Source organism: Protomyctophum bolini (genome assembly GCF_963924005.1).
Source record: "Protomyctophum bolini genome assembly, chromosome: 13".
Taxonomy (NCBI): domain Eukaryota; kingdom Metazoa; phylum Chordata; class Actinopteri; order Myctophiformes; family Myctophidae; genus Protomyctophum; species Protomyctophum bolini.
In genome coordinates this window covers 514,946-587,034 of record NC_137874.1, presented here as the reverse complement: position 1 = coordinate 587,034, position 72,089 = coordinate 514,946, and the positions used below count along the sequence as shown (strand labels likewise).

The following is a 72,089-nucleotide window of genomic DNA, read 5'->3' as shown; positions in this document are numbered from 1 at the left end:
ACTTGGTCAATCCTCTATGCCAATGATTAGCATTTATCGCCCACCAAAATGCAGTAAAACAATATTTCTAACAGAAATATCAGAACTTTTATCTATCTGCTCCACTAACTATGATAGAACTCTTATCTCTGGCGATCTTAATCTTCATCTGGATGATGTTACAGATACTGTGGCTATGGGCTTCCTAGAGTTATTGCACTCCTTTGAGTTTATCCAACATGTTGTTGGGCCTACTCATAAACATGGGCACACTCTGGACCTGGTAATTTCTAAAGGGCTGAACATCATTGTGGAAAGGACTATTGAAAGGCCTGAGCTATCAGACCACTATTTGCTGTGTTTTAATATGACTGTCACTGAACTAGAGAAAAACATCACTGAATATACTATAAAAAAGCGTTTTTTTAGCCCTTCTGCAGCCGACGAGTTCTCTCGTCATCTGGGCCCCCCCCCTGCCCGATACCCCCCCAGTGAATGATATGGTTCAAATTTTCAATCTTAAACTAGAGTCAGCTCTTGATATAGTGGCTCCTTTTAAAACAAAAAAGAAACAAAACACCAGAATAACACCTTGGATAAATGAGCATACCCGCTCACTGAAGCAAGAGTGTCGTAGAGCCGAGCGAGCCTGGAGAAAAAACAAACTCACCAGCAAACTAGAAATTCTTAAAAAATCAACAGCCGCCTATAACAAAGCCCTGCGTCTAGCAAGGCAGGCATATTTCTCTGGCATTATAAATGAGAACAAGAAAAATGCCAGAGTCCTTTTCTCTACCATTGAACGACTTATAAACCCCCCCCAGTCCTACAAGCAGTCATTCCCGGCCTCTAAAGCTAAGTGTAATGAGTTTGCATGCTTTTTTGATAACAAAATATTTAACATTAGAGCCGATATTATGAATGGTGCTGCTGCTAGCACAAACCTTCAAACAGCAGCTAATGGTCCCAGGGTAGATCTCCCCAGGGGGAGCCTATTAACGTTCTGCGAAATTGATGAAGACGAACTCCGCAAAACCATATCACAGATGACATCATCCTCCTGTTCATTGGATACAATTCCCACCACCTTTCTCAAAGAGGTCTTGGACAGTGTGATTGGAGATATACTAAAAATTGTAAACAGCTCTCTACAATCAGGTGTCTTCCCAGACTCACTGAAGACTGCTGTAGTTAGGCCCCTACTCAAGAAACACAATCTTGATCCCTCCGTTTTGGGTAACTATCGACCCATTTCAAATCTACCCTTTCTGGGCAAGGTTTTGGAAAAATGCATCTTTCATCAATTGGATGTATTTCTACAGAATAATAATGTGCACAACAAATTCCAATCTGGCTTTAGGAAAGGCCATAGCACAGAAACAGCACTTGTAAAAGTAATGAACGATCTTAGGGTGTCTGCCGACAAGAAACATGTATCTGTTCTCTTACTTCTAGATCTAACGGCTGCATTTGACACGATTGATCATTACATTTTAATACAGCGTCTGGAGCACTGGATAGGCCTGTCTGGTACGGCCCTGTCCTGGTTTTCCTCCTACCTATCAAACAGAAGTTACTTTGTCAATCTAGCCGAGTTTGACTCAGACAACCACGACATCAGCTCTGGTATTCCACAGGGCTCGATTCTTGGCCCCTTGCTTTTTTCCTTGTACATACTGCCATTGGGCGAACTCATTACCAATCACGGAGTCAATTTTCATTTCTATGCTGATGATACCCAACTTTATCTTTCTGTTGCTCCAGATGATCCCTGTGCTTTAGACCCGCTGTTGACCTGTTTGTCTAGCATTAAATGTTGGATGAGTGAGAACTTTCTCAAGCTAAATGAGGATAAGACAGAAGTTCTCATAATCGGTTCTAGTGAGCAGAAACAATCAATAATAAGCAGACTTGGTAACCTGACTGTAGAAAGTAACAGTACAGTAAAGAACCTGGGGGTTATTATTGATTCTGAATTGAATTTTAATTCTCACATTAATCATGTTACCAAGATTGCCTTTTTTCACCTTAGAAATATTGCACGAATCAGAGCCTATTTGTCCTTGGACGATGCAAAAACGCTAATCCACGCCTTCGTTTTCTCTCGGCTTGACTACTGCAATGCACTTTATTCAGGACTGCCTAAGAAAACAACTGACAGATTACAACTCGTCCAAAATGCAGCAGCCAGAGTTTTAACTAGAACTAAGATGAGAGAACATATTACTCCAGTTTTGGCATCACTGCACTGGCTTCCGGTTGTTTTTAGGATTGATTTTAAAATTCTTTTACTTGTCTATAAAGCTCTCAATGGCCTCGCACCTTCCTACCTAAATGACTGCCTGCCTAAATATGTCCCAAACCGCCCCCTAAGGTCTTCCACTGCTGGCTCCACTGACTCGCTCACCGTATAAACAAAGAAGTAAAACTCCTTAGACTTCTTTTATTTTACGGTCCTCAGACCTTCGTCAGTGCTATGGTTTTTTACAGACAAAGAACTTGCTTTTAAACAGCTTCCAAACACTACAGCTCAGGTGCTGTGCATTACTAATTGGTGACATCACCAGATTGTGGGCGTGGACATTACAGAAAAGATAAATATACAAAATCAAAGTTATATATGAAACAAAAATATTGCATACATCACATGTTGACAGACTTATATAATCACTTTTTGAATATAACTTTTTAGGTAGCACTGGAGGGAGAGATCTTCATTCAAGCCACCTGGATTGACAGACTTTAAATAAAAAATCCATCTAGATTCAGTTTGGAGGAGTTTAGTGTCTAAATCACCCCCTCTTCTATATTTCTTAACTTGATCAATAACTGTGTGAGACAGATCTGCTATGGAGTGACCGGCAGACACGAAGTTGACGTCTGACGGAGTTGACAAAATTGCATTTGTTTTCATCTTAACCCTCTGTAGTACAATGTAGCCATTTCGTTTTTTCTTCAGTTGTTAGCTAAACCTAACCCTAAACTAAAATACTATAAACATTATTTTGGAATTCTTAACAAAGATCATAATAATGTCCTGACGGAGTTGACATGTAAAAGCTGTGACCACATTGAGATCAACATTGTTTGTTTAAAATATCAAACAATTGAATGCTTGTCAGACCAGGTGCTCCACTGTTGCAACAAATATAAACAGGACTTGGAAAAGAAGTCTTCAGGCTAAATCTGTCGACAATATTTTCTGATTAATTTAAGACTTTTAAAAAACCTGACGGAGTTGACGGAGGGTCCCGAACCTCGGGACCAAGTATGTACCGAACCGAACGTGCCTGGGTACCGGGTACCCATTACAATAATTAAATTCCGGTTCTCTCCATCGGTTCCCACGGACACGCAGTCACACATATTTATTTATTTTCTTCTCTTAATAGACGTGCAGGGAACAGAGCTGATCTACAAGCCTACATCGTGTTGCATCAGCGACGAGTTGTGGGCTTGTGGCTTGCAGAGGCGGAGCTATCTCTTTGCTCTCTTAGTTGTCGAGGAGTCTAGAGACAGTGACACGCGCTGTGCATGCCTGGCACTGAAGCATTGAAGCAACATCATTATTAAAGTTTCTTAAACGTAATTTTCAAGTGAAGTTTATGGGAGGAAACTTTTAAGAGAGCGGACAGGAATCTTGCGCCTTGCCTGAGTCTTCACTGCATACGTGCGCAGCACTGAATCAACATGAGACGAAAGAGAGAGAAAGCGTTGGTGCACTCACTTCGAATGCGCGCCCGTGTGTGTAGGGTCCAGATGCCCAGTCAGTTCGAAGAGAGGTGGCGAAAAAACAACAAAAGATAGCCTACTTTGGGCAGCCCGTGTGCATGCACATTTCTGTTAGTAGCAAACCACAGCATGCAAGCCGCCTTTGTTTTCAATGTTCCCCCAATTAGCACGTCAATCAGAAAACCCGTTCTTACCTATCAGCCGGAGATGCGCTAACCCCCCCCCCCCCCCCCCCCCCCCTTCATTAGCGATGAATTTGCCCAGTCAATCGTGTGTGTGTGTGTGTGTGTGTGTGTGTGTGTTGCTCTCAGATCTCAGATATGCTTTTATTTGTTATTGGTAATAGGAGAAGTAGCCTACAACAACACTATTGCCCTGGGTAAATACAGAATAGATATTATATTTAAAATAATCACTATATTATCCACAAATAATCCTCAATAATATACTATTCATTATACATGTCTTAAATTCGGATTCGCAAAAATCCAAACGATACCCATCCGTGGGACACACATTTGATACGAGATATTTATTGGAAAATATAAATTAAAATTAACTGTGCATATTGTTTGCTATGTTGTTGACAATCTACTTTCATTTAGTATGTATATTTATGGGATTGTGACAGTATTAGACACATTTTTGGCTGTTTGAAATTGTGACCACTTGCTGGGGACAGGCTAAATACAGGCATTTTTGGGTACAGAGCCTGCTGTTAACTAATTCGGATGGAATATGAAAAGAATTATAATGAAATTAATGTCATAAGAATACACAACTGTATTACATATAACTTTGCAAGTGCTTTTATTTTTATGAATTAATTTATTTTTAACATAAATAAGGCTCTTATGTGTGGGACATACATAATTTATATTTTCCACTTTTGTCCCTCATCTCAAGAATGAGTGCTTTAGATATGTCTTCAGATTCTAAGAAACCCCTTGGCATTACATACATGGCTCGAATCTGGCCTTGGCGCCAAGAGTGTTTTAATAGCTAAACATGATTATGGGTTCAAACTTGTTGTGCTATACTTTTGTAGTGGCACAAATGGAAACAACATGTGTGTCTGTCTGTCTTTTAGGCGACCATGAGTTACCAAACTATATTTGTATCGTTACAGTTGCTGAATGACCCTTTAGTATCGTTACAGTTGCTGAATGACCCTTTAGTCCTGTTAGAATAATACTAACACAATATGAATTTGTTTTACCCGAGAGTATTGCACCACATATTCCTACGTAATACTAACACAATATGAATTTGTTTTACCCGAGAGTATTGCACCACATATTCCTACGTAGTAATGTCAAAGTTGACTCACCAGTCTCCTCTTCCTGTTCATATTTAATCTGTGGAGGGTGTGGTTCCTCCTGGACCAGACTGGATCTCCTCTCCTCATATTCAGATGAAACCTCTTTACACACAGACAGAACGGGGAGAGAGAAGGTAGCATCAGCTGAGCAACTCAAAGTGCTTTTGTCAACTCAAAGATTATTCTCCTATTCGTTTTCTCAGGATAACCATCGTTGAGTGTCTCGAGTCTCTTCACAATTATTTGCAGAGCAAGGTGTTAAGTAGAGCCCGACATTGGTCTCAACGATGTATCCGTCATTTTCGGTGATGCCCGACATTATTTCACCGATGTGGCCGAAGTTTTTATCATCATTAACCCATTCTGACCTGAGATCATATTCTAAAAATGTCTCCTACATCCTGACAGTTTTCTGAAAAAGCTATGTTTCTATGTCAGTCGTTCGATTAAAAAAAAATAGCAGACCTACAAGCTCGTAGCGCGCCAGCTTGTAGACCTGCTATTTTTCAATAGCTAAAGCATGACATGATGCTAACACCAAAAGGGGTTCCTGCCCAAAATGGGTTAATTTAATCTACCCTTCCCCACCCAACCACCCCTTTCCCCCTCACTGTATATTTCCCTTTTACTTCCTTTATGATGAATTCCTGTTCTGTTCTTTGGAAAAATAGAAGTGTATATTTGTACGTCTCCAAATGTTTTGATGAATTGAACAAGGTGGACCCTCTTGTAAACAAGTGTAATGCTTTTATTGGGTCGTCCACTCACAGTTAACAGTTTTTGTATTGAGTTGTGCTTGAAATGTACTGTAATTCTGTAAACCGTTAATAAATTCTTCAATCAAAAATAATGCAATACGCCCTTATGAAACGCACTCTTTCAGTTTGATAATTAGCAATTTCTTACAGCTGCGGAGAATGGATTTAAAAGGCACTGCGCGCGCCGTGCCTGTGACTGACCATTTATGCCAAATATCTTCATAGCTAAACATGATTATGGGTTCAAACTTGTTGTGCTATACTTATGTAGCGGCACAAGCAGAAACAACATGCTGTGTGTCTGTCTGTCTTTTAGGGGACCATGAGTTACCCAACTATATGTTTATCGTTACAGTTGTTGAATGACCCTTTAGTCTTGTTAGAATGATACTAATAAAATATGAATTTGTTTTACCTGAGAGAGTATTGCACAACATCTTCCTATGTAGTAATGTCAAAGTTGACTTAGCCTGGAACTCACCTATGCTATCTATGGCATAGGCAGCTCCCGGCAGGATCCGCCGTGAGAAACTGTGTGCAGCTGCTGGACATGAGACTAATTCATTAGAGCGACAGAAAGAGAGGAGTGTGTGTGTGTGTGTGTGTGTACGGGTGTGCGTGTGTGCGTGAATTTAACAAAGGTGCAGACGATCAGAAATCAGCAGAGAGTGGTCGACGTTTGCGCTACTCTATGCCGAACTGAAGTGGACTCTGCCCCAGACTTTTTTTTTCTCCATGGAAATAAAAACGTCTGGGTTTCCGAGGCTAAAGTTGACTCACCAGTCTCCTCTTTCTGTCCATCTTTAATCTGTGGAGGTTGTGGTTCCTCTTGGACCAGACTGGATCTCCTATCCTGTAGTTCCTCTTTAATCTGTGGAGGGTGTGGTTCCTCCTGGACCAGACTGGGTCTCCTCTCCTGATGTTGTGGAGGTTGTGGTTCCTCCAGGACCAGACTGGATCTCCTCTCCTCATATTCAGATGATGAAACCTCTTTACACACAGACAGGAGGAGAGAGAAGGTAGCATCAGCAGAGCAACTCAAAGTGCTTTTGTCAACTGTCTGAAAGATGACATTTATTCTCCTATTCGTTTTGTCAGGATAACCATCGTTTAAAAAATGTCTCGAGTCTCTTCACAACGCCTCACAGAGCAAGGTGTTGTGAGTAGAGCCAGACTCGGTCTCACCGATGGTACTCACCGTGAGTTAGCTGGGGTGTATTTTTATTTTAGCACAACTAATCTCAGATTTGGGCAGTAAGTCTTACACTGGCAGCCTAGAGCCATGTGCCGTCATCTCCACTTCCTGCTTTTTCAAATGAATGTCATTTATTCTCCAAACGACTTGAAAAGTACTTCCAGTCTTACCTTGGCATGCATGTACAAAAACTGACATGTGGTGAGGACTTTATATTTGAAATCTGAATGTTTATGTACACGTTTTCCATGTAAATGTAGCGATTGTGTAAAACTGGCTTCAGTTGCGTCATGACATCGATTGATTGATTGAAATATTTATTAACAGTTTGTAGAATTACAGTACATTTCAAGCACAAACTCAATACAAAGACTGTTAACTGTGAGTGGACGACCCAATTAAGCATCACACTTGTTTACAACATGGTCCACATTGTTCAATTCATCAAAACATTTAGAAACCTACAAATAGACACTTCTATGTAGTTAAAAAACAGAACAGGAATTCATCATATAGGAAGCAAAAAGGGAAAAGATACATATACAGTGAGGGGAAAAGGGGGGGCGGTGAGGGGGATTCAGATTTTACAGAGGCCAGTTTCGAATTGCAGCCATCCGTAGGTGCCCTTTGAGAGCGGTTTTGAAGGAGTCAGGGGATTCACATGTCTTAATGACTGTTGGTAGGGCGTTCCACATTTTGGTGGCATAGGAGCGAAAATAATTTTGTCCCTTGTTTGTGCCGAATCTGGGTTGTACATGGTTTGTTGCACTCCCTCTGGTGTTGTGGGTGTGGACTTTGTTTACATTAAGGAAGTATTTAGACAGGTACATGGGTATCTTGGTGGTGTATCGAATCTTGTGGACCAGACCCATTGCAAGATGCTGTACACTGTCGTCGACCCTAAGCCATCCCAGCCTGTCAAAGTGGGCAGGGGGGTGAGGCCAAGAAGGAGCCTGACCAGTTTGTTTTGGGAGGTCTGGAGCCTTGTTTTAAGGGCCTTTGAGGTGCTGTGGTACCAAGAAGTAGGGGTGTTCGATATGGCGATAATTATCGTCGGGACGATACAACATCTCCACGATATGGCTTTTTAGAGTTATCGTTTCCATCACGATAAATGTTCTGCATCAGACAGTGAATGCACACTATATATGCAGTTCTATGCCGTCATTTTTACTTCTGCAGTACGATGGTTTCGTTCACAAAAAATAAAAGATCTACAAGCTAACCACACGTTGCTACGGCACGCCAATGGACGGCGTGGTTTGCTTATAACTCTGTTGAGTTCTCAGCACTCCCTAAGTCCCTGCCCCCTTTCTTCTAGGCAGAGGGGGAAACAGCATTGCGCTCACATGAGCTGTGCCTCATGTAGTAAACAGCTCATGTCGAGGAAGGGCGACGTGTTATGTTCCCAAAAAGAACTCCACGTCTGTCACACAGACAGAGCCTGTGTGTTAAGACCAACGTGATTCGTCTTCATGGATATAAACTCACAAAACAACACCACGCAACAGCATAGACTGCAGGACTCCTCCACCATTTACCAAGCTATCGTCTGCTACGTTAGTTGACAGAGTAAATTGTCCGTGGCCACGGCTAATATCGCTAGCCAAACGCCAGTAGCCAAGCACCAGAGCGCGCTCACTGTACACGCGTCTCGTGTACAGTGTGGGTGTACAAAATGCTTTTTACACTTGACTTTTCTCCAGAGTCCTCAGTCCTGCACCCCCACAATGCCATATGCCAGTTTAGCCTTAACATCTACATGTTATTCAATATATTACTTTAGCACAAAATAATCTTTTCTAAACCAAGCCCTCATTCAAAAGTTATGTAAGTAAGTAAAATTAACTGTTATTTATAAAGCACCTTAAGAAACAAAGTTAGAAGGTGCTGAACAATTTGCACAGTATAAACAATAGAAGAAAATTTAAAACAAGGAACATATCAATCACAGTTGTGACAATATCGGAACAAAAACAGACGAGGCAGAACAGAAACATAGGGCTATACAAATGAATGTAGGCTGTCTGTCATTGTATTTTCTGTGAATTAACTCAGTTTAATCCAGTGATCCTCAGCCATTTTAATTTCAAGGACCCCCAAATTAAATGTATATGAATTAGCCCAGGGTGACAGGGTCCCAGGCCTTTTCATTATGATTTTCATCTCTGCACTGGGACCCCATGTTACAGACATGTTTACAATATTTTACAACAGTAGCTACTTATATTTTGTTATTTGAAGCTGTGATCATTTATTTAAGAAGCACTGTTCTGAACCAATGTTCGCCTTTAAATTAAAAAAAAATGTAATCATCCTTAATCTTTTAAGGTAAAATAATGATGACCGGGGACTTAAAATCATTGTTTTAATTGATGGCCTTCATGCCCTGGCACTTGGCCTTGTGCCCTCAAAAAGTTGACTACACTAAAGGCCAAATGGGACTCATAACAATTTTTTGGGAATAATTTGAATGACCACCTGTGCATCCCGGGACATTAAAAACCTATTTACATCACTGATAAAGCGTGACACAAAAGCACCAAAAGTAGAAGATCCACAAGCTTGAGATGTGTGAGTGAAGTGACATGATTTGAGCTTGTAGATCTGCTACTTTAGCCTTTTTTTAATTTGAATCTTTAACAGTTTTGGACATATGGGATTTCCACCCGACAGAGACGATAAGCAGAGCTTGCGGATCTGCTATTTCTGTTGCTTTTGTGTGATGCTATAGTATGGTAGAGCATACATTTGCAAGACATAAAATATAAAATAATGACGACAAGCGGTTTCTGCTGACAGCTACATTATAATAGTGTGGTGTGTGTGCTTGTGAAAATACCGATGGAGTTTCTCATGGTATTTAAATGTATTAATACCGTCTAAATGGTATTTCTTACATTTTTGTTACCTTGTACTGTTAAGTAACTTGAAAAATAACCATAAAGAAACTTGCGCGAAAATATCGTGATAAGCTTGAAAAAATATGATAAAACTTTTGTCCATATCGCCCACCCCTACCAAGAGGTGGATGCATAGTCAAAGAAACCTTGTACGAGGGCTCCTGTTAAGGTCTTCAAGGTGTTTTTGTTGACCAGTGAGGAGATCCTGTAAAGGAATCTTGTTTTTTGATTACGTTGGTGGCCATTTTATCACCGGAAAGATTGGAGCCAGCCAAGTGTTGGAGCCAGTTTTGTTTTATTTATTTGTTCACCTCTTTCACTTTCATTTTCATATACCGGTATATCAAATATTGGAAAAGATAAAGTAATAATTTGGATTAATAGAAGCCCCCACCTCTAATTAGAAACTTAGTATGTCATGTCAATTTAGTGAGCCCCTTTGCACTTCCTTTATAATGTATCCCCTTCAAAGTAAAATCTCCTCTGAAGTGATGTAACTTGTATTTTATTTTGAAAGGCTCAGTGGGAGAGGAAGTGGGCTAGCCTGTTTAAGGCATAGAGTTATTATACAATAGAGAAGACACCCAGAGGAAATCCTGAAGCGCAATGACATAGTGGCCGAAGAAGGTATTGCAGTTTGGTAAGGTTTGGTCCTCAAACACATGAACGCGCACTAGGCTCCGTCCACTCCGCCGGTCGTCGCGCTCTCATGTGTTTGAGGACAATCCATCCAGAATGCACTGTTCCTAAACCGGAAGGAGGAGTGGATTCGCCTCATGCGCTTCTGAGCAACTCAATGCAAGTGGACGGGAGGAGAACTTGGGTGTCTTCTCTATTGTATATATACTCTAAGGTTTAAGGTCTCTTGACATGCCTTTTGAGAACAATGGAAAATGTTTGGTGAGGCTGGGAAGGCATACAGTTTTTTACCTTATTTCATACCTTACTAGCAAACTGATCTATTTCTTATTTATTTTGCAGCTATTAATTTGACATTTTTAGTTTGATTATTCAAGTAGACTTTTGTGGAAAATAATAAATAGCTTAATGCTACTTAAGCTAAGCTGGTGTTGTTCAGATTTTACTAACCTGCAGTGTGTAGATCGATGTCCAGCAGTTTGTTTTGTGTCTCCAGCAGAGTTTGTAGTGTCTCCATCTCTCTCTGGAAGAGGTTGACCATGAACTCTCCCACCGCGCTGAGGCGCTCCAACACAAACACTCTGACGTTAAGCTCCACACTACAAACATCAGCAGCGCCACGCTGCTGTTTGTCCACAACAAACAATATGTCCTCTCCCACCGACGCTAGCTGTTCATTTATCTTCAGCCGTACAGACTCCATTTGACGCTTTTCACCTCCTTTAGGAGACATTTCCACCAAGCTTTCTGTTCCTACTGTAATATAGAATGTGTAATAAAGGCACAAACATCATCAATTCACGAGAGACACAACAACATGTTTGACTTGTTGAACAGGCAACGCCATCTCCGTAATGGGAAACTACTAGACGCAGCCACAGGACGTAACGTTGTGCAAACAAACACTTCCGGGTCAAATGTTTCCACGCATGCGCACCAAAATAATCCCGGTGTGAGTACCAGATCTCTGTGGCTGCCAGATGTCTGTGGGGTCCTTCGCGCATGAGACCCACGTCATCACGTATCACGTACGCTCAAAACAGCATCACGTATCACGTACGCTCTAGCAGACAGCGTACGCTCTAAACAGAGCTAACCTGTTAGCTCTGCCTTGTCTATCTTCTATTTAGCATAATCGTTTTAGGAATTTAACATCACAATGCAACGTTTGGTACTCCGATATCATGTATTATTAGTCAGTTAAATTAACAATGATTTTACAATATAAATTGTGGTCTCAGAGATATAAATGCCATTAAATGGGGCTCCGTAGCCTGTTGCATGTCAAACTGAGGGTGCTTCTTTGAAATTAAACTGGTTGAGAATCACTGCTACAACTGTAAAAATCTTCTCTTATGGGGGTCCCTGCAATATATTTTAAAAATGGGGGTCCGCATGAATGATAAGATCAATGTGGGGGTACTTGGCATAAAAAAGTTTGGGAATCACTGGTCTTGAGAACCTATTGAATATATTTTCCCATAAATTGGTTATTGCTGGACACTGCCAGAAACTGTGGTTTTCTAAACATAATTGAGCTATAGATAGTCAGTCAGTCTGGTCAAGCTGGTCAGATAGACCTATTTGTTACAGCAGATCTGCTAGCTCACAATGTTGTGATCTTGTAGATCTGCTCATTTCATATAGGCAATGTATGTAGGGTAAAAGGTTAATAATTAGATGTCATACTGTGCAGATTGTAGATTGTACTGCTGATTGGACTGTAGGCCTATTCACATGCAAGTAACTTTAGGCAAAAGTGTCACAAAGCAACAAAAAAAAGCACTGGTGGTAGTACTATATCATACTGTATGATAATACAGATAATACAGTATGATATAGTACTGACTGTCTGACTGTCTGTCTGCCTGCCTGTCTGTCTGTCTGTCTGTCTGTCTGTCTGTCTGTCTGTCTGTCTGTCTGTCTGTCTGTCTGTCTGTCTGTCTGCCTGCCTGCCTGGGTGTCTGTCTGTCTGTCTGTCTGTCTGTCTGTCTGTCTGTCTGTTGTCTGCCTGCCTGCCTGCCTGCCTGGGTGTCTGTCTGTCTGTCTGTCTGTCTGTCTGTCTGAAAGTGCCACTACACTCTCCAGTTGGCGGGTCAGCAGTGATTGGCCAAGTGACTCCTCCAGGCTTTCAGCTATAGACGAATCTATGATACTATGAACTATGATAAGTGTAATAGCACAGTGTAATAAGTGTAGTAGTGTAATAGCATAGTGTAATAAGTGTAGTAGTGTAATAGCGTAGTGTAATAAGTGTGGTGGTGTAATAGCGTAGTGTAATAGCATAGTGTAATACGTGTAATAGTGTAGTGTAATAAGTGTAATGCGCCCGGGGCGTCACTCTGTGGATTCGTCTATAGCTGAAAGCCTGGAGGAGTCACTTGGCCAATCACTGCTGACCCGCCAACTGGAGAGTGTAGTGGCACTTTCAGACAGACAGACAGACACCCAGGCAGGCAGGCAGGCAGGCAGGCAGGCAGACAACAGACAGACAGACAGACAGACACCCAGGCAGGCAGGCAGACAGACAGACAGACAGGCAGGCAGACAGACAGACAGACAGGCAGGCAGACAGACAGACAGACAGTCAGACAGTCAGTACTATATCATACTGTATTATCTGTATTATCATACAGTATGATATAGTACTACCACCAGTGCTTTTTTTTGTTGCTTTGTGACACTTTTGCCTAAAGTTACTTGCATGTGAATAGGCCTACAGTCCAATCAGCAGTACAATCTACAATCTGCACAGTATGACATCTAATTATTAACCTTTTACCCTACATACATTGCCTATATGAAATGAGCAGATCTACAAGATCACAACATTGTGAGCTAGCAGATCTGCTGTAACAAATAGGTCTATCTGACCAGCTTGACTGACTATCTATAGCTCAATTATGTTTAGAAAGCCACCGTTTCTGGCAGTGTCCAGCAATAACCAATTTATGGGAAAATATATTCAATAGGTTCTCAAGACCAGTGATGGCAGTGATTCCCAAACTTTTTTATGCCAAGTACCCCCACATTGATCTTATCATTCATGCGGACCCCCATTTTTAAAATATATTGCAGGGACCCCCATAAGAGAAGATTTTTACAGTTGTAGCAGTGATTCTCAACCAGTTTAATTTCAAAGAAGCACCCTCAGTTTGACATGCACTAGGCTACGGAGCCCCATTTAATGGCATTTATATCTCTGAGACCACAATTTATATTGTAAAATCATTGTTAATTTAACTGACTAATAATACATGATATCGGAGTACCAAACGTTGCATTGTGATGTTAAATTCCTAAAACGATTATGCTAAATAGAAGATAGACAAGGCAGAGCTAACAGGTTAGCTCTGTTTAGAGCGTACGCTGTCTGCTAGAGCGTACGTGATACGTGATGACGTGGGTCTCATGCGCGAAGGACCCCACAGACATCTGGCAGCCACAGAGATCTGGTACTCACACCGGCACTGTTGCCTTAATGCCTTTCGCCCTCTGGTGGTGGAGGTGTGTAACTGTCACAGATAGATAGATAGATAGATAGATAGATAGATAGATAGATAGATAGATAGATAGATAGATAGATAGATAGATAGATAGATAGATAGATAGATAGATAGATAGATAGATAGATAGACGATCTACAACCTCGTGTTGCGGTGTGACACGCTTTGAGCTTGTAGATCAGCTTTTTGCACTTTTGACAATTTGAATCCATGATGCATTGATATTAAAAGGAAAAAGTACTTTGTAATTTGTCATTTTGAATACTTGAGTATGCATACTTTGTCCACCACTGATGACTGGACACCAACATCAGGGAGTCTAAATTAGTACCTATTAGTAATTACCTAGTAATTATTACTGGCGGTTCATGAGCTGGCAGTTCATGATCTATAGCTGTTTTTCAATTGAGTGCTATAGCGCCACCATTTGGCCAATGGTTGTGGGCTTTGTGTATAAGCAGGGGGACATAGCCCTCTACCACCAGTAAGACGCGCAATCGCGGGAAGCGAACGCAGCTCGTACATATTTGGGTTTTTTAAGATTTATATAAGGAGTCCCCAAAGCAGCTCCATATATGGGCACAAGTTGGACCACGCCATCACAGTCATGTCACCATGACTCAGCCATAACCATATAAGGAGTCCCCAAAGCAGCTCCATATATGGGCACAAAAGCGTGACACACACACAGACAGACAGACAGACAGACAGACAGACAGACAGACAGACAGACATGATCTGCTAGGTCTCATATAGTAAGTGCTCACTGCGTTCGCAATAATGCCACATTTCATAAAAAACAACTGCATAGTTTGGCCTGGAGTGCTGACATAAGAAAAATGAAATATGTATAATTCAAAATAGTGGGTGTGTTAGGGTCTGTCTCCCCACAGACCATGTCAGCCCTGGCCACTCCCATTTTCCTTTCCACTCACTCAGTCCCTTCACTCACCTGTCTCCAGCTGCCTCGTCAGCCCACCTGTGAACATTTTGCCCATTACCTGCTCCCTATATAACTGGACTCCTCACAAACATGGCTTGCATATTGGGTTCAGTCATTCTTTAACGAGAATGACTGAACCCAATATGCAAGCCACAAACAGGAAGGTTTCAAAATTAAAGTATTTATTGATATCCAAGGCAGATAAGGGATACAAAAAGGCAGAGGATAAGCAATCCCAAAAATGCACACACAAAAAATAGGTACGAGCAAATTACCAGGGGGATTCAAGGCAGGGTCCAGAGGAACCGAGACACAGGCAAGAGCTCCAGGGTAGACATCATAACAACAGTGTAGAATGACAATGTTCTGACAGTCTGTGTTTGTGAGGAGTCCAGTTATATAGGGAGCAGGTAATGGAAAAAGTGTTCACAGGTGGGCTGACGAGGCAGCTGGAGACAGGTGAGTGAAGGGACTGAGTGAGTGGAAAGGAAAATGGGAGTGGCCAGGGCTGACATGGTCTGTGGGGAGACAGACCCTAACAGGGTGATCTTCACTAAGGTGAAAACCAGTATACTTAATGGTAATGAACGTTTCCGGTGTGAGAGGACGCTGGCGTTTCTGTCGCCGCTTCTCAATCGGAGAGACAAAAGTCAACTTTAAGTGTATTTTCAGTGCCTTTACTAAAACCACAATCAGTACACTATACCTGGATTGTCGCTACAATACAAGGATTGCACAGTTTTGGGACTTACCTGCAGGTTGATCTTTGTTTACTTGTTTGTCATCGAGCGGCTGCTATCTGACGGCTGTCAGGTTTTCCAGCCTGGTAAACGGCAATCGCCTGTTTGCCCACTTTCTGTGACTCCTTGGTTGTAGGACACTTCTATGATTGGATCGTTTTGGATTACGGGTCTGCTGTGTTACTGGGAAAGTTGGATTCCGTGACTCTTTCCATCCAGCGGTAGCGTTAGCCACCGTTAGCCTCTGCTGTCGTCAATGATGGGTATATTCCAGTACTCCTCCGTGAAACTTCTTGATCTCGTCAGCTACTCCATTCCAAACTCCATCACGGTCATTAAAGCTCTTGGACTCTTGCGTCGCCCTCGCTATATTCATAGGGGCTCGCGACGTAAGTTTATTCACTCCAGCTCACCCATACCCTCCATAACGTCTGTGTCTCACTCTGGTGCATTACGTCATCACAACAAAGCCCATGTGCGCGCCCGCTATCTCCGCCCACTGGTCTGTGTTGACAGTTCAGCACCTCCCATCCAGCTCATGTTAGCAGCTTCATTTATGCTGTTGAACACTCAGTCTCTTAACAATAAACCTGGATTCATTCATGACATCATCAAAGAACGACACATTGACATCTGTTGTCTGTGTGAAACATGGCAGGCACCACAGGACTTCAAGGCACTCAATGCAGCCACTCCCCCAGGCTATGTATATTTACAGAAGCCTCGCTTGAAGGGGGGTGGTGGTGGGCTGGCCGTGATCCATCGAGCTGACATCCTCATTAAAGAAGTGACAGTAACCACTGCTACCTCATTTGAGTGTGTTGTGTTCACACTAGCTGGATTTTTACAACACCAGTTCGTCCTAGTGTACCGCCCACCTAAAAACACCAGCACGGCCCGGACTGCCTTTTTGTCTGAGCTGTCTGAGCTGCTCACCCCTGTCTGTGCCATGTCTCCATCCACATTCCTGCTTGGCGACCTCAATGTGCACGTGGACTCCAGCAGTTGCACGTTTGCCATTGAATTTCTGTCACTGTTGGATTGTTTCGACTTTACCCAACATGTGCGTGGCCCCACCCACGACAGAGGTCACACGTTGGACTTGGTGTGCTCCACTGGTACACCTCCCACCAATCTGCAGTGTCTGGACCTGAAGGCATCCGACCACCACACCATTGTATTTAGTGTTCCTGCCTCCCTGCCCAGGCAGCGTCCGAGGCGTACCGTCACATTCAGGAACACGAAGACAGTGAGTGCTCAGGCCCTATCAACCATGATAGCTGCCCACATGGCTAGGGTTTCCCCTGACCCCATGACTGATGACCTGGTAACCAGCTACAACACTGCACTATCCCACAGCCTGGACTCTCTTGCCCCCATCAAAACCAGGACGGTCTCATTCAATCGCCCTGCCCCATGGTTCACCACTGAGCTGCGAGTCATGAAGGCTGCTGGTCGACGCCTGGAGAGGCTCTATAAGAAAACTGGCCTCACTGTCCACCAGCTGGCTTTTAAAGACCACGTAATGGCCTACAAGGAGGCTCTCTCCCGGACCATGACCCAGTATTACTCCACCCTCATTGGGTCTCAGCAAAACCACCCCAGGAAGTTATTCTCCACCATCAACAAACTGCTCAGCCCCCTCTCCCCCACCCCCTCGCCCTCTGGTGCCACTGACCTCTGCACCAAATTCCTGGATTTTTTCCAGGATAAGGTGGATACCATCCACCTGCAGCTGCAGACAACCTCCACCTCTCTGCTGGCACCTCAGTTGCAGGACGTTGCACCCTCAGCTGCATGTCCCCCCTTTGCCTTCTTTGCTCCGGTGGAAGCTACGTTGACCACTGAACTGGTCACCAAGGCCAAGGCCTCCACCTGCTCCCTGGACCCAATGCCCACAGCATTGGTGAAGGCTTGCCTACCTGCTCTCTCCCCCATCATAACAAACATCATCAACTCCTCTCTGCAATCAGGCACTGTACCCACCAGTCTCAAAATCGCCTCTGTCACCCCAATCCTGAAGAAGCCTGGTTTGGACCCTGATGACCTTGCCAACTATCGGCCGATCTCCAACCTGCCTTTCCTCAGTAAGACCCTGGAAAGAGTAGTTGCCGCACAGCTCCATCAGCACATGTCCAATCATGAACTCTTCGAACCCCTCCAGTCAGGCTACAGAGCTCACCACAGCACAGAGACTGCCCTGATCAAGATCACCAACGATCTCCTCATGGCTGCTGACTCCGGCAACATCAGTCTCCTGATCCTTCTGGATCTCTCTGCAGCCTTTGACACTGTCTCCCATTCCATACTCCTCAACCGCCTTTCCACCCACCTTGGACTCACCGGATCCGTTCTCTCCTGGTTTCACTCTTATCTGTCCGACAGGCAGCAGTTTGTCTCCACCAACGGTTCCAGCTCCCACCATGCCCCAGTAAACCACGGCGTGCCACAAGGCTCTGTGCTTGGTCCCATCCTCTTCACCATTTACATGCTTCCGCTCGGTCAGATCATCCGCCAACATGATCTACGGTTCCACTGCTATGCTGATGATACACAGCTGTATCTCAGTACTACACCAACCGCTCTGCTCCCCCCACAGTCCATTGTCAACTGCCTCCTTGAAATAAAAACCTGGATGACCACCAACCTCCTCAAACTCAACAGCAAAAAAACAGAGCTCATGGTTATGGGTCCCAAGGCTCAGCTTGAGAAAATTGGACATTTTCTTCTCCAGGTGGATGGCTGTTCCATCTCTCCGTCCCCTGAAGTCCGCAACCTGGGTGTCATCCTGGACTCTACCCTCTCCTTTCAATCCCACATCAAATCTGTCACTAAATCTGCCTTCTTCCACCTCAAAAACATTTCCAGACTCCGCCCCTCACTCCCAGACTCTGTTGCAGAGACCCTAATCCATGCTTTCATCTCCTCCCGGCTGGATTACTGCAACGGTGTTCTGTTCGGCCTCCCCAAAAAATCCCTTGACAGATTGCAGTACGTGCAAAACTCCGCTGCCAGAGTGCTCACCCGCACAAAACGCTGGCAGCACATCACCCCCACCCTCAAACACCTCCACTGGCTCCCGGTTAAGTTCCGCATACATTACAAACTGCTCCTCCTCACCTACAAATCACTCCATGCCCTTGCCCCACAGTATTTGTCTGACCTCCTCAAGGACTACACCCCTGAGCGGAACCTGAGGTCTTCAGAAATGTAACTCCTCACCATCCGTCACGCAAAACGGCGGACTCTCGGTGATAGAGCCTTCTACGTGGCAGCCCCTGCCCTCTGGAACTCTCTCCCCTTGGAGATCCGCCAGACTCCCACATTGAACACTTTCAAGTCTGCACTGAAGAGACATTTATTCACCTTGGCTTTTGGCAACTAGTTTTGTTTTTTGTTTTTTGTCTTGTAAAGCGTCCTTGGGTTTCTTGAAAGGCGCTATATAAATCTAAGTTATTATTATTATTATTATTATTCACTGATCTAATGCATTCACATGTTTATCTGTTCAGCAGTGTGTGTGTGTGTGTGTGTGTGTGTGTGTGTGTGTGTGTGTGTGCGTGTGTGCGTGCGCGCGTGCGTGCGTGTGTGTGTGTGTGTGCGGTCACATTTAAAGTCTTCACGTACATTCTGAAAAGGAAACTCCAACTAAACTTGCAGTATAAACAAGTATGAGATTAGTAATATTGCAAACAGATAGACTACACTTGTTTTATCTATCTATAAATGCACAATTATAGAATGTAGAAAGGTTGTTATTTTGATCGTTTGCATGTTATCTACCCTAATGGTCCAGCATGGAATTGTGGGCAAAATCTTATCCAACGGCAACACACGTGCGTGCGTGGCCGTGGGCGTGTGTGCCCTGTGCACACGTGAGATAGCTTCAGTGTTTGTTGGGTCAGAGATTCACAAAGGTCAGCAAACACAGGTCAGACACAATAATTGCGTTTATTTTGTTGTGAGACTGTAGACCTGCTATTTTTTATTTATTTTTTGCTACTGTTCGGCTTTTTTTTTCTCATAAAATGTCCCTCACAGGTAGACACAGCACTCAGACCTGATAAGACCTAGAGTCCTATACGGTCGAAACGTTGCATATTCGTTGTCATAAAATAAAGTAAGTCTCGGAGCTCTATTATGTTCTTCCTCTTCTTTGATGTTGCCTTGATGGTTGACATTCAGAACCTGGCCTGAATATAGGCAATCTTGTGCACACAATCTTCTCTGTGAACAGCACTCAGACCTTCATGGCATGTGGACATTTTTTGTCAAAATGCAATTCTTCGCACCAACAAACAAAACGAGCGGACGCTAATATTACCGGAAACACACAAAGAGCCAACCCTGAATGACCAGGACAGGTCTGTGACTCTGAGAGGATTCAAATGGAACCAAATCATAACGAATCGTTTTGCAATGTTGTGTATTGGCGCCCAGACATATAGGCATTATACAGTAGGCATATAGATATATAGATAAATAGAGGTGGGGACACACTCTGGGATAGAGATGTGAAGAGACCCAGTACTCTGACTGCCTCCAACTAAAACAGCTGGAGGAACTCAAAGTGGGCATGCAGAGGGATCATTTCACAAACCAAGCCACCCTTCCCCCTCAGAGGTAGAACAGAAGTTAGTAGCCTACTATGTTAAGGTGGTTTCATCATGTCATGAAGACACATAATAATACACCTGTATTTGCATCCACAAACACAATGTCATATGGAGTATGTGCTGCACAGGTGAGAGACTTTACATTGAGAGATATGGAGTTATATTCTTAGGAGCATTGAGTGATACTCAGGGACATGAGCCAGGAGGCTTGTACATAAGAGGGTCTATTATGGCCAGGGTCATACAGGTCAGAGGGCCGGAGGAGACTAGGACAAAGCTGAGTTTGGGCGAGGTGAGTTATTGACAATGACTCAGACAGTTTGGACCCATATATCATAGCCTTATGTCCGGACTGGGTTCAGCACCAGGGCAGGAGAGTCGTTAGGAAATAAGAGTAACACCAATATAAGTCTAGTCACATGCACGTACATGCACTAAGTGGAACAGGACAAAGAGATCATCAGAATGTATATATGAGCTGAGCATCGTGGTGAGAACTCACTTGCGAGGATGTATCCCACCTTGCATGTCATATGATTCGGCTAATCTGAATAAACTATGCTATTGGAAACTAAGGGATGTGCCTGGATTCTCAATCTGTTCTACTGAAACCTGCAAGGTATATTCTCCACCATTATGGCATTATCCATATTTAATTTACTACAGCAATGCAAATAATCGTTTGTATCAATACTATGTTGTTGTGCATGCTATTTAGCAATTTTAAGAAGAACTAGAAACAAAACACTGCAAGGCAGGACCAAGCAGGAAGGCAATAAGAATAATATACACAAGAAACATGGAAGACTACATTTGAGAAAAAGACCATTGCGACAGGGTTGGTTTTTTATAGTGGGGGGCAGGTAAGGGTTCTTGAAGACTCATACACAGAGTTGGCGGTGCCCAGATTTGAACTCATGACCTTGTGTTGCAAAGGCAAGAGCTCTACCTACCAAGCTAACAAGTAAGACGCACAAATGCGGCAAGCGAACGCAGCTCGTAAATCTTTCTTTAAGTTTTCCTTTTGTTGTCTCTTTTTGTTTAAGTGTTCTACTGTGTGTGTGTGTGTGTGTGTGTGTGTGTGTGTGTGTGTGTGTGTGTGCGTGCGTGCATGTTTTTTCTGTGTGTGTGATACACCCGCCCTCTGGTGGCGGGTGTCGGTGTAACAGCGGGACAGACAGACACACAGACAGAAGACAGACAGACAGACATGATCTGCAGGGTCTCATAGTTAGTGCTGACTGCGTTCGCAACAAGCAAAATCATTCAGTGTTTTTGTAGCAAGTTGCACAGATATAACTAATGATAAGGTGTGTATAAAGAGATTCAGATGAGGAGCTCAATGAGTGCAAAACCAATTAAATTAGTCTGAAACAGGGATTAAAGGTTAAACTGAAAAATTATTATTAAACTTCAGAGAAAATAAACAGCTTTGAACATTCATAAAAAACAAAGTTGTTGACTTGAAAAGTCCCAGTTCAGTTCCTATTCAGTTCAGGGAAAGCAGTCCCTTTATCCAATTTGGAGAACCAGATTACCACATTTGTGGGTGAAGGGGGGTTCAGAGTTCCGGGTCGGCTCGCCAGGTCTGGGTACGAGATCCATCCATGCAAGGGAATCCATTCAGGACACAAAAAACCTGAACTGAAAGGCCAGGTGTCTTTGTTTCAAAATCACTGTTGTACAACATGAAATAATCTATGAATGCATGAGTAAAGAACCTCATTTGATCAGGATCAAGTTCTTTATACATGTTTCCCACTATTTTTTTTCTTCTGTTTCTAGCTTTGAATAACGGCCCTTTAAACTTGGCTCAACCAACGGCTAACATAAAAAGACACAAAGTCAAAAGTTTACAAAGATATTACACATTTATTTAAAAACGGCAATTTTCATTTCATTTTCAATACAGCGCCACCCTTTGGCCAATGATTGTGGGCTTCGCATCCTCACCGTTTGGCATGGCCCTCTACCATATCTCCAAATTTGGTCCTTTCAGGACTGCTTGATCCTTTAAATACAAAATATAAATGAGCTGACTGTTTGCAATTGGCCCGGGTTGACAAGAGTGATTATTTGGCGGCATTACATTTATTATGCAAAATTGTGTCTGTAGTTGGCGGCTATTTAAGTAGGCCTAAGGGCTACAAATATAGCCTACAGTATGAATTGGGCATAATAAGAATAAATAAATATGAGCTTATCACTTTGATTCTACAGTGGTAATTAGGGAATAAATAAAGTCATTATTTATTCCCATTTATTAATGGGGATTAATACATATTTATAAAGCCCATTAATAGAGCACCGAAGTCCTGAGATCACTGTCGGTAGAGGCTGTCAGTCCCCAGGTTCATGTATTTTGTATTTGTATTATAATCCCCATAGGGGGATTTTAGATCTCTTCATATAAGAACTGCGTTTGAAAAATAAACCGATCACCCCGGCCTTTTCACTCATATGGATATGAAGCATCGACTGAAGGTGGAAATGTACAAATATACCCAAAGAGTAACAAAATAAGCGTTAGAAACGAGTCAAATAACCCAGAGACTAAATTTCCGGGTAGGCGGGTGGCTGCATATGCCTGTCGCACAACATAAACTGAATGTTAATTAAGTATTATTTTAATTTTATTGATATTTAATGTTTCGTGGTTAGTACGAGTTGAGTCACCACCAGCTGAGCTTATGTCAACGAGGAATCTCAGGAACGCAATGTGTTGACTGCTGGGCGTGACGTATATTAGCAGCGACATTGCCTTCATATGTAGTTTCAAGGCTTTTGCGGCCACATTAGTTCAATTTTCTCCAGAAACTGGCTGTATCAAATATTAATGAACATCATTAACGACACACAGCCACCCTCCTGACAGAAAGGCCGGGGTGGTCGGTTCATTTTTCAAACATAGTTCTTATATGAAGCGATCTAAAATCCCCCTATGGGGATTATAATGCAACTAAAAAAATACATGAACCTGTGTACTGGCGCCCTCTACTGAAAGTGACGTCAGACTTCGGTGCTCTATTGTTCGTATACCACTGTAATTTAATTCCATAAAGCCCCCCCTCTCTCTCTCTCTCTCTTGGCAGATGCATGCATGCGCGTTGTGAGCTTGCAGATTGGCTGCGGTTAATTAAGATAATTTAGACTTCACTCCATGCTTGACTTTGAATCACATCATCATTATTATATATATTATATATATTAATATATACATTTAACGAGGGGGGTGGGCCCCCTCGCTAAATTTATATATTTAAATGAATATCTGTGGACATGTCTGCGTGCCTGCGTGAGTGCGTGACAGACAGACAGACAGACAGACCTCGCAATGATATCTGATTGGCAGCAGATGTAGCGAGTTGTGAGCTTGTAGAGCAGTTGTAAATTAATTGTAGTTTTTGTGATTTTTGTGTTCTCCTTGTAGGCTATCTATTGTGTTGGGGGGTCGCCCAGTGAGCCCCCAGAAGGACGATCGTGGTCATGTGGATTAGTGGATAACATTCCGAAGGCGGGGTTGGCGAAAAGGGCCTTTCTGTGTGGAGTTTGCAGGTTCTCCCCGTGCCCCCTAGGCTAGGTACCCTCACAAAAAACATGCAGTAATCCTGGTCTCTAAACTGCCTCCCCCTGGCCAGCCGGGGCACCTGATGGAGGGGAAAGGAACTGGTTGGAATAACGTGTTCCTTCCACGCACTACGTCCAACCAGGGAAACTCCCCCCTGTCAGGTGTAAAGGAGCAACTTGGACACTCAGGCATGAAGGAAGCATGAGTTCAAGTCCGTTGCTCTCCCCATGTCCCCCAGGCCGAGGTTGGCGGAGGGTGTGTGGAGCCCAGCAGGGGCGCAATAAGCTAGGGGACGGAGGGGACGAATCCCCTGCCAGCGTCACATTGGTCCCCCTCAAATGAGTTTGGGGGTCCCCCTCTGGCTGGGGGGTCCCCCCCTTTATCCCCCCTGGCTCCAAAGTTATCTTAGGAGTAATACTTGTGAAATCCTGCGTTCATAAACGCGATATATTTTGAAGGGTATATTTGATCCACCCCTGTCTAAATCCCAAAATGGTTTGGCCCACCTTCGGTTTTTTGGAAGTTGTTACACCGCCATCAGTGACCCAATGTGCTTTGTGGTGATTGCGTAATGATTCTAATTATACAGGAACAGGATTCAATAGATCACCATTTTTGGTGTCACGCACAACTTTTGGTAACGTCTAACGTGTATTGACTAGATCGATAGGAGATGAATGAATATAGGCTACTTTATCCTCTACTCTAGTACAGTGGTTCCCAAACCTTTTCGTGTCAATGTTGCGGTTTTCATTTCGATATACTTTGATTCTTGAACTTAAATACGATTTTTCGATGCAGTTACTATATCATTATACCCCAAATTGGAGTCTATGGGCTCGCATGAGTTACATGAACCACGTGAACGGTCTGTTTTCTGCCCCCTCAATGTCGTAACTCTGTCTACTCTATACTCTATGGCTCTGGCTCACAACACCACAACGTGCAAGGGTACCACCCCACAGCGACGATATTATGCATAACTGATGAATTGAGTACAATGGACCACAATGGCTTTTTGTGTTATCCTTCTACCTGTACTGTTAAACAGTAGTGGAAAGTAGTACATTTACTTAAGTACAATATTGTACAATATTTATTTTTTTACTTTCTTGAGTAATTCCAATTTCCAACACTTTTACTTCTACTGCAGAACATCTCAAAGGGAAATATTGTACTTTACTGCCACACACAATGAGCTTGTAGATCTTCTTTTTTCAAAGGATTTTTAGACATTTGAAAACTTGAAATGGGACATTCTGCATAATTAGTAGTACTTTTACTTTTGGAGTTTTGGTACTTTATGTACATTTCAATGCCGATACCTTTGTATTTTTAATCGAGTACATTTTGAATTCGGGACTTTTACTTAACCCATTCAGGACGGGAACCCATTTAGACCCGAGGTCGAATCTACAAATGTGTTCTAAATCCTGACAGTTTCTGAAAAACCTTAAGTTTCTATGTCAGTGGTGCTCAAATTGTTCATGTCAAGGAGCCCCACACTTATACAGTATGCATTTGGCCGCCGACCCCAATCTCAAAATATGTTGTTCCAGGGACCACCCAGAAGCAAAGATTTGAGTTAAAAACGTTTGCTCTGAAAGAATATATATTCAAAGATTTGCACCACATTTTCACGATAAGAAGAAATAGCAGATCTACAAGCTCGCAGCGTGGCACCAGGTGCCACAACGGCATCGACTCCGGGAGTGCTTGAGGGCTGAAGCACCCACTGACACAATAGTAAGCCAAATAGCACCCACTGACTGAAGGCTGAAGCTCCCCTCCCCCTGGTCATTTTGTCACGTATAGGGACACACCTTTACGGTGTTCACAGAACAGGTATTCAAATGCTAATACGGTCGATTTGAACCAGTGACCGCATGGTTCATTCACACTTCTGCAGCAACACTACACTGAGACGGTCAGCGCGGGTGAGGCTGCTGTCTGTGTACCGTCGGCCCGTCTGTAAAGAGCCATGAGCCGGGAGGGAGGGGAGGGGCAGCAACACCGCCGGGTAATCTCCACACTGACTTGAGACTTGACAAACAGAGCCATCTCAGCCAAAATATCCCAACACAATGTCCAGACTACTTTTACTTTAATTAAAAGGTAAGATACAGTGGCTGTAATTGGGTCAAGGATCTTGCTTTCGTGAGCAATGGTGTACGAGATTGGTAATAAATTGGTCAAATCATGACATTGTTAGAAAAAAATGTGTTTATTAGCAAACTGCAAATAAAGTACCAACAAAACTGTTTTCCCCCTGCTGCGGTGGGGGGGGTTGGGTGGCGGGGCGGGTGGGCACCCACTGTCGTTATAAGAACCTTCCGCTATGAGCTTGTAGAGCTGCTATTTTTCAATAGCTCAAGTATAACAATGCTTAAAACACCAAAAGGGGTTCCCACCCAGAATGGGTTAAGCATTGTTATACTTTAGCTATTTAAAAATTAATAGCAGAACTACAAGCTTGTAGATCTGCTATTTTTGAAAAATCGTGAAAAAGTGTTGCAAATCTTTGAATATATATTCTTTCACAGTGAACGTTTGTATCTCAAATCTTTGCTTCTGGGGGAGGGGGGTCCCTGGAACAACATATTTTCAGATGGGGTCGGCGGCCAATTACATATAATATTTGGGGTCCTTGACATGAAATAGTTTGACAACCACTGACAGAAACATAGGGTTTTTAAATAAAACCGTCATGATTTAGAAGACATTTTGTAGAATCTGGTCTCAGTCCTAAATGGGTTAACATAGTTCTACATACTTAAGTAAAGAATCAAAGTACTTTTTCCACCACTGGTTAATAAATCAATCAATCAATCAATCAATACATCCATCCATCCAGCCCAGCTCACTCCTCCTTCCCGTCCTCTTCGCCTCCTGGCCCAGTAGCAGAGGAGAAGGTGCCGGGGATCGTGACGTGCACAGAGACCTCCACGTCCACGCTGCTCTCAGGGTCAGGTGGACCGATGGCCTTCTTCTTCGTCGTCTCCTGCTCGCCCTGCTCCTCCGCCCGCCGCGTGGCCTCCCCAGCAGCAGCAGAGGACGGGGAGGCCACGGCGCCACACGTCAGGATGTTCAGGGGAGGCATCGGGGGGAGGGGCACGCTCCTGGCCAGCTCCTCGATGTAACGCGCCACCTCCAGGGTCTTGAACTGGGTCACCTGGAGGAACACAGAAACCACATTTGAGAAATGAAGATGCATATGGCCCCGTTTCGGAAGCTCCCTCGACCTGTGCCAGAGGTCATCCGCCATGTTGGCTTGTGCGGTGGACATTTTTGTCAACATTGCATTTTTTGCCACAGACTTATAAAAAGAGTGGACAATAATATTACCAGAAACATATATATAGCCCTGGATGACCATAACAGGTCTGTAACTCTGAGAGTGTTCAAATGGAACCAAATGGACTTACGGGTCGAACACTCTCAGAGTTTAGGGGGTCTTTGCAAAAGAAATACATTTGAGAACCACTAGTACAAAACTACTAGCTGGACTCCTAATATGCCATAGTGTCACAGTAAATAATTGTCATACATATTCTGAAGAAAACCTGGAGACTTGAAATTCAGTATTAAAGTGGGTGTTATGATCAAAATAAGATTAATTCATTATAATGGCGTGTAAAACAAAATCAAAAAATTGCCACGGACAAGACCAAGTCTTTGCCTGCACAGACATATTTTGTCCATGTACGGACATGTTGGCGACCACTGCTCTACGCTCTGAAAAGAGATCCCGTATAGAGGTATGTCTGCTTCGGTAGAACGGGGCTTGAGCCGTCCAAAAACAGAGGCGAACACCCTTTTTGCAGTATCGTTTGAAAAAAATTGAGGGCCCTATTTTTGCCATGCCCTTATCCCTAAACATATTTTCCTTTTTTTCTTTTTTTTTTTTTAACCAATTTTTTTTTTTTTAAAGTTGTTCAACTAGCCGATCTAAATCGACACATTGTGAGCTTGTAGATTGGCTATTTGAACTAAACAAAAAAAAAATCAAAATAGTAAAAAAGCCAAAGAAGTTTAGTATAGGGAAAAGGGGTCAGGTAGGATACTAGGGGGGATACGAGGGGGATGCCATACTGTGTGTTGTAGGCTCAATATGTCAGTTTGTCACCTACCCCTTCACATTCAGTATAGATCCCGTGATCCTTTGTGATCAGATGCAACTTGCCGGGGTCCACTAAATAGTAGAAAATAGTAATAAAGAAATCGCCATAAAGTAAAAAATTAATAAATAAAAAAGAAAGGCACTTGTGCGAATGCTCCCTCCCCCTGTCAAAAATAGCTAAAATTGCTTAAAATGAAAGAAAGCAGCAAAAGAAGGGGAACAAAATATTTTACCTTCTCCAATAGCCTAAAACATGAAACCAAAGTTGTCCTTTAAAGGAATATTCACCCAAATAAATTACTTTTTTTCTATCAATTACACAACCCAGGAAACCTTGAATTTGTGGAGATTTGTTAAGATTTTTGACGCTCTCCTAAGCCAATAATTTGACTAGCGTTATTCTATACGGGTGTTGAAAACTAGCACCCGTTCTATACACTTAAAGCAAATTGATTGATTGATTGAAATAATTATTAACAGTTTGTAGAATTACAGTACATTTCAAGCACAAACTCAATACAGAGACTGTTAACTGTGAGTGGACGACCCAATTAAGCATTACACTTGTTTACATTGTTCAATTCATCAAAAAAATGCATCCAGTGTGACTGCGATGTCAAATAAACCAACACGACATGACATAAAGGGGCCGTCGTCGTGGCTATAGCAGTGGTTCCCAAATTTTTTAGCGCGTGACCCAAAAGAGAGATAAAGACGTTTGCCCGAGACGCAAACCGGCGAAAATAGCAGATCTACAAGCTCACAATGTGTCACTTCGTGCCATGTTGTGAGCTTGTAGATCGGCTATCTTGACTACTTCTTTGTTTGTTTATTGAAGGATCCCCATTAGAGACACATGAATGAACCTCTAGTCTTCCTGGGGTCCAATCCTGGGAGGAACAATCATTGAATTTGTGTTGAATTCATTTTTAAACGTTAAAAGATAATAATTTAAAAAATATATATATATATTTTTTTAAAACAATAAATAAAGGGTGTCCGCTACCCACAAATGGGTCCCGACCTTAGAGTATATATTAATAGAGACGGCACCCGGAGGAAACCCTGAGGCGAAATGGACATAGTGGCCAGATTTGGTATTGTAGCTCGAGCCAGCGCTGGGCCGTTGACTATCATTGCGCACGTTTATGTTATTGGAAATGACACGTGAACGCTGGTTCATACGTGAACGCACGCAATGATAGTCAACGGCCAGCACGTTCACGATTCGGCCAAATCTATCCCAGAATGCACTCTGTTCCTACCCGGAAGGAGGAGTGAAATCACCTCATGCGCTTTTGAGCAACTTAATGCAAGTGGATGGGAGGAGAAATCTGGTGACGTCTCTATTAATATATACTATAAGGTCCCGACTCAGTGTAGTTTGGGAACCAGTGCTCTATATCAGGGGTGGGCAACTTTGATGATGAATAGTGCCATTATATTTCCACACTCCAGAGGGCCACATTGCATATTACTGTCGTAGCAAAAATAGCGTTTTGAGCTTGTAGATCGGCTATTTTTGCTATATTTGAATTGGAATCCTGAAAAGTAACCTTTTTGTTTACCGTAATATAAAATGCATTAACTTATAGTTATGTTAACATTATGAACTAAATACAAATACATTGGACAATGAAAAAAAAAAAAAACATTTAGTCAATATGCTACTAATATAGACTAGAAGTAATTAAAGCGGGTTATATTTTGCAGGTTTGGAATTGTAACAGCTGACATCAATAATATACTGTATCAGTATTCTGATATTAACCTTGGGGCCACATTAAGTGATGGTGGGGGCCACCAGTTGCCCATGTATGCCACCGCTGCTGTGTGTGTGTGTGTGTGTGTGTGTGTGTGTGTGTTCACTGAAAATAAATAAGTTCATGAGCGCCGCGCCTTTCACAGACATCCACAAAGCAAGTTCAGTCAAGAAACTCAGTGCAGTCGTCACATGATTCACTGCATCCAATCACACACTCATTCCAGCTTCATAGCGGCTATTTAAACTGGAATTTTGAACTGCTAATCCTGCTTGATTGCTTGCTGCTGCACACTGATTCTGCTGCGCTGCTGTTTGCTTAAACATCTGTTGCTCGCCCTCCTTCACCCCAGCTACCACCTGTCGTGTTGGATCTGCTATTTAGGTATAGGGGATTCGGAGTCCCTATGGTTGGGACTGATGTGCTTGGTCAGAGTACCAGATCCAATTCATCGCCAAACCATAACAAATATATTGCTCATTTTATATTCAATAAATATTAGGGCCGGGACTTTAACGCGTTAATTGAGATGAATGAATTACAGAAAAATATCGCGTTAAAAACATTAACGCATTTTAATCGCACAATTCTTTTCAACTCGGAACGTTGTCACTGGACGAGTTTCAGACGGACCGGCGCACCACCCAGTGCACTGAGTGCAGTGTCCGTGTCCTCTTCAGACAAGAACACCACGGCCCTTTCTGAAACCAGTCCCTTGACTTGAAGTGCTCTCGGGAGGTTCCCTCGTCAGGAAGTGCCCCTCCAGCTGAATCAAGTTCCCTTGATTAGGGTGCTGGGTATAAAAAACTGTTTGGAAATACACTTGCCATCCTTGTGCAGAAACAGGAAATAGACACCATTCGTTGCCATGGTTACCATCATGCAATTGTGTTACCTGTTATTTTGTTTGTACAGTTATATTGCATTGCATCGTGTTTGTTTGTGTGACATGTGGATTTCATTAATATGGAAAAAGGAAATACAGCGTGACTGTCAAAAATTGTGTCATATACATCCATGGTGTTTATAAATCATTGTGTTAAAAGTTGTTTTGTTTGTGTGGTTTCATTTATAGTTTTTCACCGTTAGTCGACTGAAATCAGACTAACACCACTCTAAAACATTCTGGGTGACTAAAACTAAAATGAAAACCATTCTAAAGACTACGACTAACGGCGGGGCTCCACCGGGCACGTTGCGTCTCCGTCGCGTGCCTCAAAAAACGAACCGGAGCAATTTTCACGCAACGCAACGCGGGCAGTGGAGCCACCCTTCATTGATTAAAAAGGGAACATTCACTGACGGTGACGGAGACGCGACGCTGACGCGCCCGGTGGAGCCCCGGTGTAAGATACTAAAATATAAATGTGCCGTCAACACTGGCATGCTATTGCAGCCATTCTTAGAACACCTTGCTCAAATGTCACACTGAATGAACCCACTTAGCATTTAGTCTGCATGCAGCGTTTGTATCTTGTACGTGTACGTCCTCCACTTTCCATCTGATTTACTTTAAAAACAGTTTGGAGAATTAAAGTACAACTATACCATATACCATAAACCATTTCACAGTACTTCAACGACACGGGGAGAACATGCAAACTCCACACAGAAAGGCCCTTTCGCCAACCCCGCCTCGGGTATGGGCACTGATGACGCGGAGGAGAGGACACGCCGCCAGCGCCCACAGCTCTAGCTCTACGAGCTTGTGGGTCTGCTATTTTTCAAAAATCGCGAAAATGTGGCACAAATCATATTCTTTCAAAGTGAACGTTTCTAACTCAAACCTTTGCTGCTGGGGAGGGTCCCTGGAACAACATATTTTCAGATGGGGGTCTGCGGCCAATTACATATATTGTTGGGGGACCTCGACATGAAAATGTTTGAGAACGACTGACATCGGTTTTTCAGAAAACTGTCAGAATTTAGAAGGCATTGAGACCATTTAGACTTTAAATACTTTTAATTCGACCTAGCTTTTAATCAAAACTTAGTTTAAATTCCAACCTTTTATTTTGAGCACCTCTTATCTTAGTATCTTATTATATCCACATGTACCCACTTGATATTGATTTTATTTGATTGTATTACTGTTGCTATATGTTGTTCTTGACTTGTACAGCCCTTTGGTCGATGACAGTCATTTTTAAATATGCTTTATAAATAAAGTTTGATTTGATTTGATTTGATTTTTAGAATCGTCCTGAGGTCTAAATGGGATATATACCTTGGCGAGCTCCAGCGTCTTGGCCGAGGTGAGGATGGGGATCCTCTTGGCCACCTCGAAGGCCTTCTGCAGCTTCTCCACGCCCTCCGTGCGGAAGAAGTCGTTGACGGCGCGCTCCGTCTCCTTGAGGTGGCCGCCCAACCTGCAGAGGCGCGCCGCGTTGAGTGCCATGGTGACGGTGAACGTCACCAGGCACACCGTCACGTAGTAGAGGCCCAGGCCGCCGCCGTCCGTGTAGGCCACGCGCACCTCCACCGCGTAGTAGCTGTGTGTGTGTGTGGGATCAAAGTCAGAAAAATCCTGAAAATGTGGTGCAAATCTTTGAATATATATTCTTTCAGAGCGAACGTTTTTAACTCAAATATTTTCTTCTGGGAGGCGCACAACATATTTTCAGATGGGGGTCGGCGTCAGAAAACTGTCATGATTTAGAAGACATTTGTCGAATCTGGTGTCAGTCCTAAATGGGTCAAAATAAAGCCCATCACACACAAAAGAAAACATGGGTGCTTCTCCAAAGGTTAGTGAAAAACACAATGAGTTAAGGTTCACATGGTTTTAACATTAACACCTATATTGTACGTATAGGACTTGTGAAAAAGCAGGCCCCATCTCAGTTCCGTGGCTAAAGTGTGATGTTATGCCTCTTGGAACTATGACTGGTGGCCTTCTGTTGGCATTGCGTCTTTATTGTCAATGTACTCATATGTAATGTGTGATCTGTTTGTTTGTATATGTTATCTGTATCCTGAGGATTTCTGTGCACAAAACAAATTTCCGAAAGGACAAATAAAGTATCTATCTATCTAACACATGAACATTAACTCATTAACATTAATCCAAATGACACAGATTCTAGATACCAGATTCCGCCTTAGTCTGAAAGCTCACCTCTTCAGACTCCATCTTTGCCCGTAGCACTTGCGTGCTTATATTCCAATGCCGGAGCGGTTGCGCAAAGACCCGCCCGGCAGCACTGTTTAATGCCATTTATTTGTGCGTGTTATAAGTAGTTTGTGTTGAATTACTCATGCCAAAGTCATTTTCAATCATTTTATTATTATTATTTTCACAATTATATTACACTGCGTGAAAAGAGGAGTTAATGGGCAATTATGGGCACTGTATGGCTTCTCCCTAACCCTTTTTCGGAACGGACAGGACATGACCTATGGACACTATAAAAAATATTAAAAAAAAGAAAAGAAAAAAAGAAAATGAAAAATGATGGAAACTGTGTAATGTATGAATGTATGTCCTCCTTCCGGAAATAAACTGAACTGAACTGAACTGTATTTTGCCCGTAAACCTCAAGTTTATCGGGCATATGTACAGTTAATATACGGTAATATACAGGTGTGAGTTTCCTGTAATATACACATCCGTATTTTTTTTTAACTGATTATCTTCTTATTAAATACACTAGCTCGTCACACGAAACTCTATACCGTGCATACATCTGTCGCACAAATTATCAAAACATAAGAAAGTATCCAGAATATCTGTATCAGATTGTGAAAATATCATAATAATAATCACATAATAATAATACAATTATTGAAAGAAAAAACTAGTGTATTGTCTGCTGGCGTGCTGCTTGCTTATTTTATGGATATACATATTGTTGACTTTTACAACGTTGTCATGAGTACTTCAACAAAAAATACCAATAATAATAATAAGCACAAATAAATTGCATTAAACAGACTAGTGCTGCCGGACGGGTCTTTGCGCAACCGCTCCCGGATTTAGATATAGGCTTATAGGCAGCACTTGTACTAGCCGCGGCGACTTTACAGGTATATGCAAAGGCTAAACTTATAATTTAGCATTTTATTAGATGTATAACTTGTTATGTAGACGTAGCACAGAGCATGCACTCTATAATGTATACTCATAGCTTCACGGCACAGATAGTCTACTGTTAGACATACAGTATATTAGGTTCTTATGTTGTTCAAGGTTCATGATGACTATTACTATGTATTTGATACAGTATTACATTGTATTGTTTACTTGCTTACTGTACTGCAAATCGCTCTGGATTATACATATCTGCTATATGCCTACATTGTAAATTATTAGGGACAGAAAGCAGCACCTGTAGTTGGAGCCGTGCTGCTCTCCAGCGGCAGAGGAGGAGGAAGGCCAGCGCAGCGAGGCCACACAGGTGTAACGTCCTCGGTCCTCGAAGGACACGGCGGTGATGTTGAGGACACCCTGATCCTGGATCTGCCACCTCCTCCCATCTGGAACGGGAAGATGAAAACAGGACAGATGATAAGGACTCATTCACGGCAGGACAATATTGTTTGTGTAAAAAAAGAAGAAAAAAAACATAGACCGCTTTTACTGCTTCATTGGCAGCAGTGTTGATTTCGTCGACTAATATTAAGACGAAAAATGTTCGTCGACTACCTTTTTTCACTGACGAAAACTAAATGGACACTAAATGAATGATGACTAAAACTAAGACTAACACTAAAACATTCCAGATGACTAAAATGTGACTGAAACTAAATTAAAACTATTGAAGAGACTATGACTAAAACTAAAATAAACTAGAACTGCACTCTGCCGAGTGCATACTTGCTTGTTGCACACTAGTAGGCCATAAATGGCCTACTAGTGCGCAAGCAGAGCGCGCAAGTACTTTCGACCGCTGGAAACTATCACATCTCAGTATCTCTGTGAAGGAACGTTTGAAATGTATAATCATTACGTGTAACTATTTGCTACTTTTTTACAGAAAAATGAATCATTGATATGTGATGAAAAAAAAAGGTATATAAACTGAATTAAAATATATTATACAGTATAATTATTTTATTACTTATTGTAAATTGTCAATTGTTTTAAATGTATTTCATTTTGTACTATAGTGATATTAATACTAAATCATGATCAGAGTAATATGTGTCTCTAACTTCAATTTCTGTAATAATACTTTCAAATTTGTTGAAATATACATGATCTAAAATACTTCTGAAATCTGTAGTTGGATTTGTATCTCAGTGATGACGTAAGAGAAATGGTCATCTGTGTAATCTGGTCCCACCAGATACCACATTACGTCATCGTTGAGAGCTGGGACCAGAGTACACGGTGTGTATATGTATGACTAGCTCTCAGTGATGACGTAAGAGATATGGTCATCTGTGTAGTCTGGTCCCAGCAGACCAGGCACAGATTTACAAATTACAAATCACATTACAACTACATACAGAGTATGTAGTTGTAATTTGATTAGCAGTATACTGTGGTTACTTGGTTCCAAAAAGTGAAGCCAAGTTTTTTTCAACCGTAAGTCTGTGCCTGGTTTGCTGGGACCAGTTACAACATTACGTCATCGTTGAGAACTGGGACCAGAGTACATGGTGTGTATATGTATGACTAGCTCTCAGTGATGACGTAAGAGATATGGTCATCTGTGTAGTCTGGTCCCAGCAGACCAGGCACAGATTTACAAATTACAAATCACATTACGTAATTTGATTAGCAGTATACTGTGGTTACTTGGTTCCAAAAAGTGAAGCCAAGTTTTTTTCAACCGTAAGTCTGTGCCTGGTTTGCTGGGACCAGTTACAACATTACGTCATCCTTGAGAGAGTACATGGTGTGTATATGACGTAATGTTGTAACTTGTAACTGTAACTTGTAACTGTTACAAGTCACAACATTACGTCATATACGTAATGTAGTTGTAATTTGATTAGCAGTATACTGTGGTTACTTGGTTCCAAAAAGTGAAGCCAAGTTTTTTTCAACCGTAAGTCTGTGCCTGGTTTGCTGGGACCAGTTACAACATTACGTCATCCTTGAGAGAGTACATGGTGTGTATATGACGTAATGTTGTAACTTGTAACTGTAACTTGTAACTGTTACAAGTTACAACATTACGTCATATACACACCATGTACTCTCTCAAGGATGACGTAATGTTGTAACTGGTCCCAGCAAACCAGGCACAGACTTACGGTTGAAGAAAACTTGGCTTCACTTCGAAGAGACCAAGCGAAATGATTACTTGCGCGCTCTGCTTGCGCAAGTAAAAATGTGCCGCCAAAAACAATACTGATTGGCAGGCAGCATTTTGTTAGATGTATTGAGTGTCTGTCGTGTTCAGGTAAGGCCTCTGCTTTACGCCGTGGCTACATGAAAAAGACGGCATGAAGTTTTACAAACAGATAGAGCATGGTTCCCAAAGTGGGGTCCGGGAACTCCCAGGGGTCCTTGAGGGAGTTCCAGGGGGTCCCCAGCTAAATGATAGTTAGGAACCAAATGGAGCCTTATGGGTCTGTAACTCTGAGAGTGTACAAATGGAACCAAATGGACCCGTTACGGTCCATTTGGTTCCATTTGTAATACATCTGTAATAATCTGTAATACAATAAATCATTGTCTTCGTGTAAGTACTCAATTGGGGAAGTTTAATGGTGATAACAATCTAATATAGGTATGGTTTTGCCCACTCAATTCATAATTAACATTTCAATTTTGGACTATGGCTCATGGACTAAAAACCAAAAAGAACTGAACCGGTTCCCACTGGGAACCAAGCGGTGGAAAAGGGGCCTGAGAGTGTACAAATGGAACCAAATGGACCCCCAGGGGTCCTTGAGGGAGTTCCAGGGGGTCCCCAGCTAAATGATAGTTAGGAACCAAATGGAGCCTTATGGGTCTGTAACTCTGAGAGTGTACAAATGGAACCAAATGGACCCGTTACGGTCCATTTGGTTCCATTTGTACACTCTCAGAGTTACATACGCTCAGATATAAATGCCATTAAATAGGGGACGGTAGCCTAATTCAGATCAAACCCCAGGGGTCCTTGAAATGAAAATGGCTGAGAATCACTGCTAGAGCCGTAAACATCTTCTCTTATGGGGGTCCTTGGCATATATTTTCAAATGGGGAGGTAATAAGTGTCATTTTGGGGGTCCTCGACATGAAAACGTTTGAAACCGATATAGGGTTTGAGATAGCTTACCTCCACTATTCTTCTCTCCCAGGTCGTGACCCTTGGGGTCAAACCAGCGGAAGTGGTTGTGCTCTCCGCTCACGTTGCACTGGATGAGGGCGTCGGCTCCCTCCTTCACCACCATCTTCCTCACAGCCGGAAGGCTGGGCCCACTGGGGAGACCTGACACTCGCTCCAATAACACAGAGCCATTCCTACACGTAATAATAACAATATTAAAACACATTTAGACCCGAGGACGATTATAAAAAAAGATGCCCTCTGAATCCTAACTGTTTTCTGGAAAACCTATGTTTCTATGTCATTGGTGCATTTCATGTCAAGGAGCCCCCAGAATTATCTGCGGATATTAAAGTCTAACTCATGTTGATTAGGTGATAATGGTGATGTAAAACAAACGGTGCCAACAAAAACATTAAACGCCATTAACAATAAAGAGACACTTGCGTATGACGTAAATGAGGCACATTATGACGTACATTTTCCCTTCATTGTCAATGGCGTTTACAAAACAAACGTTGAACTAAAGACAAACATTAAACCTGTATAAACCTGCTTCTTTGAGGGGCTAGCACCCCTAAAATAAAAAATAAAAAAATACATGAATCACACTTCAGTTCAGTGAGGGGCGCTCTTATCATCAAACATCATCATCATACAGTCAGCCAACGTTTGTGTTCACGCAAACCCTCAAAGCTGGGCATAGGAGGGCCTATAGTGTTTTTGGCAGCAAATTTCTATTCTAGTTTTAATCATAGTCTCTTGAATAGTTTTCACTTAGTTTTAAGTCACCTGGAATGTTTTAGTGTTAGTCTAGTTTTAGTCAACTAAATGTCACAAGATTTTAGTCGACTAAATGTATTTTGGTGGGCTTTGATGCCGTCGTAATGACTGATTTTCCACTTGCTGAAAATAGCCGATCTACAAGCTCACAACGCGTCACAGCGCATTGTGAGCTTGGAGATCGGCTATTTTCAGCATGCAACCAAGTGTATTAGTATTAGTCAGGAGGAGAGGCCACAACAACATTCAGCCACTAGGTGTCACACTATACTCAATTACATAAAATGTAAAAATGTAGCATAATTTAATAAAGTCAATTATTTAATTGTTTTTGGCATTGAACATTGGAGCTGGTATACATATAAAAAAGTGATTTATCTTATTAATAATAATAATAATATATACGATTTATATATCGCTTTTCAAGGTACCCAAAGTCGCTTTACAGAACAGAAATAAAAACAATTTTATTAGAAAAGTTTAAAATTAAAAGGTTAAAAACTATAAATCAAAAGCCTTTGAAGCTTTGTAAAGTAAACTTGCACAGGGCAGATATGACAGATACCTTAAGCATGTCGTCATACTTTAGCTATTGTAGCAGATTTACAAGCTAGATACGAGCTTGTAGATCTATTTTTTTTAATCAATTATTCTTTCACAGCGAACATTTTTAATTCAAATCTTTGCTTCTGGGGGGTCCCTGAACAACATATTTTCAGATGGGGGTCGGCAGCCAATTACATATAATTTGTGGGGTCCTTGACATGAAATATTGAGCACCACTGATATAGAAACATAGGTATTTCAGAAAACTGTCATGATTTAGAAGATTTTAGTACATTTTGACGTCAGGCCTAAATGGGTTAAACATAATGTAGAAATGACTGAAGATCAATGGTGGAAAGTAACTAATTCAATTTACTTAAGTACAGTACTATGTACAATTTTGAGGTATGTGTACTTTACTTGAGTAATTCCAATGTCCAATACTTTTACTCTACTCTAACATCTCAGAGTCAAAAATTGCACTTTTACACCAAAAAATAAAACATACATTAACCACTTCAGCCCTATATTTTGTCCATTTGAAAATAGCCGATCTACAAGCTCACAATGCATCACAATGTGACGTCACAATGTGACACATTGTGATCTTGAAGATCGGCTATTTTCACATTATTGTTATACAGTTGAAAACTTGAAATTGGACATTCTGCCTAATGTGTACTTTCTACTTTTGGTACTTTAAGTACATTTTGATACAAATACCTCTGTACAAGTACAGTACAAAAGTTGCCGTTTTACTTGTACAGAGCAGTTCTACGTTGCAGTTTAGATACTTTTACTTAAGTAAAACATTTGAGTACAAACTGACTATTAAGCGTTTGGACTGAACTGGACGTATAATTGCACTTTTGGTACTTTGTGCTGGCAGCGTTCTTTTGTTTTTTGTTGTTTTTAATCCATACTGGGCGGGAACACCTTTAGGTGTTTTAAACATTATGTTATACTATAGCTATGGAAGAATAGCAGATCTACATGCAAGCTCCTAGATCTGCAATTTTTTTTTTAATCGTGAAAATGTAGTGCAAATCTTTGAATATATATTCTTTAAGAGCGAATATTTTAACTCAAATATTTGCTTCTGGGGGGTCCCTGGAACTACATATTTTCAGATGGGGGTCCGCAGGTAAGATAATTCTAGGGGTCCTTAATTGACATGAAAATGTTTGAGACCCACTGATGCTTTTCAGCACGCCATCATACACACATACCCGGGGCTCATTTTAAATGTTAAATGTCTATGCTACTGTATGTTTTTAGTTTTTAGCTTGTATGTTCATTAAATAGCTTCTACTGTATGTTGCACTGCAAGTATAACTGAGGGGAAATGGTATTTCATGATCTTCATGTAATCTCCATGTACATGTGATGTACATGGGGAAAATGACGAATAAAGTGATTCTTAGGGCCGATTCATACGATTCAATGTGACATCATTTGAGGTTCGGGGGGGCAGTTACCGTCTTAAAGTTGTCTCTTAGGTGCTACTGAAAATTTCTGATGAGCCGAAATCATTTCGGCACTACAGCGCCGAAACAGCGGTAAAATAGGAGTATGAATCGGCCCTTATTCTGAGTGCTTTTGTCCAACACTGGAAAATGACTGACGACAATAATTGCGAGAGGCTTGCTGTACAGTGTTATTTAGTTCCAGTAATCCTTTTAGTAACCTGGAATGTTGTAGTGTTAGTCTAGTTTTAGTCGACTAAATTTACTGTTGATTTAGTCAACTAAAATGTATTTTGGCGGGGCCTTGATACCGTTGTAATGACTGTTTTTACACTTAAAAATAGCCGAACTACAAGCTGACAACGCATCGCGCTGTGACGCGTTGTCAGCTTGTAGATCGGCTATTTTCAGCATGCAACCAAGTGTAAAATGACTTATACTGGATCTCTTGTCCACTATAGTCCCATCCTAACATTTTAGTCTAGTCTTTTGTTTTTTGTTGACGAAATTGTCAGTATACTTAGTCTTAGTTTTAGTCATCACAGCTTAGTTTTCATTTAGTGAAAAAAGGTAGTCGACGAACATTTTCCGTCTTAGTTTTAGTCGACGAAATCAACACTGCTGCTGTATACAGTACCTGTTCGGAGTGGTCCGATCGACCGCCACCGTCGCTCCACACAGCAGGACGGATAGATAAAGTACAACGATGCTTCTCAGCAGCAGCTGTGTGCTTAGCAGCATGTTGGAGAGTCTCAGCTGAGGTTCATGTCTAGTGCTGGAAAAACCTGCCCGACAGGAAACAACAGGTTCTCACGTTCAAACATTCTATAAGAGTGTCGCTCGCAGTCCCGCGCCCAGAGGGACCCAGAAGAGAATTTGCCATGCTTTTTTTTCCCATAGACGTTTAGAGAAGTATTTCTTTAAAAGACCCGTAAGCCTCAGACAAGGCCAACTCGGATCGTGACAAATCATGACAACAAACACAATTTCTTGGGGGCCGAACAAATAATTGGAAAGAACAACAAAAAAGGCAGGGTACACTTTTTCTGTTGTTTTTATTTGTTGTAATTATTTGTTTGGCCCAAAATATTGTGTTTATTGTCATGATTGGTCAATATGCCAGCGACTATATATCCTGAGATTTTAACCGACCAACGAATATTTTTCGTCTTAGTTTTAGTCGACGAAATCAACACTCGTCCCACATTGTGACTGACAGGAATCAGTGTTCAAATGCCCTAATAAACAGTCAGTCCCCTAATAGTTGTAAAGCTCGCTCTTTTCCTGTTAAAATAACATGAGAAATGTCCCCTAGGGCTACAGTATCAAATCGGCCATCCATGACCAAAATTAGCATATATTTTAAAAAACAAAGTGAGATGCCAGAGGGGTTAAATAACCAATGATAGACAATATTAGGCCCATATGGTCAAATAATATGAGTCCCGTCCCCTTGTCCCACACAAACGATAATTCTTTCCCTCAAAGGAACAGTTTGGTCACCCCAACTGTGTTTGTCCTACTTCTATGCAGGCCACAATTTAGCTGTGCGTGCACGGTACTACTGTACCTTTTACGCAGAGCCTCGGTTTAGATGGACGCTGATGGGACGCTTGTTTTACAGCGCCGGCTACTATACCTACCTCAAACCCTAACCCAACCATAACCACAAGGACGGAGCAGTGCATCCCTCACCAACCTCAATCCGGTCGTTTTAACGGACCCCTCACCAACCTTAATCTGGTCGTTTTAACGGACCCTTCACCAACCTTAATCCGGTCACCTGTAAAACAAGCGCCCCCTCAGTGACCATCGACTACCAGGCTCTGCGTAAAAGGTCATCCCGTGCGTGCACACATGCGTGTTATGGTGTTCAAATCAGTGTGATGCGTTGATTCATTTATTTATTCATTTATTTTTAAAACAATGGTCAAACTGTACTGGTCACCGTGGGTACATTAAGGTGGCGTAGCAGCAGCAACCAGTACAGTAAGAAGAAAATGGAAATAAAGTCAAATAGACAAAGAGTTTGACACTAGGAATCTGCAATGGTTAAAGATGGTTAAAGATGTCAAATGATACACAATAAATGTACTGTATCTCAGTCAACAGTGAATAAAATGCATTAATGCATTAATGCATTAAAATATATCTATTACCTGGCTTGCATTACATTATGTAGGCTATACATATGTAAAAAAAAAAAAAAACATTTAGGCCTACAATAACAGAAACGGTATGAAATATGAAATAATCAAATTATTACATTAACACATAAAACAGTCAAAATACTGTGTTAATGTATCCATTCCATAGGCCTATACCTATCCATTCATAACTCTGTAACCAAATGGACCTGTAATGCTCAAGGGGCACACTATGCCCTATATCTTGCCACCCCTTATCCCTAAACTTATTTGCCATTTTTTACTATTTTAAAACATTTTCAAATAGTACAAATAGCCGATCTACAAGCTAACGTGTCAATGTAGATAGGCTAGTTGAACTATTTTTTAATATATGCCAAGACCCCCATAAAAGAAGATTTTATGGCTCTGCAGTGATTTTATTTTCCAGGGGCTCCAGGTTTGACCTGAATTAGGCTACGGACCCCCATTTAATGGCATTTCTATCTCTGGGACCCCAATGTATATTGGAAAATCAAAGTTAATTTAACTCTGAGAGTGTACAAATGGAACCAAACGGACCCATTAGGGTTTGTTTTGTTCCATGTGTACACTCAGAGTTACAGACCCATAAGGGGACCCCCTGGGAACTCCCTCAAGGACCCCTGGGGGTCCCGGGTCCCACTTTGGGAAGCAGAATACTATTTAACAATGCTACTGGACAAACACTATGGCAGTGATTACTATCACAATCACAATAAAGAGCTATTTAACACAGTTACTGAACACTCTAACTCTACAAACACTCTATGATTACTGTCACAATAGAGATATTTAACACACTGAACACACTCTCTATAGCAGTGATTACTATCACAATATAGAGCTATTTAACACTGTTACTGAAAACACACTCTATAGCAATGATTACTATCACAATATAAAACTATTTTTTTTTACCCTTTTTTTCTGAAATCCCACTCTCAATGTGCTCATGTATTAATGTGTGACTCTGAGAGGAGGTTACATTTGTAATGTATGCCCTTATAGAAGTGCACCTGTTACTTGCAATATTGGTAAATAGGCTACATCTGTGGAATTATATTGTAATATAGGCCTACACTAAATGTGATGATATTAAACGAATTAAAGCTAATAATGGAAGATTACTTAACATTCAATTAATGTCTTAACATAAAGCAATAGAAGGCTCGTATATATTTACCTTTCTGTGACTCGAAGTGGTTGTGATTCAGGTTGGATGAATGTGACTGCAGCTGCAGCACTACTTCCTTAACGAACGTCACAAAGTTTTTAAAGGCTTGGCTTCTATTCAGTGCTCAGAGCTCACATCCTGTCTAAAGCCCGCCCCCCATGTCCGGTAAGTTCAACTTGTTCACAATAAAGCGCGCACGGAGACCGTTTCTGTATCCTTTCTGGGCCGGATGTGCAAAGAGCCAACGTGGAGATGATCGGCACTTCCTTGTTTCTTATCAATGGGCGTGGTGGTGGAATGCTATTGTCTAGTAATAAATAATATATGTTTAAAAACACAGCAGCAGTCCCGTCGTTTGGTTTTGTTCCTTTGACCTTCTATTCTTCTGAAAAGCTGGTTTTATTTCCACCACGTTTTAAAATCTACCGGATGTTTGGGTTGATGGAGAATGAGATGAAGTTTAGTGTGAAGGAAAACGGCAATTCCCTCCAACGTCGACAGGTGGCAGCATGTTACTGTATTGACAGCCCATACATTATCCCAGTTTTCATCATTATTTATTTGGCATATTTGAGCCACGGACCACCATTTGATGACATTTAGCAACTCTTAAGGACAGAGACTAAAGAATATTTTTCTGCCGGTTAATAATTTGTCCACAATTCCATTCTGCATTGGAACGACGTTGATCAAAATAACAATTATTTGTACATTCTCTAATTGTGTAGGCTTCTTGTAAATTAAGTAATGCAGATGTTTAACTGCAATAATTGAACTCTTGAGAGCGTACAGTGATGTTACGCTCTCGAGAGTTAAACATCTTTGAATGGTCCATTTGGTTACTTGCCTCAGGCGTTTTTATTTCATTTGGTTACCAGCTCTCCGTCATTTAGCTGGGGACCACCTGGAAGTTGGAACCTTCTCAAGGCCAACTGCTTGAAAACCTCTTGATTATCCTATGCCAGCATTTTGTTGTCGCTGTTGTTGTTATTCAGATTTTACAGGGGCCAGTTTCGATTGAAGCCATCCGTAGGTGCCCTTTGAGAGTGGTTTTGAAGGAGTCAAGGGATTTGCATGTCTTAACCGTTGGTAGGGCGTTCCACATTTTGGTGGCATAGGAGCAAAATGTATTTAGTCCCTTGTGCCAAATATGAGGTTGTTATTGTTGTTGTTTTAATCAATTTTCTAAAAGAAAAACTAACACAATTAAAGGAAAGAAACATCTTACATAGGCAGCATCAAATAGCGTTGCCCAGAGACCTATATAATTAAGCAAAATTATCCTACTGTTTATTGAATGGATCCCCATTAGCTGACGCCAGGGCGACAGCGAATCTTCCTGGGGTCCATATAAAATACATACAAAAAGCACATAAATACATATTTACAATACATTCTACAAGATGAAATACATGAAAATACACAATTACAATGTAGCCTAGGCCTATTCTATAAAATTAAACAACATAACAAGTGTTCCTTTAAAGCATATTTGAAAGATAATTTATTTTGTATTAATGTGGGGTGGTAACATGTTCCAAAATTATATTGATCAATACATAACTATTAAAAACAATAACAAAAATAACAGAAATACAACAAATTAGATTGGCTATTTCCGAACATATTGTATTCTTTGGCTGTTTTTTTGTTTGTTGCTACTTCAAGTTTATTTGAATGCTCATGAAAACCCATCTACTTTGCTTATAAACATGTTTGGCCTACGCATTCCCTGTAGGCTATGCTTAACATGTGTGTGAGAACTAGACTAAGACTAAACTAAACTCTCTCTATAGTTATACCAAATGTTCTGATGAATTGAAAATTAACAAGTCTTGGTGCTTGTCATGGTTTCGTCCACGGCACAAAGTAGCAATTGTTGTATTGACATGTGCCTTCGTTTGAAATGTATCCCTACCCATTCTACATACGGTGAAATAATTGTTTTAATCAATCAATCAATCAATCAATCAATAAACAAACAAACCAACAAACTCGTTAGATTCTCTATGTAGCGAGAGTTAAAATATTGGGCTATGTGAGAACATGTTCATATACAATATGTTTGTTTTGTAAATATGTTTAAAAGTTTATAACATGTTTACAGACATGCGTTAATACCAGTAAGACGCGCAAACGCGGGAAGCGAACGCAGCTCGTACATATTTAAGTTAAGTTATTTTTAAGTTAAGTTTTTAACTCAGCCATAACCATATAAGGAGTCCCCAAAGCAGCTCCATATATGGGCACAAGTTGGACCACGCCATCACACTCATGTCACCATGACTCAGCCATAACCATATAAGGAGTCCCCAAAGCAGCTCCATATATATGGGCACAAAAGTGTGACACACGGACACACAGACAGACAGACAGACAGACAGACAGACAGACAGACAGACAGACAGACAGACAGACATGATCTGCTAGGTCTCATAGTAAGTGCTCACTGAATTCTCAATAAACGTTTAGTGAAAATGTGATTTTACTCCCCGTAGACAGATCTGGCAGCTTTCCTTAGAGTATATAATAACTCTATGCAGCTTTCCTGCTGCAGCGTCAACTAGATCCCATGGCCCGGAGGAGCGAACGCTCGCTCGGGATTGGCTGGTAAAATGGTTGCCACAGAAACCATTTATAACCATGTATTCTTAATTAATTTTGTACTTTCATTATTATTAATTCCGTTTAAGTCCGTTATTTTAATGAATTGACACAGTGTATTTTTATAAATATATGTAAAAATATAGACTAGTTTAAAGGGAAAAAAATAGAAGAAAAATAACAAAAACAAAACAAAAAAAGAACGGAACCAGGGTTGCCATGTTCGCTCATTATAAGGGACCTTTGGCTTGTTATTCATGTGAAGTTGCTTGTTTATTGGTAGTTGGTTTTTCGGTCTTGGTTCTATAGTGTCGTTTATTTGGGCTTGTTAAATCAGTGGTTCTCTAATACTTCCATGTCAAGGATATCCAAATTATTATTTCCCTTACCACAGGGCGGCAGCCAAACCTCGATTCCCACCACCAAAATAATGTTTTCCTGGACCTGGTCACTTATTTCTCTCACAAAGTCTGGCAACACTGACCCGGAACCACGTTGTATAGTTTACTCCCTTGTTCATCCGGGTTCATCACACACACCACACGTGAAGGAAGAAAACATAGCAGCAGCGTCTCGGATAAACAACATTTAAACAACATTAACTTATAAGCTATAAATCAATCCAACGTTAACTATCACTAATAATAACAACAGACCTGTCAAACAGACATCATGCCGAAAACCAGGAGGGCCATGGCGAGGAAGACGTTCGACTACAGTAAAGACAGAAAGAAAGCCAAGAGGAAGATGATGAAGAAACTAGCTCCCACCATAGAAAGGTATGTCACTATTTGTATTTAGTGTTGTTTATTGCGGTGCATTTACATTCCTCTGTACGACATTACTGCTTAGTAACAAGATGTAGCTGCAATTCGCAACTTTTCTTTTTTTTGTTTATTAATGGGATGACTAGACTAGAGTACCCTCCATTGACTCCCCACTCATCCGATTTGCGTTTGCGATCTGCTTGTATTAAACGACATTAAATTCACCAGCATTGCAGCTGGCCAAGCTTGAATTATCCTCTTTCAATCTGCAAATCTTTTGTTTCATACAAATCCACCGTAGACATGCAGGGCTGGATTTAGCAATCAAAGGGCTCTAAGCAAAGGATTGTCAGGGGGATTGCTGCGTGCGCGAAAGATTGACCGTGTGTGCTTTGCGCGTGCGTGCACAACGGTATAGCAGACTGCCAGGCAAAACGGCATAGCAGACAAAGTACAGTGTGAGCTCCCCCATGCCCCAACTTAGCCGCAATTTGCAACTCTAGATTTTTTTTACAATTGCTTGAATCTAGAGTTGCAATAACCTCCATCGACTTCCTATGCATGGTTTTGGTTTTGCATTGGTTTGTGATCTCCTGGTCTTAAATTACGTTAAACTCACCAACATTGCAGCTGTAGTCCAAGCTTGAATTATCCTCTTTCAATCTGGTGTCGCTTGTTTATCATAAAAGTCCCCCGTAAAGATGTTATGAGCTACTTTCTGTCCAAAATATTCCAAGAGTGACAATATCGAGCTGCCATTTTGATTTTTGCAACGTGCCATAAAACAAGATGTGAGGGGGAGTGCTTGTTTAATAGCGTCCCTCCCTCCCTAGGGCGTCGGCCTCTTCTTTGGGTGTCTTACCTGCGCAGGTAAGATTCTATTAAACAAGCGCTCCCCCTCACATCTTGTTTTATGGCACGTTGCAAAAATCAAAATGGCGGCTCGATATTGTCACTCTTGGAATATTTTGGACAGAAAGTAGCTCATAACATCTTTACGGGGGACTTTTATGATAAACAAACGACACCAGATTGAAAGAGGATAATTCAAGCTTGGACTACAGCTGCAATGTTGGTGAGTTTAACGTAATTTAAGACCAGGAGATCACAAACCAATGCAAAACCAAAACCATGCATAGGAAGTCGATGGAGGTTATTGCAACTCTAGATTCAAGCAATTGTAAAAAAATCTAGAGTTGCAAATTGCGGCTAGCCCCAACTATACAATGCATGTACTGATTCAATCATTAGCTCAATCTCAGGGACGTGCACAGGGATTTGGAGGGGCAAGGGCACTTGCGGTGTGCGCACACCGCAGAATATCGGTTATATTTAGGGGTGCTAGACACATTTTTTTATTTCGTTTGCATTTTTTATGTTTGAGCTGTGATATGTCTACCTGACCTTTTTGTACAGGCCATTGTTTGGTTGTTTTTTTGCTTTCTTCTTGTCGTGTTATTAATCTTGTGTTTTAAGTTGATTGTTTTTTTTACCTTGTTGACCACTGTACAGCACTTGGTGACTTTTGTTTTGAAAAGTGCTTTATAAATACAATTTACTTACTTACTTACGTTTTGCGGCGGGTGGGGATACAAGATTATACTAACTATACTTGAGTCAATTAGTACAAATCTACACTCAGTATTGAGCAAGATATATTATTAACATCAATTCCCTGATGAGATCATAGAAAACAAATAGTCTAATTAAGAAGATTCCATTAATGCCAGTGCAAAACAAATACATTCATGTAATACTGATACTATAATTATTTAAAGCAAGACTTAAAGTAATCTTTAGAGATAAAGTATGAGAAAATGTTTACTTTGTTCATCAGGCGATTTGGGAATAAAGTGCTTTAACTTAAAACATGTGCCCACTTTGGCTGCCTCACTGCTTTTAGTGCACTAAACAAACAGTCCATAGACTTGGCTGTTCCCTAAATTGCTCTAACAAGCAAAGTCCATAGACTGTGATATAGAGAAGACAACTACTGTACCCAATTTCTTCAACCTGCCTGACTGTCAAGCAAGCTGTCACAGGAGGGGTCTCTGGGGCTCTGATGATCTATGAGCAATTTAACATGTCTATGTATTACTCTACAACGAATAACGATGGAACACAAACCTGATCATAACTGATATAATCAGAAACCACCACCCAACCAGTCTGCCCTGCAGTGCAGCTGAAATTACTGGTTATAAAAGTAAAATGAACACTTGATTGTGTTGCTGTTATTTGTTATAAATATTAAGTATGACATTTGCTTGATTGCCTGCAGACAGTTTGTGATCGATCAAAATTCAATTAGAAAATTGTGAAATCATGACAATGAGAGAGAGAGGTCCCTCGCTCGTTTGGTCGACAATTTTTTTTGTCCACACAGCACATAAAGTCATATACATGACATGACACAGCCTACCTTTTTCACTTCACTCAAGTGACGAGTGGTTTTGTTTGTGAGCGGCTGTGCCATGCACTCAACTGCATGCATGTGTTCAGCTGGTTTATGTTTGGTTTCCATCCATTGTGTGTATAATTCGACTGCGTTTGCGCGGCGGCGCGGCCGATCTACAAGCTCACAGCGCGTCGTGCTGCGCCGTGTTGTGAGCTTGTAGATCTGCTCTAATTCTGCAGTGCACGCCTGCACGACACTGCGCTGCTCAGAGGGGGACAACAGGGGCCCCACGACGGGACGGCTGGGTGTCGCTTAACGGGAGGATAAAAAGTGACGCCGGTTGGGAGGAGGAAGCGACGCACGGCCGTCGGAGGCCCCAAACTGACCACAGCAACTGCGATGGAACGAACTGCAATATTAAACATTTTTCAGGGAGAACTCTCGGGGCCTCTAGCCGTTGGGGCTCTACGCAGTTGCGTAGTTTGCGTAGCGCTAAAAACCGCCCCTGTAGACATGTTATGAGCTACTGTCTTTCAAAGTCTGCAGGACTGCAGGTGATTATTTTTTTGAATGGTGCCACAGCTATGTGTGTCCCTGGGTCACACAAAGCAAATTGGATGAATGGGGAGTCAATGGAGGGTATTGCAACTCTAGATTCATCCCATAATCTAGAGTTGCAAATTGCGGCTACACTCTGAGTTACAGACCCATAAGGGTTCATTTGGTTCCAAGCCATTTATTTGGCTGGGGACCCCTTGGAACTCCCTCCTGGACCCCTGGGGGTCCCCGGACCCCACTTTGGGAACCACTGATAGTCGGCTGGCTGAGTGGCGGTGGCCAGATCTAACGTTGCTTGCGGCTAGTACTGTAGCTGAGCTAGCCTTGGATCAAGACAATCGCAGATATGTATTTTATTCTTTTATTGATTTTGACATTTCAATGTCTATAGTAAAAGGTCAGATCCAAGGCTGTACCCTGCTATGACTCTTATTGCCATTAGACATTAGACAAGCCATCCCGCAAGGTCAACCATAAGTGCCTTTATACAATTATTCAAGTGATGGGGGTTTTGTAACATACAATGCAAACAACCTTTTGAAATAAAACATCCTAAAGGTTAACACACACACACACACACACACACACATTATATATATATATAAACAAACACATACTCCAAAAGTGAAGAAAGACTCACCCGGCCATGCCTAGGGAATTACACATAAAATGATAAGATGGCAAATAGAAGCATCCCCGTATATTTCGGTTCAATCATTGCCATTAATATTCGATCAATCTCAACTCAACTTTATTTATATAGTACATTTATCATGACCAGGTCAACCAAAGTGCTGTACAGGTTAAAAGAAAACAAGAGGGCAAACAATGCAATATAAACAAACATCAAAACATTAAAACGTATACGCAGGCATTTGAAGTAGAAAAATAATCAATGCCGATTTTAGCAGGCAATCCAAAAAACACAAAGCAGACATTTGCGCAAATGAGGGGAGCAGGGCTACCTCAAGTGACAAGCTCGTAAGTGGCGCGCTACGAGCTTGTAGATCTGCTATTTTTCAATAGCTAAATTATAACATAATGTTTAAAACACCAAAAGAGGTTCCCGCTCAAAATGGGTTAACATATGTCCATATTTCAAGGCACATGGAGATGAACATAAAATAGAGAAAACGGCCAGTGTGAACCACAACGCCCATCGAGTTCCCATTACGGCAAGCAAGAATGAATGGTTGCTTTAACACTGGCATAAATACCTTAGTGCAAACATGTCCCCCTAGCCTAGGAGGAGGGGAGAGTACCCGGCTGGCACCCACGGAGGTTATGGACCTGGCGGGATCCCGGTCCAATTAAGGCGCATGAAACAAAACAATCTACAGAACCACAATAACTATGGTTAACACAAACGCCATACAAGGCCATATTTAAAGGACTACATTCAAAGGGCTGGCAAGGTAGACTAATAAGGTACAGTGGAACCCGACGCGCGCCATTGCACTCGCACACCAGTAAATAAAGCCCTCACATTTCTGGGTCAAATCGTGATAGCCCAAGGCATCTAATGCAAGGGCAGACAAAAATCAGCACCCCTCCTCATACCCAAATAAGTGATCCAGAATTGAAACAATCCTCTGGGTATCCCCCGTCCTGCCAAAAAGTCCCGGGAAAAGGTGACAATGTAGTAACCACGAAATTTGAGGCGTCACAAAGCCTAGCATAATGGCAAAACAGATATCATCCCAGATTGGGAGGGGGGGGGGGGGGGGGGGGGGGGGGCGCTTTGGTGGTGTTGTTGTTGTGAAGGAAAGCCTGCACTATGTGCGGTAGGCAATACCCCTGTTACCTGAGGTCGTCACACTCCTACACCTGGATATCCTATGGTTTAGTGCCCTGACCAGCGGTATCCCAGACCTATTACCCTGTATGTCAGTTGCTCTCAAACACTTTCCTATCAAGGCCCCCCAAAAATATATGTAATTGGCCTTCCGACCCGTATCTGAAAATATGTTGTCCAGGGACCATCCCGGAAGCAAATATTTGACTTAAAAACGTTCGCTCTGAAATAATATATATTCAAAGATTCAAAGAACACTTTCACGATTTTTCAAAAAATATAACATAAACATAAAGCTTAAAACACCAAAAGGGGTTGGGTTGGTATAGTATAGATCAAGACACGGATGTATTTTATCGATGTGGATCGATAAAATACATTTGGTCTTGGTATAATATATACCATATAACAATTTCTAAAACGGGTAGTCCCAATACTTCATTCTGATTGGCTGGTTACCATCACGTGACCGGTGTAAATTTCACCGATAACCCACTCCTTCAATCACTTTGTATCATCTTGCAGCCTTGTAGCTGAACTGGGGAAGGAGAGCGCTTGATTGATTTACAAACACATGCCGTGCGGGCGTCTAAGCACCGCCCGGCTCATAATGACTGTGGATGTGTGGCTCCAGGCAGCCCCGTAAAAACATCAAGCGCTATTCACCCGTCACATAGCCTACTTGCCGAGCACAACAAGGAAGTTATGTGGCTCGCTCTGGTAGCGCAAAGCGTAGCTACTTTTGTGAATTCAATAGTTTTATTAGGTTAATATGGTACATATGTTTGTAACCGTTTTAGAAAAGCAATAAGCCACTCGAGGCCCCAGCTTACCGGGTATTTTACACTGGCTGCGGGGTAGAAGACCCTCGACTGCGCCTCGGGTCTTCCTACGCCCCCAGCCAGTGTAAAATACCCGGTAACCTGAGACCTCTCGTGGCTTATTGCTTAAATATTTGTTTACTAATGCATTTGGGACCATTGCATTATTTACTAATGCAGAACGGACCATTAGATTGTTTAGTAATCAAAATACACTATGTCACGAGTAAGTGAAATGTTTTGTGGCAGCTGTCAACATTTCAGCTACCAATTGATTAATCTGTTTGATCATGTAGAGACATTCCAAATAATGTGCTGTTTACTACTTAAAATATGAATGCTTGTCTCACTCCGTCCCATTGTTATATTTTGACTGTTGGCTGATTTTTAGCCTTGGCTAATGGCTATTCAAAATAATAGCAGATCTACAAGCTCGCAGCACAGCACAAAGTGGCGGGCTGTGAGTTTAAACATTGCTATTTTTTATTTATTATTTATGAAAAGTGTGAGAACTACTGATTTTCGAAGGCATTTGTAGAATTGGCCACAGGTCTTAATGGGTTGAACCTAAACGGGGTTCAGGTAAATTGTGACTTGTGACAGGTAATTTGTGTACTTTTCTTTTGCCATTTTCCTATGCCTATGGTAATGAATCCATATTTAATTTGTATTAAATTTGTGTTCCATAACTTCAATGTCTAAAAGGTGTCAAAGGCTCTGCTAACTTATATGTACAGTGATCACTAAAACAGTCCCGTCTTTCACAGGTCTGTAACTCAGAGTGTACACACACACACACGTCCATTTTATTCCATTTGTAAGCTCTCAGCGTTAACCCATTCTAGACGGAAACCCCTTTGGTGTTTTAACCATTATGTTATACTTTAGCTATTGAAAAATAGCAGATCCACAAGCTCATATCGCGGCACCTAGTGCCACGCTACGAGCTTGTAGATCTTTTACAAGCTAGAGCGAACATTTTTAACTCAAATCTTTGCTTGTGGAGCTGCACTATCGGCGATTCACTTAATTGTGACAGGAGGAAGACGGAGGAGTGGAGGCAGGGGGCTTGGCGCGCGCAGCACGCTGGCATTTCAGACTTGCATACTGACTGTGCGCAGGCATGACCAGAGAGAATTGAACGGTGGGGTTGTTTATACCGCTGGCTGGCCTCTGGTTTGTGGCACACCAAATGAGCTTCAGTTCATATGCTAAATGTTTTATAAAATCAATCTGTGAAAAAGCGTCAGGTTTTCGTCATGTTGCAGTTGCACTGAGCTATCTCGTTAAATACAGCTGGCTGCGATGAATAACCTAATCATTAGGCCTAATCAACATCATATAGTCACCAACCGATCCATAAAATGATATAATTCTGTAGTGTATGATGACCACGCAATGTTACAGACCACTGCAGGCTACAGGCTATTTGATTTCCAAAATCGATAAGTCCATTGAACTCCATTCTCACTCTCACAGTGACTCACACAGACACACACTGAACCACGGCGCTGAGTCTGGCTTTATCGGGCTTCAGTCCTAACATGGTAATTTGTAGGGTCGGGCCGAGCTTCGGGCCGACTCAGTTAGGGTCGGGCCGGGCCTTAATCTTTGGGCCTGTTGAGAACTTTAGTCTGCAGCCAAATACAGAAAATTCTGGGTGTCCTTGACATGAAAAAGGTTGAGCACCACTAGGGGTGCAACGGTTCAGTTAGACCACGGTTCGGTTCGAACCTCGGTATGGGGGCCACGGTTTCGGTTCGGTTTCGGTACAGTAAAAAAAAATACCCCCTTGTGAAGTGATCCCCAGGAACGCGCCCTACTGTACCCTCTACTGTACTGTACTGTACTGTACTAGTGTCACTGTACTGGCACACACGAAATCATCATATATACAGTTAATAATGTGCGTGTGTGTTAGGTTGTGCACAGGTGGTGAAAAACAACCACGCTGTTTTCATGCTCATACCCAGCCAGCCAGCCAGGCAGTGGCTTGCACCACTCAAAAAAGTTTATTTATAGCATTTTCTTTTCTTCTCTTTTTTTAGCATATATTATTTTATTAGGCATTTCTGCCTTTTCATTATTTTAAAGGGGGAAAAAAACCTTATATTGCTATTTTAATGTGCCTCATCATTATTTTTAAGGGGAAATAAATGCACCTATGCGCTCACACGGGGCATTAAGCACATGCAGGAAAGAGGAGAGGAGAGTGTCTCCTGGGAGGGGAGTCATTCACAGTGAATGCGTCGTGTCTCAGAAAAATAGCCTACAAAAGTTTACAATAAGTCTACATGAGGATTTAAGGATATTATGCTTATATTATTAGAAGAAGGGCTTCTATCTACAGTCATGGATTGGACATGGGAGTATTTTGTTGGTACTTTTCTGACGGAATGAATGTCCTGCTGCGGGTTGTTTTTGCTCTCACTCTCCCTCTTAATTAGCACTCAAACAGCGAGTGCAGATGCAGAATCAGATCTGAACAAACTTACAACGACCGTGCTTAGAAGCCTGTTGGCGCGAGGTTACTCCGCTGTGTGTGTCTCTGTGTATGACGATCAATAATTATTCCAAGAACGACGTTTAAAGACGAGTTCTGGATTCTCCTCATCATGCCGTCTCTCTCTCTGTGTGTGTGTGTGTGTGTGTGTAGGGGGTGGGCCGACAGAGTGCTACACTTCTGTGACCGAAAGAGTGCTAGACTTCTTAGTAGGACGGTGTGTGACCGATAGAGTGCTAGACTTCTAAGTAGGCCAGTGTGTGACCGAGAAATACATTCTTCGCAGCTGTAATAAATTAATTAATGCAAACCGAAATAGCGCGGTTCATTAGAGCGCATTGAACCGTGTATGTGGAACCGAACGGTTCGGTTTTCGGTTGAAAACCGTTGCACCCCTAAGCACCACTGACATAGAAACATAGGTTTTTCAGAAAACTGTTCTCGTGTCAGGTCTAAATGGGTTAAATAGAGTGTCAAAGCAAATTTTAGCATCGTGTCATACCATTTGATAACGTCTGTGTTCGGAGAAAATGCATTTATTTTCTTACGCTTTGAATACATCTGTACGTTTTCCACCGCTTCATATCCATAATGAGGAAAATTGTGCCGCAGGGGTCCATTTGGTTCCTAACTATCATTTAGCTGGGGACCCCCTGGAACTCCCTCAAGGACCACTGCTGGTCCCCGGAACCAGTGGTTGAAACCCACTGTTCTATACAGATCTCTGTTAACCCATTTTGGGCGGGAACCCCTTTTTTTGTTTTAAGCATTATGTTATACTTTAGCTATTGAAAAATAGCGGATATACAAGCTCATAGCACGGCACATGAGCTTGTAGATCTATTTATATATTTTTATTGTGTAAATGTGGCGCAAATTTCGAATACCTGTGTGTGTGTGTGTGTGTATATATATATATATATATATTCAGAGTGAACGTTTTAACTCAAATCTTTGCTTCTGGAGGGGTCCATGGAACAACATATTTTCAGATAAAAACCAATTACATGTATTTTTTGGGGGTCCTTGACATGAAAATGTTTGAGAACGACTGATATAGAAACATGGATTTTTTTCCTGAGAACTGTCTTAGAAGGCATTTGTAGAATCGTCCTCAGGTCTAAATGAAGGTTAACACCACCCTCTTTGTCCGTAGTGTGCACATGCGAAATGCGTGGGACGACGAGAAGTCCATGGCCACCAACCTGTCTGAGATGGGCCTGTCCTTCGACCCCAACCGAACTATGCCCGTTAAACACACAACCAAGGTAAGCAATGGTCTACACATTACAGGGCAACTTTGACGATGGAGAGAGAGAGAGAGGGCCCACTGTAGTTCCACACTCGACTCCAGAGGGCTATACTGTCCAGTGTTTTTGGCAGCAAAATTTTGATTTTAGTTTTAGCCATAGTCTCTTCAATAGTATTAATTTAGTCACGTTTTAGGGCCGATTCATACTCCTATTTTGCCGCTGTAGTGCCGAAATGATTTCGGCTCGTCAGAAATTTTCAGTAGCACAGAGGAGCCGACTTTAAGACGGTACCCGCCCCCCGAACCTCAAATGACGTCACATTGTAGGCTCTACAGAGCCGAATCGACTTTTATTCGGCTCTAAAATTAAATAGGAGTATGTCACATGGAATGTTTTAGTGTTTAGTCTAGCTTTAGTCGACTAAATGTCATAACATTTTAGTCGCCTACATTTGCTGTTCATTTAGTCGACTAAAATGTATTTTGGCGGTCGTAATGGCTGATTTGACACTGAAAATAATGCATGGTTGGCTACGGGAGTACAGCATGAACAGCCAATCAGCGTAAACAAAATAAGTGACGTCATCTCCACTCTCCAACCTGTATTTAAAACGCTCCTATTTAGGGATGCATGATTAATCGGTAGCATAATCGGAATTGGCCATGTCGGCCATGAAAATGCCATATCGGTATATAGAGCGTCGCAGTCCCTCCCCCTTTCAGAACAACGAGTGGCCCAGGAAATTAATCCCAATGCATTTTTCCCATAGGCATTTCAAAACGTATTTATTTAAAGACCTTTTAAGCGTCGTACGAAGGCCAACTCTTGTCGTGACAAATCATGACAACACACACAATATTTTGGACCAAACAAATAATTACAAAGAAGAAAAACAACAAAAAAAGTGTTGTAACCTGCCGTTTTTTCTACTTTCTAATTCTTTGTTTGGCCCGAAAAATTTTGTCATTTGTCATGATTAATTGATTGTTGTTAATTACGTAACGAAAGAATACATTTGAAATGCTTATATATAATTTAAGAACTGAATTAAGGAACTGTTCTTCAACAGTTCTTCAACAGAAGAACATGAAGGTAATTCATGTTCTTCTTTGAGAAGCTGATATTTGACAGTTTGTAGCGGTCGACAGAACTTGCACGCTCTGCTTGTGCAAGAAGCAAGTAGGCTCTCGACAGAGTGCAGTTCTAGTTATTATTATTATTAACACATTCTGACCTGAGATCAGATTCATACGAGGTTTCCACTGGACACACACTGGTCTGATTAACCCATTCTGACCTGAGATCAGATTCTAAAAATGTCAGTCGTTCTTCGATTTTACAAAAATAGCAGACCTACAAGCTCGTAGCGCGCCACTCGGTGGCGCGCTATGAGCTTGTAGATCTGCTATTTTTCAATAGCTAAAGCATAACATGATGCTAACACCAAAATGGGTTCCCGTTCAGAATGGGTTAACGTGTGTTTTCAGGATTGAAACCTAATGCTTTGTATTACAATAAAATAGTCAAAGTAACAGAACTACAAGCTCACAGCGCCTCAGATTGTGAGGCATTCTTGAGCTTTTAGATCTGCTATCCTCATGACAGTGCAACCCCCTTGATGAACGATGAAGTAGAACGTTAATGTATGGCAAATACTATATATGAGAATATATATGGAGACATGATGTTTCTGTCCAATCAGCGTGCAGCTTTGACGCACAAACTTGGGAGAGTTGGGCGATATAAAGGCGTGGGCCGCGCTGACAGTTTTAATGCCGACATTGTGCCGTTCCCAGTTCTGCCTGTGATGGCAGCGAGTTCATAGAAGTGGTTTTGGTGCTGCACACAGATCCGTGTGGTCCAATGATCATACTCAACGGTGCAGAGATCCAGGTCCCCACATAGACCAGAACTCCCCTACGAGACATCTCTTTACATCATGTGGGTGATGTAAAGAGTGACCGGAGGAAAACGGTACATTTTAAATATTTACTTCAGCCAGTGCCCGCCCCCCCCTGGGTGGGAGGTAAGTAGGACACTATGGACTGGGGTGAAAAGTCGACCGCAGACCTCATGAGCGAATACGCGTCTGACGAGCCGGGCTATCACGTGCCGAAGGAGGGCTGGAGAATCTGCCTGGCGCACAAGTTCAAAGAGAAGAGGCAGCCGCTGGGAGCGCGACACGTCTCCCTCGCCAACATCCTGGAGCACCTTTGCTTCGGCGTCCGCTATCTGCTGTGGTGGTACAAAAAGACGCGCGTGGACAAGAAGGCGCCGTTCATCGACATGCTCGGCACGCTGCCCCTGCGCCAGATCTACGGCGCTCCCCTCGGAGGCATCGGCGGAGGCACCATCACGAGGGGCTGGAGGGGCGAGTTCTGCCGGTGGCAAATGACGCCCGGCATGTACCACTACAAAACCGTCATAGCCAATCAGTTCACGGTGTGCGTGCGCCGAGGCGGCCGGACGCTCTATCAGCAGGTGCTGTCGGTGGAGAGCCCCGCGACGCTGCAGGACTGGAACTGGGGCTACCGCGGTGAGCACGCTTTCTACCACGCCCTGTACCCCCGCGCCTGGACCGTGTACCACCTGCCTGGACAGAACGTCACCCTGACCTGCCGGCAGGTGTCCCCTGTCATCCCGCACGACTACCGGGACTCCAGCCTGCCAGTGGCCGTGTTTGTGTGGGACATAGAGAACAAGAACGACTACGCGACAGACGTTTCCGTCATGTTTACGGTGGTGAACGGGTCGGGCCACAAGGACGACAAGAGCGGGGGACACTGGAACGAGCCGCTCCGCCTGGCGAAGGAGGGCGAGGCCGTGGCCGGGATCCTGCTCCATCACTGCACAGCCGCGAACCCTTACACTCTGTGCGTGGCGGCCCGAGAACAGCCCGAGCGCGTGATCAGCCACCAGACGGCGTTCTATCCAAAGGGAACCGGCGGAGGCGAACTGTGGCGGGACCTCGTCGCGGACGGGCGGTTGGACTCGCCCACGGGTCCCAGCCCGCCCTCTCCCCGGGGACAGAGCGTGGCGGCGGCCCTGGCCGCCGGATGCTCGGTGCCGGCCCGGGGCCACAACGCCCTGGAGTTCAGCCTGGCCTGGGACATGCCCAAGATCACCTTCGGCTCGGGAGAGTGCGTGCACGTCAGGCGGTACACGCGCTACTTTGGTACGCGGGGCGACGCGTCCCCCTCGCTCTGCCACTACGCCCTGACGCACTACCGACAGTGGGAGAGCAGCATCGAGCAGTGGCAGGCGCCCGTCCTGCAAGACGGCTCGCTGCCCTCCTGGTACAAGTCGGCCCTGTTCAACGAGCTGTACTTTGTGGCGGACGGCGGGACGGTGTGGACGGAGCTGCCGGAGGACGCGGACGTGAGCGGCGGCGTGCGCAGCGAGCACGGCGGGCTGCCCGCCCGGCCCGACGTCGTCAGGGAGTACGGCCGCTTCGCCTACCTCGAGGGCCAGGAGTACCGCATGTACAACACGTACGACGTGCACTTCTACGCGTCCTTTGCGCTCGTCGCGCTCTGGCCCAAGCTGGCGCTGAGCCTGCAGTACGAGGTCGCGGGCGGCGCGCTCCGCCACGACACCGCCGAGAGGCTCCACCTGATGAGTGGCCGCCGCGGCGTCGTCAAGGCTGCGGGCGCGGTCCCGCACGACGTGGGCGACCCCGACGATGAGCCGTGGCGGAGGCTCAACGCGTACCTCATCCACGACACGGCCGACTGGAAGGACCTCAACCCGAAGTTTGTCCTGCAGGTGTACCGGGACTTCCACGTGACGGGCGACGGCCAGTACCTCCGGGACATGTGGCCCGTCTGCCTCGCCGTCATGGAGTCCCAGATGCGCTTCGACGTGGACGGAGACGGGCTCGTCGAGAACTCTGGCTACGCCGACCAGACCTATGACTGCTGGCCGGCCACGGGGCCGAGCGCATACTGCGGCGGGCTGTGGCTGGCGGCGCTCTGTGTCATGCACAAGATGGCCGAGCTGACGGAGATTAGCGCGGCGGCGGACAGCCGCCGCTTCAGGGACCTCCTGGAGCGCGGCGGCGCCGCTTTCGACCGGCTGCTGTGGAACGGCAGGTACTACAACTACGACAGCAGTGGGCGGGAGCTGGCCACCAGCGTCATGGCGGACCAGTGCGCCGGACACTGGTTCCTGAGGGCCTCGGGCCTGGGCCGCGGAGAGTTCCAGGCGTTCCCGCGCGAGAAGGTCCGCAGCGCGCTCCGGTCCATCTTCGAGCTGAACGTGATGGGCTTCGCCGGAGGGCGGATGGGCGCCGTCAACGGTGTGCGCCCCGACAGCGGCGCACCCGACCACTCCAGCCTCCAGTCGGGCGAGGTGTGGGTGGGCGTGTCATACGGCCTGGCGGCCACCATGGTGCACGAGGGCATGCGGGAGGAGGGCCTCCGCACGGCTGAGGGCTGCTACCGGACCGTGTGGGAGAGGCTGGGCATGGCCTTCCAGACGCCCGAGGCGTACTGCGAGAAGGGCGTCTACCGCTCGCTGGCGTACATGAGGCCTCTGAGCATCTGGGCCATCCAGCATGCCCTGGAGCAGAACAAAAGGGACGGGGCGGACGACGGGGGAAGCGCTGACGCTCCTAATTGACCCATTAAAGCAGAATTCCATGCTAGAAGGCTTTCTTACCGTTTATTTGTAGTTGTTGCGTCCCCACCAAAGAGGTCCAGCTGTTATTTCCCCTACCATAAGCCCTCAATGAATTTAATTGAATGGGGCATTGGGGTGCTGTGCTAATTTGCTTATTTCCATCTCTCAAAAAATATATATATTTTTTGTATATATCACTCTTCATAATGTAAATAGTATCCCAAGTGCCACACTTTACTACTTATTTTGATAAACCCAACCCCCATTGAGGGCTTATATTAGAGGAAATAGCCAATAATGCACTTTGCACAAAATAACACCTGGACCTCTTTGGTGGGGACGTAACAACTACAAATAAAGGTAAGAAAGCCTTCTAGCATGGAATTCTTTCTTTTTTCCCCTGAAAAACCTTACTTTCTCATGTCAACAACCCCCAATGTGTTGTTCCAAGGACCCTCCAGAAGCAATGAATGTGTATTCAATGTTTTTTTTCTTCTTTTTGTTTCTTTCGCGCAGTTTGGAACCCCCATCACCGTGAGGAAGCCATACCTTATCAACCGTAAGGCACACTTCTAATACAAACACATTTATTTACATTTTCCTTCAACCAATGCTGAGGCTGTGAATTTTAATAAGTTTATATATTCAAACATTTTCTCCACATTTTCACAATTTTTCAAAAAATAGCAGATCTACAAGCTCGTAGTGTGGCACTCGGATGCCGCCCTATGGGCTTGTAGATCTGCTATTTTTCAATAGCTAAAGTATAATGTAATGCTTAAAACACCAAAAGGGGTTCCCGTGCTGAATGGGTTAAGACCTGAGGTCAATTCTACAAATTGCTTCTAAATCAGTAGTTCTCAAATCTTTTCGATCATAATCTGTCTGTCTGCAGACCCCCATATGAAAATGTTTTGTGCCAGGGCATTTGTGTAAAAAAGATATTCAATGTTTTTCTATTTTAATCTTTCAAGATTTAAATAAGTTAGCCACATAAACTAATGGTGTTAGGCACTTTGTGCCGCACGGTGACAGTGACTATGAGGTGTCTGTCTGTCTGTGTGTGTGTGTAGAGTTGGAGGAAGAGGCTGCCCGACGTGGTAAAGACACCCGGTCCCTGTCGTCTGACCTCATTGAGTACGTCCAGCACATGGTCCGAGAACACAAGGACAACTACAAGGTAACCACTTCCCAGGCCTCTGAAATCTCTTATCCGCTCCAAGCCCTAAAGTAGTGCTGTCACCATTACAAGTTTAAATTGACGATGAATTACTTGCACAAGCAGAGCACGCAATTACTGTAATCGGCTGTGTATGTCGGTGTTGTCCACCGTATGCCGGTGTTGTCTGTCGGCCAATCAGGGACCACCATTCTTCGTTTGGTGATCGGCTGGGTATGTCGGGGTAAGAATGGTGGTCCCTTATTGGCTGTTGATCGTGACGTAACTCATCATCATTTTTCCGACCGCGGTCGAGATCGTGGATTTCACAATATCACGCCAGACTTTCGGTCCTTCATTGCCATCCCCAGTTCCTGCTTACTGATGCCTGTGTCCCTAGCAATGACATCAGGGAACGACAGCTTTCTACCTCTGGTCTGCTTTGAGGCAGGACTCCAGAGAAGAAGGGCCACTGCTACAGAGCTGACAGTGAGGTTATTATATCTATAACCTCATTGTCAGCTCTGTAGCAGTGGCCGGCAAACTGTGTTCTTCTGGATCGGACTAGTGAAGAAACACGGGGAAGGTTGCCATATATGGGTGGCTCTTGCAAGACAGATTTTGCGCTCTCATTAGAAGGCGGGTGTAAGTGCCATCCAACCGTTTATCTAGTTTCTAACGACGTAACTAAGGTACGTTTCACGGTCAATAAAGGGTCTAAAGGATTTAGAACAGCAGTTGTAATAGACATTAGTTAGTAGCAGTTGGCATCTCGACAGTGGGCATTTTAGTTTGTCGACTAAAACTATGACGCACAATGTTCGTCGACTAAATATATGGACAATTTCATCAACAAATTAAAACTAGACTACAATGTTAGGGAAGGACTAGTGAAGTAGAGATCCAGTAGAACTAAAAGACAAGTCATTTTGTGATTGGATGCATGCTGAAAATAGCAAATCTACAAGCTCACAAGCCTGTGAGCTCATGTGCTTGTAGATCGGCTATTTCCAGCATGCAAAATCAGTGTGTGAAATCAGGCATTACGATGCCATCGAGGCCCTCCAAATTGCATTATAGTCGACTAAATCTGTAGATTTAGTCAACTAAAATCTTAGGATATTTTGTCGAGTAAAATTAGACTAACGCTAAAACATTTCAGATGACTAAAATATGATTAGCACTAAATTAAGTTTCATTCCAAAGACTATGACTAAACTAAAATCTAAGTTAGCTGTTAAATAATTGCAATTAACAATTGAATTGCGTGTTTGGCATTGAACATTGGAATGAAATAAAAATGTAAATTATCTTTGCCTTTTAGGCTTTGTCAAATAACTTGAATATACAAACTATTGATATAACTAGAACTGCACTCTGTCGAGTGCATACTTGCTTGTTGCACACTAGTAGGCCAACTAGTGCGCAAGCAAGTACTTTTGACCGCTATAAACTGTCAAATCTCAGTACCTCTGTGAAGGAACGTTTGAAATTTCTAATTATTGGGTGTAACTACCAATTAGACTCTGGCATTGGGTGCTTTAATCCACATATTTCCTATGTCATCATTGAGAGCTATACATATATACTATGTGTATATGTAATTTGTAAGTTGATTAGCGGTATACTGTGGTTACTTTGCGCCGTACGCACGTCCCAGCCAACCCGCCACTTTTGATGCGTATGCACCGTCCCAGCAAACTGTGCCTGATACGGCAGTGGTGCCAGATTACATACATGTATACACAGGAGCATTACCTTTAATCCTCCCAACACTAAAACATATCGTCATTACGTCACCATCGAAAACCAATTACACTCTGGCATTTAATCCACATATTTCTTACGTCATCATTGAGAGCTAGTTATACATATACACCATGTAATCTGGTCCCAGCAAATCAGGCACAATTTGCTGGGACATTGCATACGCATCAAAAGTGGCGGGTTGGTTGGGACGGTGCATACGAGCCGGGCGAAACTATTACTTGCGCGTTCTGCTTGCGCAAGTAATTATAGATGTAAAGATAGCTGATTTACACCAGTGTTGTTTTTGGCTGCAAAATTCTATTTTAGTTTAGTCATAAGCTTTGGAATTAAACTTCAGTTAGTCATAATTTAGTCACCCGGAATGTATTAGTGTCAGTCTAGTTTTAGTCTACTACATCTACTGGTGATTTAGTCGACTAAAATGTGTTTTGGCGGGCCTTGATGCCGTCGTAATGACTGATGTTACACTTGCTGAAAATAGCCGATCTACAAGCTCACGTGTCACGAGCTTGTAGATGTATCATGCAACCAAGTGTAAAATTACGTTTAGTCTAGTTTTTATTTGTTGACAAAATCGACAGCATATTTTGTCTTAGTTTTAGTCATCATGACTTAGTTTTTATGTATTTTAGTCAAAGGACATTTTTTGTAATGGTACTATTAGTCGATAAAATCAACACTGGCTTAAGTTACAACACTTGCGTGTCACTTCATGAGGCGTTGTATAAGCTTGCAGATTTGCCATTTCTGTTTTTTTTTAAATCCTACTATAAATGTGTGTGTGTGTGTGTGTGTGTGTGTAATGCACGTAACTCGAGAACCGCTTGCCCCACCAACTTCTAATTCAACACACCCCCCAGGGAGTGCAGTGCCCGGTATCGAGTCGGTCGGACCCACGGTTCTCCAGAACCACCACAAAAAGCTCTGCTCAGGCTCTGCCAGTGGGCCTAATCAGCCTAAATCCCCTCACCTGTGCAATTTCCAGCCTCGGCCCCAGCCCTCTCCAATTGTTACTTGCGCAAGCAGAGCGTGCAAGTAATGTTATGACGTCATATGCTGGCACGAAGCTGGTATGTTTTCCGTCATGCTACGAAGCATATGTCCCATGACGTGATGAAGATATGTACCAATGTCCCTTAGAATGCACGCGATATGATGTCATATGCTGGCCCGGGACATGCGTAAGTAGACCGTGCAGATATGCTTTCCGCGAATGTCTCATAGCGTGATGAAGATTATGTACCAACGCTCCAGTTCGGTCTCTGGCCTTCTTTATACTCTATGGTGCATACATGCAAAGGTATCGCATTTGGGTTTAATACTGCATTATGGACAGATGCCTATGCATTGTCGAAATGCTCCCTGTCGTCACGTGCATGCAACAACTGTGGTAGGCTACAACCTCTACATTATTGCATTTAGCTCCCCTCTTGTCTTTCTTTTAATGTTTTTCACCTGCTCCACCATACTTCCACGGCAAACGATGATGCACCACGCAACCACCCCTTGTGTCCCGGTCCCCTTATTACATAGTGAGCGGCCCATGACGTTAGCCGCTGCGGCTATACCCGACAGGCTCGACAAGCCAAACGCTTATTGACACTCGGGTCTCGATAAATGCCTAACCGGGTTTGTAATGGACCTGATTTTCGCTCCATCGCTAACCACAATAGGTGTGAGGTTACCTTGTATTTTAGAATAGCTGAGAGGCGTGGTGAGAGCTGTGCCTGGACTCCTCTGAGACATAGTGAGTAGACAAATGTATGCATGTATTTATACATGTAACAACCTCACGTAGAGTCGTTAGGTACCGTAAGTCTAAGTTATGCCGATCCTACAAGCTTACATGGTTTGCTATTTTCGGGCACGAGAATAGACCTTGCAGTGCAACCATTTCTGTGAGCGTATATTGTAAGTGTTCTGTAAATAATTAAGGGAAACAAGTTTTCATTTCTTGACACCCTTTTTTTCTTTCATGTGTGATTGATGGTTGGTTTTAGGCAAATATTTCATGTGATGTTTGGATGGGACTGTGAAATCCCTGCTGCAGCATGTAGATGGCAGTATCATACAGGCTGTTTCAACAGGCCAGTTGTCTGGAAGAGTAGTAGGAATTTGTTTTCTTTACCCTGCCACTCAAAAATAGGGTTATTTTCCTCACTCAACAGTAAACAAAGTATACAGTCAGGGTATCTTTCACATTTCTAAAGTCACAGTTTATTGACCTTTAAGTTCACTTTTTTTATTAATTTTAAAAGTCTTTAGTGTCTTTCCCAAGTTCCCCCTTTCCCTCCCTCCCCCCTCCTCCTGCTCATGCCATCCTTTCTCCAAGTGACTCCATCTCCAAAGTCTCTGTATAGCTCTCACTTCAAAGGAGTTCTTAAAAGGCAAAAAAATAAAGTATTTACAATATTGCTGAGGAGAACCACAACAACACTTTAAGGGTGTCTTAAACAATTATTACTAAGATCATAAAGCAGGCATTAGGACCAGCGATATAACACAGAGTCTGCTCTCAGTGCGGCAACATGTACTATCCAGTTGTTCCAAATTTGGTAGAATTGTTCTATTCTAGTTCTTAGGAGGTATGTTAATATTTTCAGTTTTGAGAATATCCAGGACTATACCGTGCCAATCGTCCATTGTGGGTGGGATTGGGTTTAGCCATCTTCTAGTAATTTACTTTTTTTGCTTGCTGCCAGGAGCACCTGCAGTAGCTTTGTGTCTCTCGTCTGGTTCAGACATTCAACATGGCCCAGGTACAAGGTTGTGAAATTCAGAGGTATTTGAGGACGATTCTACAAATGTCTTCTAAATCATGACAGTTTTCTGAAAAACCCTTCATGTCAAGGACCTCAGAAATTATATGTAATTGGCCGCCGACCCCCATCTGAAATTATGTTGTTCCAGGGACCTCCAGAAGCAAAGATTTGAGTTAAAAACATTCGCTCTGAAAGAATATATATTCAAAGATTTGCTTCACATTTTCACGATAAAAAAAGCAGATCTACAAGCTCGTAGCGCAGCACTCGGTGCCGCGCTATGAGCTTGTAGATTATTTTCAATAGCTAAGTATAACATAATGTCTGAAACACCAAAAGGGGTCCTGAATGGGTTAAATTTACATTGTTGATTGATATAATGCCGAACCAGGAGATATCTGAAAAGTCAAGTCTGTTCTAATAACTATAAACTGTTTATACCAAATTGGCCAAATAGTACGCAAGATGGAGGAAAACATTGTAAAAAAATAGCCGATCTGCAAGCTCACAACGCCTTGCAGTGTGAGGCGTTGTGAGCTTGTAGATATATGCTATTTTCCACAATATTTATACAAGTTAACCTCATTGATCTATTAACCGCTTAGTTGATGAGCAGCGTTTTTATTTATTTATCTGATAATCTTACTTTCCCTAAAGGCTAGGATATAAAAGGCATATTATATTCCTTAATCAAATATTTATTTGACCATTTGAGATCCAGGGCCAGGCAATGGCATCTTTTATGAGGAATAAAGGCTTCTATACAGAAAGGATATAAAAGGCATATTATATTCCTTAATCAAATATTTATTTGACCATTTGAGATCCAGGGCCAGGCAATGGCATCTTTTATGAGGAATAAAATGTAATGGAAAGTGCAGTCTTGTCACATCCCATGCAAAAGCAGAGGTGTGTGTGTGTGTGTGTGTGTGTGTGTGTGTGTGTGTGTCATTTTGTAACCAACCCACTTGTGTGTCCCTTGGCCACGTGTGTGCACAGACAGCGTTACATTCACAGAAAACCGCCCCAATGATGGAATTGCAGCATTTTCGATTAATTGTTGAAGAATGTCTTAACGGCGATTAACTATTAACAGCCCTTAAGAACCCTTTGCCATATAGTGGTGCGTTAGGTTGCCGTTTGTGTGACGACACGCTGTGTTCCCACAGGCCATGGCCCGAGACGAGAAGAACTACTACCAGGACACGCCCAAGCAGATCAAGAAGAAGATCGACAAGTACATGTGCTTCCACCCGGAGCACTACGCCGCCTTCAAGCAGTCTCTGGCTGCTCAATGAAACACCGATATAAGAACCAGGGGTCGCCAACATGTCCGTACACGGACAAATGGCAAAGACTTGGTCATGCCCGTGGCATTTTTTTATTATTTTGTTTTACAAACCATTATCTTATTTTTATCATAACACCCACTTTAATATGGAATGTCAAGTCTCCAGGTTGTATTTACTATGACACTATTGGCACATTAGGAGTCTAGTACTAGTAGGTTCTCAAATGTTTTATTTGCAAAGACCCCCTTAACTCTGAGAGTGTCTGAATGGAACCAAATTTGGTTCCATTCGAAAACTCGAGAGTTACAGAGCTGTTATGGTCATTCAACCATGCACATGTTTCTGGTAATATTGTTGTCCTCTCATTTTGTATGTCCGTGGCAAAAATGGAATGTTGACCAAAAATGTCAACCACATTGCAACATGGCGGTGAGCCCTGATGCAGCCTTCATGCAGTGCTCAATGAAACACAGATATGAACCAATGTCCTTTCAGCTTGGAGCGGAAACGTGGGCGCCCTCCCCCCGGCGGAGAGTCTGCTCTCGCCCCGGTGTTCCCCCCCCCCCAGGGATCTATACTAGAGCCCCTCTGTTTCTTTTGCCCTGTACAACTGGGGTCTTCAATGTTTTTTTAGGCCGAAGAGCTGAGAGAGAGATGAAGCAGGGACCCTGTTGTGTAAATTCAAGTTTGTTTGTTTGTTTACCCATAATCTGTTCTTATTAACATGTTGTGTTCATGTGTATTTTCAGACATTGAATCACTTAAACCTGCAGTACATATTAAACTTGATGTTTGGCCCTGTACTTGGTTTGTTCTTTTTTTCCCTCCCTCCCTCTGATCTACAAGCTCTTGTTTCGGTCTTGTAGAGCTGCTATTTTCAGCGAATGTTGACCCAGAATACGGGATACAGTTAGGATCAAGTTGTTGATGTAGATTTTTAGTAACTGGTGTTGGCCCCGGGTCCCAGGCAACTTTGACGATGTAGAGGGCCACACTATTTCCCCACTCACTCCACATTGCATAATACTGTCGTAGCAAAAATAGCCGATCTACAACGTGTCGCAGTGTGATGCGTTTTGAGCTTGTAGATCAGCTATTTTTGCTATTATTTGAATATAAATACTGAATTAGGTTTAGCTATTTTTGTATTGGAAACCTGAAAAGTAACCTTTTTATTTAATTTCAAATGCCTTTAATTACAGTATGATTGTTAACTTTATGAAGTAAATACAAATACATTGGACATAAAAGACATGTAATACTCATTGAGCTACTAATCTACGTATCAGTATTCTTGTATTAACCTTCACTTAATTAACCGCATTAAGTGAAGGTGGGGGCCGCCAGTTGCCCATCCCTGGTACAGTATGTGGTCCAGTGTTCTTTTTGGCAGCAAATTAGTTTAGTCAGTCTTTGGAATGAATTTAGTTTTAGTCACCTGGAATGTGTTGATAATTGATGATAATTTATGATTACCGTGATAAAAAAATAATATATATATTGATATATATATTATCACATGAAAACCACTTTCATTTTTCAACTCCCAAAACTACAGTAGCGCCCCTCAAAAAAGTATACAGCATTTGTTAAAATTACGCTTTTTTTAACGTTTTTTCATTGACTGTCAAGTTTTCAGCCTCGAGGAAGAAACCCTAAATACAAAGGGTATCACATTTATGAGCTACAGCAGGCGGAAGGGAGTTATTCTCCAGATAATGAAGTACTACATTCAAACTTAAAGTACTGTTCTGTCAACAACAACATCCATCTGGTATGATTTTATTTACATTATCTAATAGTAACGTACAGTATCCTATACAGCATGTTTGAATGGACAGTGTTTTACCGATGCTCACAACACAACGGCACAAACAAGGGACTAAATTATTTTGTTGGGGGAGTGAAATGTGGCTCGGGAAAGGAACCCAGGGCACGCCGCCATGGCATTAAAACCTACACCACCATAACCCTCTAACAGCGGTTTTCAACCAGTGGTCCGGAGACCAGCAGTGGTCCTTGAGGGGGTTCCAGGTGGTCCCCAAAATGGAGAGTTGCTAACCAAATGGACCATTAGGCTATAGATCTTTAAATCTTGAGTGCATTCAATTAAACCAATGGTCTGGACGCTTACGGGTCCATTTGGTTTTATTGTACGCTGTCAAGAGTTCAATTATTGTTTTACAAGAAGTCTACACAATTAGAATTGTAGACAAAATCGTATCCAAAATATTCTTTAATGTTGGGTCTGAGAGGCTAAATGTCATCAATTGGTGGTCTGTGGCTTAATAAATGCCGGTTGGAAACCACTGCTCTAACACTTTCCCAAATAGTAATAATAATCAAATAGATCTACAATCTCACAATGTGGCACATAAGTGACGTGTCATGTGAGCTTGTAGGTGTGCTAGTTTCACTCGTTTGGGTCCGCAGGGTCAAATGTCTAATTTCTCTTAGAAGACAAGACAAAACAACATGCAAGAATACTTACAGCTAAACAGAAAAACACATAGTACTTAAATGGATCATTGGTTGCTTAAAATACATGTTAATGATTATGTTATAGTGATGATTAGTCAAAGCATGAACAGGTGGTCCCATAGTGAGAGGACAGTGCTGATTTAAACAACCAAAATGATGGCTTCACAAAATATCTGTCTGACTGCCCCCTGGTGTTATCTGAATGGTCTGATAGAGTCCAGTGACACACTGGTTCTTGTGATCTACTTTGGGGATCCCATAGCCCACGCCCTGACGCTTCTCAACAGCTGCCTGAACCCGCTGCTGTACGTGTTCAGTCAGGGTTTCAAGGATGTGTTCCGCAGGTCCATCCTAAAGGTCCTGGAGGAAGCCTTCACTGAAGAACAGTCTCAGACAGACACTCCCACAGACCCAGACGTCACCTGTCCAATGATTGCCCTGTGTGAGATAGAGGGTAGCATTGGTCCGCCCGGAACCCAAGACCCGTCAGGAGACTGCCCTGTCTGGGACACTGGTTTAGGGTTTTGAGACTGTCCTGTCTGAGACACAGGTTTAGGGTCATCTTTGAATGTACTTTAATTTGTGTAGAAGATTGAAACAATGATGAAAAATATCTCTGCTGTCGGGAATAAACCACCTAACTCCACAATGTTCATTTTTCAGGAAATAAAAAATATGCATTTTTCAGGAAAGTAAGAAAACCATTAGAAAACAAATAAATACTGCCTCAAAGTTGGTATTGTGACTTTATATAATATATATATGTTGTCAATTGCTTGCATGAGAGGGGGAGAGGTGGTGGAGTTAGCTGCTTTAGCAGTCAGTTTGAGAGGTGGCCCAATGGAGTTGGTTTTGTCCGAAGCACTTTTTAATATGTTTCATTGGTTCATTTCTTTGTTATTGTTTTAACCAACACAGAGATGTAAAGGCTGTTCAATAGCACTGATTTATTAAAAAGAAAAAGGAGTTCCCGACAGCAACAATACTTAACGTGTTGTGAGCTTGTAGATCTGCTATTTCCGGTGAGAGATTTGGTGTACTTTTGAACAAAGAAAAATAAGTGTGTCTGTGGTCTTTCTGACCCATTTTGAGATTGTGATGTGTTATCTTTGCCCGTGAAGCTTTTCCTAAATATTCGATTCAAATCATCTTTATTTAAATTTGTATCTGAATCATTTAAATGTATCTAAATATGAAATATGAATGTAGGCATACTTTTCGGTTGGGTTTTCAAGTGGGTGCCGTGACGCAATATAGGCATTTGGCAGACACTCTTAATCCAGGGAAAGCAGGTAAATCCAAGGTAATACATCAAATACCTAGAAATAGTCACCCACAAACCGGGTTGAGTTGAGGCGAGGCGGTTTTAAATGTAGACCACATTTCAACAACAAGGCAGTTCAACGTGCTTTACACAGAACAATCATCGTCTTACTGGTATACTGTGTATAGCCATTTTAAGCTTGGCCGGCTGCCATTTTAAATGCCATCTTGGAAATTACGCCTTTCCGCCAGGTGTATGTTAACAATTTCCAGAGGTACCAGAATCGATTGAAAAATCCTTTGCAACATTTTTTTCCATTTTGATATAGCCATTCTAAGCTCCCCACAGCCATCTGGGATGCCATCTTGAAAATGGCACTTTTTGGGGGATTATATTTTGGATGCCCAATACCATCAGAATCCATGGAAAAACCTTTTGTATCAATCTTTTGGGGGTTAAGTGATAGTTTTTCATATATTGATTCATTGTTTTTCATATATATATTCACCTAATAGTTCCAATCAAAAGGACAAACATTTCCTCTGCAGTGGCGGACAAATGGTAAAGAGCGCAGTGCTGAGTACTCCCATACAGTGGTTTCATAATGTAATGCTTTTAGATAGATAGATAGATAGATAGATAGATAGATAGATAGATAGATAGATAGATAGATAGATACAGTGGCGTCAACTCCGTGGGTTCAGAGGCGCAAATGAACCCACTGGCATTTTGGCAAAATATATCAATATGCAGTATATGCACCCACTGTCCACTGAAATTTAAATGGTACGTCAATAAGCGACCGCCACAAAGCGACTGCTTTACTGTTTATCATTGATCATGCTGAAATGTTGAAACAGAACAATTTAATGTTATAGCTAGGAGAAACACTTTCCTCGTACTTTAAATGGTAC

At 42.6% G+C, this 72,089-nt stretch overlaps 3 protein-coding genes across 3 annotated transcripts; 2 read left to right on the top strand and 1 right to left on the bottom strand.

Annotated features, from left to right (window-relative positions):
* Positions 1 to 26,125: 26,125 nt before the first annotated feature.
* On the bottom strand, positions 26,126 to 43,225 carry LOC308327035 (microfibrillar-associated protein 3-like). Its single transcript, XM_080780170.1, has 6 exons — positions 43,138 to 43,225; positions 40,424 to 40,571; positions 37,001 to 37,185; positions 34,112 to 34,259; positions 32,011 to 32,275; positions 26,126 to 27,072 (listed from the first exon to the last, which is right to left on the bottom strand). Exons 2-6 carry the CDS (start codon positions 40,525 to 40,527, stop codon positions 26,761 to 26,763), a joined length of 1,014 nt encoding a protein of 337 aa, XP_080636296.1. The 5' UTR covers positions 40,528 to 40,571; positions 43,138 to 43,225; the 3' UTR covers positions 26,126 to 26,760.
* A 3,041-nt stretch (positions 43,226 to 46,266) lies between these two features.
* On the top strand, positions 46,267 to 68,233 carry nop16 (NOP16 nucleolar protein homolog (yeast)). The gene is made up of 5 exons (XM_080779517.1): positions 46,267 to 46,511; positions 55,731 to 55,842; positions 60,964 to 61,006; positions 61,521 to 61,627; positions 67,308 to 68,233. The coding sequence occupies exons 1-5, from the start codon at positions 46,405 to 46,407 to the stop codon at positions 67,434 to 67,436; spliced, it is 498 nt and encodes a 165-aa protein (XP_080635643.1). The 5' UTR covers positions 46,267 to 46,404; the 3' UTR covers positions 67,437 to 68,233.
* LOC308327034 (non-lysosomal glucosylceramidase-like) lies at positions 57,868 to 60,447 on the top strand (the record flags this gene model as incomplete). The annotated part of the gene is made up of 1 exon (XM_080780169.1): positions 57,868 to 60,447. One exon carries the CDS (start codon positions 57,868 to 57,870, stop codon positions 60,445 to 60,447), a length of 2,580 nt encoding a protein of 859 aa, XP_080636295.1.
* Positions 68,234 to 72,089: the final 3,856 nt, after the last annotated feature.

Bases quoted from the DNA above. Each gene is read 5' to 3' on its own strand.
- LOC308327035 (XM_080780170.1), bottom strand. From the start codon at position 40,527: ATGCTGCTAAGCACACAGCTGCTGCTGAGAAGCATCGTTGTACTTTAT. The intron at 37,186-40,423 runs GTACTGTATACA...TATTACGTGTAG, and splicing joins GATCGGACCACTCCGAACAG to GAATGGCTCTGTGTTATTGG. The intron at 34,260-37,000 runs GTAAGCTATCTC...TTCCCGTTCCAG, and splicing joins GGGAGAGAAGAATAGTGGAG to ATGGGAGGAGGTGGCAGATC.
- nop16 (XM_080779517.1), top strand. From the start codon at position 46,405: ATGCCGAAAACCAGGAGGGCCATGGCGAGGAAGACGTTCGACTACAGT. The intron at 61,007-61,520 runs GTAAGGCACACT...GTGTGTGTGTAG, and splicing joins GAAGCCATACCTTATCAACC to AGTTGGAGGAAGAGGCTGCC. The intron at 61,628-67,307 runs GTAACCACTTCC...GTGTTCCCACAG, and splicing joins AACACAAGGACAACTACAAG to GCCATGGCCCGAGACGAGAA.